Source organism: Tauraco erythrolophus, chromosome 2, assembly GCF_009769465.1.
Source record: "Tauraco erythrolophus isolate bTauEry1 chromosome 2, bTauEry1.pri, whole genome shotgun sequence".
In the NCBI taxonomy this organism is placed as follows: Eukaryota; Metazoa; Chordata; class Aves; order Musophagiformes; family Musophagidae; genus Tauraco; species Tauraco erythrolophus.
In genome coordinates, this window is record NC_141466.1 from 73,620,718 (window position 1) to 73,692,656 (window position 71,939).

The 71,939-nt window shown below is 42.3% G+C and overlaps 1 protein-coding gene across 2 annotated transcripts; it reads left to right on the plus strand.

The window, feature by feature from the left end:
- Positions 1-545: 545 nt before the first annotated feature.
- Positions 546-47,182, plus strand: IPCEF1 (interaction protein for cytohesin exchange factors 1). 2 transcript variants are annotated; one of them, XM_086625093.1, is made up of 10 exons: positions 546-575; positions 6,461-6,497; positions 7,174-7,343; positions 16,536-16,609; positions 18,136-18,207; positions 21,157-21,218; positions 27,400-27,488; positions 32,926-33,292; positions 43,136-43,326; positions 46,766-47,182. In XM_086625093.1, the coding sequence occupies exons 1-10, from the start codon at positions 552-554 to the stop codon at positions 46,964-46,966; spliced, it is 1,287 nt and encodes a 428-aa protein (XP_086481219.1). In that variant the 5' UTR covers positions 546-551; the 3' UTR covers positions 46,967-47,182. The 2 variants fall into 2 exon arrangements, with proteins under 2 accessions (XP_086481219.1, XP_086481210.1); XM_086625084.1 differs by lacking the exons at positions 546-575; positions 6,461-6,497 and adding an exon at positions 27,802-27,804 and having other exon boundaries at positions 7,185-7,343.
- Positions 47,183-71,939: the final 24,757 nt, after the last annotated feature.

The following is a 71,939-nucleotide window of genomic DNA, read 5'->3' on the forward strand; positions in this document are numbered from 1 at the left end:
CCCATTCAGGAGAGTTGGCAGATTACCTAATTAGAATTCCCAGAAAACATTGGGAATTACTCAGCCAAAGCAGAAATACTAATCTGATAGATTTCTTTCAAAGAAAAAACCAAAATGAACAAAAAAAAAAAACCCACCTCAAACTACCCCTAGTTTTACTTACTTATTCTCTATGAATTTCCTAAAAAAACCCCAAACAACCCCAAAACTCAATCCAACCAAACAAAAAGCAACCCCTCAACCATATCCGTGAGATTTTTTCTATTTATTTCATAGAAAAGCTTGGATAGCTTTGAGTTAGTGTTCCTTGTCACCAGTTGACTTCTAAAGTAGTAAAATCAGTTCACATAACATAACATTATCTTTGGAAAAGGTCTTTCTTTTTTGAGCAGGTGGGTGGAATGGGGAAGGTAAAGTTGGCAGGTCAAAGCATATTAACATATTTTTTCACTCTACTGCCAAGACTTATGTTATATGAAAAGATAATACAGAACTTAAGTAAACAAAACTTTCTCTTTTTACAGCTTTCCCACTAAGCTTTGAAATCATTCATGGAAGCTGATGGCAATGCTCTTGTAAGTATAACTGAAGTTATTCCAGCTTTACTGATCAGCTGAACAGGTCGTATGTTCGGGTTGTGTCCTCGTAATCATAGAAGACTGTGGGCAACATCCATATCTAAACGATCTTGCTCATGGGCCATGCCAAGTGGTGAGACTGCCACAGGCTGACCCAGTTCTGCTCTAAGGATGAAATTAAGTCTACTGTATGGGCCTGATGCCAGGGGTGCCCTCACTTCCAAGTCCTACCCCTCAATGGATGGGAAAGCAGTAACTTAGGACACATAAGCTTAGCAAAGGATTTTCTTAGCCACGTGTCTTACCTTTGAGAAGCTTAAGGAAAGCACAGCTCTGTAGAAGAACTGTTGATCATAGCTGCCTTCAGTGCCTTCTCAGACTCATGCGTTGTGAGTCGAACTTCAGGAGACACGAAGCCTGGTCTTCAGTATTAGCTCAACGTGCCAGCTTTTGCTTGTAGAACAAATTTTTCTTTCCCCTGAAACAGCCTTGTACACCTATTTCACCCCATGTTTTTTCTCCTGGGGAGTTTACTGGCTGCAAGCCCCTCAGTCTCTAGGCAGAAGCATCCCCTGGGGTGATCCTCGCCTGCTTCTGGCAGTTCCCCAGGGGAATGCTGCCCACCCAAGTTTGGTTCCCAGTGATGATTGCTTAAGGCCATTCATTTGGAAGGAAGGCTGGAAACATGTAGCTCCATGCTGCATAGCATCAGGGAAGATGGAAAGAAGATAGATAGGGTCTATCACAGTTTGAAGACCCTCAGTGCCCACCTGCATTAGAGAAGCAAGCAGCGTCTACCCTCACTATCTAAGTAAGCAAAACCTCTAGAGAAGGATAAAAGTTGATGACTTCTAGTATTAAGAGAAGGGTCCTGCTCCACTTAAGAATTTGCAGCTGCTAAACAGGTTGTCTGACCTCAAAATTGAAGAGGAGCCAGATGTGCCTACTAGCAAAGGACCTGGTTCACCTAACTGTAAACCACGCAAGGCTACCAGGAAGACATGGTGAGTCATCACAATGGGTGACTCCCTGCTGCAGGGGACAGAGGCACCCATCTGTAGGCCCAATCAACCATCTAGAGAAGTTTGCTGCCTGGCAGGGGCCAGGATCCAGGATGTTGTGGAGGGACTGCCAAAGCTTGTCCAGCCCTCTGACTTCTACTCCTTACTGTTATTCCATGAGAGCACAAATAACACTGCCAGAAGACACCAGTGTATGTTGGGGGCCAGACAGCTGGAAAGTAGCTTTGCAGAAAAGGACCTGGGAGTCTTGGTGGACATCAACTTGAACAGGAGCCAGCAGTGTGCCCTTACTGCAAAGGCGGCAAATGGTATCCTTGGCTGCATTAGATAAAGTATTGCCAGCAGGTCAAAGGAGGTGATCCTTCCCCTTTATTCGGTGCTGATGAGGCTACAACTGGAGCACTGTATCCAGTTCTGGATAAGTTCTCCCCAGTACAAGAGAGACATGGACATACACGAGACAGTCCAATGAATGGTCACAAGGATGGTGAAGGAACTGAAGCATCTAATATATGAGGAAAAGCTGAGTGACCTGGGACTGTTCAGCTTGAACAGACTCAGAGGGATCTTATTAATGCATGTAAATACCAGAAAGGAGGATGCAAAGATGATTGAGCCAGGATCTTTTCAGTGGTGCCCGATGACAGGACCAGAGGCAATGGGCACAAACTGAAACACAGGAGGTTCCCTCTGAACATCGGGAAATACTTTCTTATTGTGAGGGTGACTGGGTAATGGCACAGGTTGCCCAGAGAGGCTGTGGAGTCTCCATCCTTGAAGATATTCAAAAGCTGTCCTGTTGCTCACCAGCCTGGGCTGCGGCACCAAGGATGCAGTTGCATCTTCCGCAGCCAGGAGGAAATGGCCTGCCTCTTGTAGGCAGGATCGGTACCTTGAGTTGATTAGTTAATTAGTTCATTATATTCAACTCAATCCAGCTGGCTAATAATGACTGGATGCCATACTGTCTGGGCATGGTCCAGGACAACTGTCTGTAAGTGTCCTTGCTTGAGTGAGGGGGTGGGACAAGATGACCTCCAGAGATCCCTTCCAAGCTCAATCATACTGAAATTCTGTGGAAAAATAGGATCTCTAAACCGACAGAAGTCTCTCACTGAAGTTGTCACTTCTCTCGTATGTTTTTGCTCATCATTGGAGCTTGCCTGGCACAGAAATGGCTGACAAACGCCCAGTTGTACAGCTCCCTTTGTAACTGGCCTGGGTGTGTTTGCCAAGTGGAGGAGTAATGGATAGCAAGCTTGAAGCCTGTATTGTCCTGCAGGATCACCATCCCATCTTGTTCAGCCTGCAGGTCTCAGTAAACCAATGAGTTAAACCAAAACTTACCAAAAAAGTTTAAAACCTACCCTGTATTGCCAGGTTCGCAGAAAAAATAGTGACCCTCCTAAAGCTGCAAATAAGTGTAATGTTAAGCGTTTATTTCAGAGCTTTCTGAGCATCATTGCTCTCAGATTTTCCCTAGTAACAAGAAAAAGCTAGAAATCTGGGATCTTTTTGTTTGTTTCTCAGTTGAACCTGTGATAATGAAACAAATATTTTGATATTAAGAAATTGAACTTCATATAGAAACATCTACTGTTGTCAGAAGCATAGTAAAATTGTGATATTTCGTTCAGTTTCAGATTGTTCCAGCGACTATGTCTGGTAGTCACAGTACATTCACATCTGAAACTGCTGTGACGCCCCTGGTTTGTACCATTGGTTTTACTGGTAATAACTCTGCCTTCCACAGTTTTCTCTTTGTTCTGTGCTGGTGTTAACATCTCCTGTTAGGAGTGAAACTTAAAAGTATATCTTAATCCATGTTCACCCAGGTTCACTGAAGTCATAGAATCATTAAGGTTGGAAAGGACCTCTAAGATCATCATGTCCAACCATCAACCTAACACCACCATGCCCACTAAATCATGTCCTGAAGTGCTACATCTATATGTTTTTTGAACACTTCCAGGCGTGGTGACTCCACCACTCCCCTGGGCAACCTGTTCCAAAGTTTGACCACTCTTTCAGTACAGAAATTTTTTCAAATATATAATCTAAACCTCCCCTGGTGCAACTTGAGGCCATTTCCTCTCGTCCTGAAAAATGAAAGATTTCTGACTCTCGTAAGCCAGTTTTCAGAGGGGAAAGTTTAACTTACTCTTTAGGAAAAGTTTTGCCACTGGAGACTTGAAAATGTGTTGTATTCTTGTGGAAAATGGAATCCATGTCTTGCCAGTGAGGCATTTTATTAATTTTGTGGTAGAATTATTTAAATATAGATTTTTCTATTGGTTTAAGATGAAAACAGTTTCACTGAAAACTGTTTGTTTCTTTCAGAAAATATCTCCGTGACTGCAAGCACTTGTGCTTTGGAGAAAAACATTGCTTTTATTTATTCATAAATAAAAAAATTTGGGAAGGCAATCTTGTGAATAGCAGAATTTAATTGCTGCCATCTGGGATTAGAGGCTACTCTTGTGCAGAGCAAAACAGGTATTTTTTCACAAGATGATGCTGGGCTTCTGAACAGCACTAAAACTGCTTAAAAGTTGCTGAATTCTATGTTTAGAATTAATTTGTTGAAAGTTTACTTCAACTATCAGGAATACTGGGAAAGAAAACAAAAAATGTGTCTTAATTCACAAAATCTCACTCAGCAATGATTTTATTACAGATTTTGTCACTGATTTTACTCAGGCAAACTAAACACAGTGCTGCTGGGGAAACCGTCCTTCCTTCCCCCATTAATTTCCCAACTCCTCCCACAAAATATGAAGAGATGAGGATTCATCACCTCTGTCACTTGCAGCAGGATACCATCATTGCTGCTGAATAATAAATGCGCATTAGTAAATCTTTTTGCTACCCGGAGCTTTTACTAGGTAATCAGTTTTTCTCCTCAGTCTGTATATAAAGCAGGCCTTAACAGATGATTTACATAATACGATTATTAACCCTTTCTTAACAGATGAGCTGTAGATAATGTTATTTTGCTTAAGATCATCAATAAGGTTAGTGGAAAGATCTACTTCTTCCTTGGTTGTTTACAGAGAGCCACATCCGGTCCCAGTATTGCTCTTCTTGTACAACTTCATGTTGGCTAAAGGTGAAATGACCCCGTTGTAGTATCATGGCAAAGATGTGATGTTGCCCCAATACATAGTTTTTGCATAAGGAGAGCTGATTCATATTTGTTTTTCTTAATAGCACTTCGAGTAGCTCTAAAGGAAAGTAATTAGTGTGACTGTGTGACTCATTGATTCACTGAGGCTATAAGCTATTTCCAAGTGTCCTAAATAGGGCACTACTTTCTTCAGAATGAAGACGTGAAGGGCGGCCCATGTAGGATGGGAAAATTGTGGAGCCTCCAATAGAGCTGATGTATTTTCTCATTGCTTTTCTTTGTCTGTTGTCATGGAGAACAGACAGAGAGAGAGAGAGGCAGTGACAGAATTAAAAAATAAAAAGGAAAAAGAAAAAAGGAAAAAAGAATGTGATGATTAAGCACAGGAGTCTGACATTATTAATTCCTGGTAAAGCGCCCCCACATGAGGTCATCTCAAATAGGCACCAGATAAGCAGACAACTGTGACAGGCGGTTCTGCCCTCTGATACGCGCTACAAAGATCACTGGTTAGAGAAAGTTCTAGCTCTTGTAAATACTGGTGGCAGTGGTCTCTTCTATTGCTGTTTCTCAATGGTGTTGCTTTATTCACCTTTAATTCACCTGTGAGAAGAGCCACCAAATTTTTCAAGAATAATATAAAATGGGGTTTTGTTTTCCTGGAAAGCTGGCTGGCTAGGCAGAGGGGCTGCATTAGGGATGTTCATAGAGTAGCTCTGCAGCGGATCAGGTAGCTATCGGCTTTGCATAGCAACGTTGTGACCAAGCATATTAAATCATATGTCACCTTATTCAGCATTTGTCATCTGGAGGCTTCAAAACCTTCCTAAAAGTAGAAAAAGGTGAATGCTTTTATTCCCATGCTAGAGATGGAAAGGTTGAGGCAAAGAGAAGTCAAGTGCACGAACGACTAGCCTGTCTGGGGAGAATTTACTCCCAAAGTCAGACCTTACATTTCTCACACCCTCTTTCTCAATCTGCAGTCTTCTGTTTTAGTTTTGTTTTCAATGTGTTTATGTGGGATGAAATATATAGATTGCAAAGGAGTAAAAATAATTCAATTGTGTTATCTCCACCGTGACTAAAACTCTCATATATGGCATGGTTAAAAACTTCTGACAAACTTAGGTTTTATGGTTTGGATAATCTGCTACATTTGTGTGATGATCTATTTTTTTTTTAAGAAGTATTATGAAACTCTTACATAGGGGGAGATACATTCTCTGCTCTAAATAAAAAAAGAGGAGTGGAAAATTCAATTGTTTTCTTTTTCAGGTTTTCTTAGAATGAACTAAAGGACAATCAGACACCTGGCATGTATTTTTAATCTCCTCATGTTTGTAAATCCCCCTCGTGAGACGTAGTGAAGCATTAAAATGTTGGGAGTTCTGACTTCTGTTTTTTAACTTCTGAACAGAGAATACAATTCAGGCAAACATGTAGCAAAGTGGAAGCTGCCTGTGGGTGTGAAACAGGAAGCGCTAGTAGATAGACACATGCATAATAGTTACGTTTGCTCTTGCTCAACTAGATATACATCAATTTTAATTAACGCATTTTATGCTTCAGCTACTAACGTCCCTTCAGCAGCGAGTGGGTTATGTGTTTCCATCCTGCATATACCACCAGCATCACCACCACGTCCTTCTCTAGCTTCCCCCTCCCCTTTCTACACAAATGTTGCAACACAATCTGAAATTTCCTCTTTTCTTTCCTTCCTGCATTTCTTACAGGTTCCCTTGCGTCAGAAGACAAAAAAGAAAAGTCAAGGTAACGAGAGATTGATTGTTTTTTCTCTTCTTTTCTGGGTTCCTCTTTTGTTATTTTCTTAGTATGTCTTATCCTTGGGAGGGTGAGGATTTTATACTGCTACTCAGCTAGTGGAAGGCTGCTTTTTAACTCCACTGATTCTTGCACCGATTCTGAGAAAAATGACAATGGGCTGTTCCTTTGGATTAAATCTTTGTGGTACGTTAATTGAATCAAAGCTGGAATTGAATCAGTGAGGTAGTATCAGCTGGCTGCACATACACACACACTAGCGGTTTTCATGTACTTGGCATAATAGTTTTCTCTAGCTGACTTAAATAGATGTATTCTTTTCAGTGCAGCTGTGTGAAAGGAAATATATGCATGTTTCTCTTAAAAGGATCAAAGGATGTATTTTTAATTTACAAAAACTTGTGTACGGTTATCTTAGCATTAATTAGTGTCTGCATTATCTATAGCTTACTATTTTGTTTTTGCATATCAGAATGCCTTTCAAATGAACGTGTGTTTCTGTCACAACCATTATAAAACTGAACGACTTCTAAGTATATTTTAAGATATGCTTGGATGACTTGCTGAGATTGCTAAATAAGGTTGATATCTTTAATTGGCAGCAACATCTTTCCTGGTAATGCCCTTCTAAACAAGCAACAACACTGTATTTTTAATGGCACAGGGTTCTTTATAATGAGCCGACGGCGGATATCGTGTAAAGAGCTGGGGCAAGCCGACTGCCAAGGATGGCTCTACAAAAAGAAAGAAAAAGGAGCTTTCATTGGCAACAAATGGAAAAAGTTCTGGTGTGTGCTGAAGGAGTCATCACTGTATTGGTACAGCAGTCAGCTGGTGAGTACAACGTCCATCCAGCTCTGGCTGCCGGACAAACAGCATCTGCTGGGGTGGTGAGCTGGGGTCACAATTTAGATGCACCCTGGAAATGTACGAATTACTGCGTTTATTTCTCAGCCCTGACGTTTCTTGTAATCTGGGAAGTGTTTATGTGAACATGAAATATGCAGAAAACTATACGTTTTCTAGTTCAGCAAGTGCTTGTGAAATGTTAACTTGCTGTCTGTCCTGCACTTTAAAGAGCTGGTCTTTGCAGGCTCTGGTGGCATTTGAATTTATGAAAGATTTTCCTGGCTTGAGCAGTTTGCAGAAATTTGCTATCGAGACTCAAAACAAGAACTCTTCTTCAGTTCTAATTCATTTAATTTTCAGAAGTCTCTTTCCTGCTTCTCTCTTCGTCCCTTTTCACAAAGAGATCTGTTTATTTGTTTGCTTGTTTCTTTGTTTGGTTTTGTTTTTTTTTTTTTTTTTAATTTCTTCTCCTTTTTCTTTTTTTTTTCCCCCCCAGTTTACACTGGTAGGGTTGCAGATATGAACACTGTCAGTCGTTGATGTTTTTACTGCTGATCTTGCTGAGCATTGTAATTAGAGATTCTCAGGTTTTCCTGATTTTTAACTTCCTGCTCTGAGTTGATGCTAACAGTCAAATCTGCAGGAGGACATAGTGTTTTGAATTTAAGGTCCAGCTTTCTGTTCAAAGGATGAGCTTTCCTCAGGACAGCTGATATAGATAGCATTTGTCTTCCTGCTGATCCAGCCCAAGAAGCCTACTGCACTTACAGAGTGAGTGGGAAATAGTCTGAGATAAAGAGCAGCAGGCCCTAAATTCCTGTAATCCATTGAAGAAATAGGAATTCCAGGCTAAAAAGGGGTGGAGGGGGAAAGACATAATGAGAAATCCCGAGTAACCCTTTTAATGAAAGGTTAAGGCTGAGTGCAAAGAAGCAGGGAGTCCTGGGGAATAGCTGGTTTTATTCTTGACTGTTTGCTACAGCTTGGCTTGATTGGGCAGAGAGGGTGTCTTGCCTGTCCTAGGAAGATTCAAATGTAATTATTCTTTTCAGCTTGTTCTCTTGCACTGGTATCTTTGAAAAAGCTCCTATCACATTCAAAAGATGGGCTGTCAGAGCCCAGAATTGAGATGTGCAGAGGATTAGGGGATGCCAGCAACAACATAGGTTGAAACTCAACAGCTTCAGTGTGGAATTGGATGGGCATCACGTTTCCTAAATGCAAATGGACTCTGGAAATCAGCATGTCCCAGGCCTAGCAAAGGATGAAAAATTAAAGAAGCCCTTTTCAATTCTTAAAGCATTTTAAGAGATTAAATGCAATCTGGATTGTTTCTACTTGTTTACTTTTATTACAGTAATCCCCATTAAAAATCTTGCTAACTGTTTCAGGGAACAAATAAAATAGTTCAAACTATAAAAAAAGAATCCCAGACCCCTAAACAAAATCTTACTTATGTAAAGAGTATTTCACATTGTCCCTTCAGTTGTGGGTACAGTGTTGAGGATTTTTAACAGAATAAAAACTTTGACTGATGTTTAAAGGTGTTATTAGGTATTCCTTTTTGCGGGTGGGGCGGGGGGGGGTGTAAGTGAAAACAGCTCTACTGGTGCTGTTGTTTTTTGTGGTGTTTTGGTAGTCTGATTTAGTTTCCTTTCAAGACCAAGTCAAATACATGCATGAGAGAAAGAGAAAAGCTAAAGAAAAGAAATAAGAAGAGTAGAAAAAAAAAAAAAGGTAAATAAAAGGCTTTGTTTTCCCAATGCTTACAATATCTCTGCTTGAAAGACATGGCCTGGCACATATACTCCTCAATGGCATTAGTACCCTGCAAACCTATATTAACATTGGCTGTTCTAAATTGTTGCTCGCAGTTATATTTCTGGCCAAGCAGTGTTAAGAAAGGTGAGCTGGCTGGCCAATGTGCCTTTTAGACAAGCAAAGTGTCAGAAGGGAATTATTCTGAGGAGTGATCAAGCTGGAAGGAAATAAAATGAGGAAAGACTAGGCAAAAGTTGCCGTCTAGGAAGAGATGAGTGGTGGCGGAACGGTGCAAAGTCCTCCACTTCCTCTAGTTGTTGTGATCTGGCTAAATTCCACTCTCAGGATCCAGAGAAGCCATGGTCATACTGATTCCAGTGCTCCTGGACATCAGTCATTATTTGGATGAACTCATCCTTTTAGTCCATGCCCACTCTCCGGCTCTCACTGACTGCCTCAAAATGAACAAGGCTGAAGAGCAGGTGGCATCCTCATTCCAATTTATTTCATATGCTCTGAAGAGCTCATACGGTTTCAAAATACTGTTGGCTTATGTCAGTCATGGCTTCTCACCCATCACAGTTGTGCTTGTAAACATGCTAGCTGGTATCACCTCCTGCTTGCAACTTCTGCTGACTCTTGCACACTACTTTATGTTAAAAACCCGAGGTTTCTTTGGACAACTGAAAGTGCAGTCTCTGCATAACTGTAGATTCAGGCAACTTTTGCAGAACAGCGGTAACTATGGGGTGTGGGAAGGAGAGGAGGTTTCCTTTGCTAAGATCTGCTTACTTAAATCGATGAGACCAGAGCCATATCTGAGATCAATTAGATTCCTGTTTTCACAGTATTTTCACCCGTAGATTTCTGAAGCAGAAATAGCAGTGACATATATTCAGTGGCTTGCTTAATATTTCTTTGTACTTCTGTACCTGGCCTGGCTTTAATACTTCCTACACTTCCACTGCCCTCAGTGAAGTTAATCCTCGATCCCAACGGGCCGTCCAAGATGACAATCTGAAGTTCATAGTTATCATAGAATCATAGAATGGTTAGGGTTGGAAGGGACCTCAAAGATCATCCAGTTCCAACCCCCCTGCCATGGGCAGAGAAATCCTCCACTACACCAGGTTGCCCAAAGCCTCATCTAACCGGGCCTTGAACACCTCCAGGGATGGGGCAGTCACAACTTCTCTGGGCAACCTGTTCCAGTGCCTCACCACCCTCAATGTAAAAAATTTCTTCCTTATATCTAATCGAAATCTGCCCTCTTTCAGTTTGAATCCATTGCCCCTTGTCCTATCACTACATGCCCTTGTAAAAAGTCCCTCTCCAGCTTTCCTGTAGGCCCCCTTTAGGTACTGGAAAGCTGCTACAAGATCAGCCCGGAGCCTTCTCTTCTCCAGGCTGAACAGCCCCAACTCTCTCAGCCTGTCTTCATAGCAGAGGTGCTCCAGCGCTCGGATCATCAGTTGTGTTGAAAGAGAAGGACTCCTGCTCTTCAGATGCCCAAGGCTTCCCGCAACAGGTCCTCTTTGACCCTGAAGCGAAAGGTGGTGGCTGAGGAGCAGGGCTGAGGTGAAGGGAACAGGGGCATGCTGGCTGCCTGTAGCTCTGCCTGACCCGTTCTGTTCCGGTGAGAAATGAGCGTGTTCTGTATGCGGCTGTGTGGAAAACGCAGTCAACCAGACACTGGCAACTGTAGCATAGCAACAGGGTGCTGGACCTAACCTTTTTTCCTAATTGAGATGGAGAAAATAGGGAGTGGGTGGAATCTGTACGAAAATGTGCGTTGTCCTGGATTTGGGTAGGTAACCTCAGCTGACATCGTGTTCTCGGTGAAGTCTGTCTTCAGGCACCTCAGAGGCTCTGGATGTTTCTGTCGCTCTGATTTAATTTGCCTTCAAGCCACTCTGGTTCTGGGTCTTGCACATTAGGCAGTTTGCGGAAGGAGATATAGGACACTTGTGGTAACGTTTGCAGACAGCAGCTCTCTCAATTTAACATAAAACATGTTGTAAAAGCCACAGCTCAAAAGTGAAGAAAAAAAACCAAATAACGTCGAGAAGGGTCAGTAACAGCAGATCAGACACCCTGAGAATCGAGCTTCTCCTTCACTGAATGCAAACCAGAGCACACAGGCAAATCCAAAGTAACTTTCGACCAGCTAGCTGCGATACTGGGAGTGGTGAAGTTAGGGCCTTGGTGGTCTCAGCAGGCTTGGGTAGGCTGCCCTGAAACCTCTTCCTATGTATGCTTGCTCTTTCTGTAAAACATGGGTACCACATGAGGCAGGTAAACGGTTGTTTGCCACCTGGTTGCACCTCTGTCATGGAGAGGGGAAGCTGTTTGCACTAGCAAGAAACACAGAAGGGATGGTTTTGCAATGGAAACACAGAGAATATCAGAAAATAGATGTGAGCAGTCAGACTTTCTGAGTGTGTTCAGGAACACCAGACTCCTTGGACAACCCCTCTTCGTTAGCGCTTGGTTCCCTCTATCGTGTACTGCTCTCTGTAGACGGCTGCCTGGAAGACAAGTGTTTAAAGAGGACAGCGTGTGATCCTGCCTGCCTCTTCAGCAGTTTTAGTTACCACACTGAAGCTCCGGAGGGAATCAGTACTCCTGCATTTGCATGGGGCAGAGAGGTAAGATGGTCACATACAATTCCAGGCTCCTGGCTCCTTGTGCTTGCTGAGACTATGTTGGACAGTGGTGGCTGGGAAGGGACAGAGGACTAAACACCTCTGTCTTGTGGGCCTTTCAGATAGCTCGGCTGGTGTTTCAAGCAGAGTTGAAGTACAGTTTTGCAGGATCTGTTAATGATGGTTGTCATGGGGATTCAGCTGAAAAGAAATATGAATATATAATCAAAGGGTTGCAGGCTGTGATCTACTGTCACTATTTATCTTTGGGTTTTTTTTCCCCCATTCACTGCATTTAAATTGGTACTCACTCCAACAGCTTTGCCAGGAGCTGTATAACTGCAGACCTCTAAACCAGAAACCTTTGAGTTATAGTTGCTCCTTAAGTGAATGATAAAAAGTCATTGATGTCTGTTGATTGTGCCAAGGGCTTTGGGGATCTCTGGTCCAATGTGTTACAGAAATTGTTCACAGTTCTATAGGTTGCCTCACTGGTGTACTTGGCAGAGAGAAAAAAGACTAAAAAGGCTTGAGTACTGAACTGCTCCTGGGTCTTCTGGGGGCAGTGCTGAAACACTGATGAGGCCATCAGGAGTACCATAAATTGCAGATTGGAACTATTCCACAATAACTAGATATTTTCACTTTACAGTACTATTTTTCAAAATCTTTCTGCATCATTCTATTCACTTTAAATATTGAAAACAGTCTATTAAATGATTTACTAAATCTCCTAAAACCACAAAATTTTGATGATGTATCGAGGCAAGATAAAAATGACATTAGCCTCTTCCTTTGGATTCATGCATTATGTTTCACAAACGTTTGAATTTTTTTAAGTGAATAGCTTTTTCTGTGAAAAAGTGGCTATTTTCTTTTTTGCTTCAAGCATTTACAGAGACTGTTATTATTGAAATGATTTTCCTATAATTGGGCATAGCAAAAGTGCAGGTCTGTATGTTAGGCTAACCTGCATAAAACCCACAAGAGATACAGCTTATTCTTTTAAACATCTTGATTAAATAGGAAACAGGTCAAGGTTCTTTTAATTTGAGTTTTTTAGGGCTATTTTACAGCATTGCAATAAAATCTGAAGGAAATTTGAGCAAAATGTGTGAGTTAAGTAATAACATGCTTAAAGTCATATTAAAGATAACATTTCAGAGGAAATAAAACATGTAGGACTTATATACACTTTTAATGTTTTAAAATGTCATTTTTATCCCAAGAATGACTGAAAAGATGACTTCCACATGTTCTGTTCCTAGTGTTTATTTGGAATTGTGTTTGTTGACCGTAATAATGTGCATAAGGTTTTACTGTTATGTGTTTTCCTTTTTTCCTTCCTTTTTTTCTGAAAATTATGGAACTACATGCCCGTCAAACCCCTGTTTTCTGTTACATAGGTAGAACATCTGAGATGTGTACCAATAGTGGCTTTAAAAAAAAAAAAAAAAAGAGATGTGGTTCCTAAAATTCACACCATTATCCTCCTTCCTTTCACACATAGATACAATTAAACATTAATCTTTTCTTATAAATGAACAAATGTGAAATCACTGACAAAATTAATATAAAACTTGATGACATTGAACGTAATCTTCTACCAACTGGAATGTACAAGTAATGCATAAGAAGTCCATAAGATTTCTCTGTTGTAAAACTAGTAAATGTAAAAACCGAAATCAAAGCCTACAAACCTATTTCCATTATCAATTTAGAGAGTATTCCTCTAATTTAGATACTCACTGGATATGTCAGTGGTTCAAGTCCAAGTTTCATCTCCACATAGGTGGAAGCACCCCAGGTGGATGTCCTCACACTGACTTACAGGATCCTGATAATTCAGTAGCCCAACACAAAATCTAAATGATCAAATATTTATCTAAAGTAAGACTGAACTGGCAGCAGAGACAGTAACTCATTTAATGGTGCTGCATAGACTTTAACTCCTTGCGAGTGTGCATCACCCTAAGCAATTTACAGGATAAGGTCTAGACCAATGGCTACTGCACCTATAGATGAAACTGGCTCATCTGTGATTGCAGTGATAATACGTCAAGGCCAAACTGCTCCCCCAGACCCTAGTCACCCACTCACACACCTGATGGTTTACCTAACTCAGGCCATGGATTTATTGGTGAGTGGGTAAGAAGGTATTTGGGTAGATTCCTTTTTACAGGGTTTTTTTTTTTCTTCTTCTTTTTTTTTTTTTTTTTTTAATTGGGCTTATTGATTGATGCTGCGGAGAAATAACTGACATTGTATACATTTGTCATGCAACAATGTGCGTAATAATGGCTTTGATAAACCATGAACTGCTTTTTTGAGGTTGATCTCTGTTGTTAGACTGGTCTTGGGAGCCAAACAGGAATTTCAGTGTTTTTGCTGCACCTGTTCTAGTAAGTGACCACTCTTTTCCATACAGGAACGCAAGATAGTACATCCTCTCTCTTTAGCGCAATGCAGCTCATGAATAGAGCTCCTCCATTAACTCACCCCTGCTCATTTGCTCATTCCTATATACTTAGTGCACTATGGATCTGGGATGGAAACACCAGCCCAAGGTCTAATTGATTGAAATATACATTAAGAAAAACACCTCAACACCTTTTTAAAAATCTTGTTACTTTTTTCATTAGTTGTTATTTTGTCTCAATGACTTTAGTCTCACTGAATTCCAGCCTGTGGAATGAAAACAAAAGCTCTTCAAGCAAGGCTGTAAATAAGTTTGACAGGTACAAGTATAATCAGAGAAAGTTAAAACCCCACAACTGTAAATAAGCACATTTCTGTATGAATGAAGCCATGTTGCAAAAATCAAGATCTTTCTCAGCCCAGATGCTAATAAACATCATTGTTTCTTCTGTACTGAAATGAAACAACAAACCCCACCCACTGCTTCTACCTTCTTTTTTTTTTCCCCCTTTTTTTTTTTTATCCTGGAGCAGGATACAAAATATAAACCTCTCATATGAATGTTTAATACATGTAAACTGCAGGAATGATGGTTATGCCATGATTTATTGCATACAAAAGAACAGATATGCAGAGGTGCAGGGAAGCCACCCACTGAAAAATCCATTCTGTATCCATATTTAATTTCTCAGAGATTCATACTTCCAAGCATTAAAGCTCAAAGACTTGTCTTGATGAACATCTTTTTATATTCTCTTCATGCATAATGTGACTCGAGATGCTGTCAGTCATCTTCATTTATCCTCTCTTTGTAATTGTTGAGTATATTTTACCTGCTTTAACTCAGCGTACGTTTTCAGAATTTAAATGTGCTCAGGGATACGGGCTGGAAGCAGCAAGAAAGTGATTCAGGAATGAACACTTTCTGTATTTTTCGAAAGTACAGTTTTTCCTGACATTATGCGCTACAGACTTTTGCCTACGTTATTGCTCCTCTCCGGAGGAGTCCTAGTCTTATTGCGGGGGAATGTGGATAGATGTAAGGAAGGAAGATATTTCAGCCACAGGCAGCAAGAACAGGGATTTGAGGCTAACTGGCAACTTCAGTTTTACTGGAGCCACTCTCTGACACAGAGTCCAGGTGACCTGAAACAGAGATGCCAATGCTCAGTAAACACTCTCCCTCCTAGAAAAGGATGACTGCATATAAGCAAGGTGCTGTAAATGTCTGCCTGGCTTTTGCTACTTCCTGTACCATGCCTGCAAATTTCTGGGGGGAGTGATAGCTGGGTGGCCAAAGGCACTCGAGGCAGTTTACAGTGCTTAACAACAGAGCTCAGCTGTGTGGGACCGTCCCCTTGCCCTGTTTCACCTCCTGTCATGGGAGCAGCCTGTATTGCCTCTGCCTTGCTGACGTACAGGCGCATATAGGTGACCCTGCGAAGCAGTCCATGTTACAGTTATCCAGGGAAGACTCTTCTCCATCTCTACCTAGGATCATTTTGGGTCACTTTTGAATTCCCATCCCTATGGACATGTATTTTTCAAATATACATAGATCATTATATGTAGTGCTGTTACGCATCTCTGTAACGTGCACACATGCTGTAAAATGGAATAAACACGCCTTTAAGATTGTACGTAATGCCCAGACCTGAATGGACGATATAACTCTTATTCATTCTCTCTCTGTCATCTGTCTCTTTTGAGAGGCTTCTCTTTTTAAAGCGGAGGTCCAGTAGTTTCATTTTCTGTGGTCAATGCACAAAGTGTGGCTGGCTTCTTTGTTGAAACAAGTTGTGTGATCACTGATGGCTGCAAAGGAATTGAGTTCCTCCAACATCCTGCTGGTTTTAGTCCTACTTTGATCCAAACCTAAAGTTTGTCCTTGACAATTTCAAAACTCTGGACTAGACTTATGAGTTACTCGTGAATCTTAGATAAGGGTGCTCTGATACAAATGCTTTGAGGTGAGGAGGAGCTGGAGTCTACCTCAGCACTATTGTAGGAGTTAAGGATCCTTCCTCTTTCAGGTGCTTTGATGTTTGGAAGCATACAACAAATCCTGTGCTCATACTCTGCCACTTCTGCAGACAGAAGCCGTGACTTTCTAGCATCCAAAATTTGCACAAAGAGTAGCTGGTATAGGAATATTTCTTCTTCCCAAATAACAGCCAAAACATTGGGTGTTAATCTGTCCCCATGGTGATGAACATATATTTTCACACTATAAAAAGCTGTCACAAACCAGCACTTGCATGTTAAATATCATTGAGCCTTGGAGTCTGGTAGTTTACCAGTTAGTTGATGCGGTGATTTTTAATTGTTTTTTTGTTTGTTTGTTTTATTGCAGGCTGAAAAAGCAGAAGGATTCATCAGACTTCCAGACTTCAGTGTGGATCGAGCAACAGAATGCAAAAAAAAGCAGTAAGTTTATCTCTTGCCCTCAGTTTTGCATGATTTTTACAACATTGCAAGGAACTGATTCTCAGTAGTGTCTGACAATGAAGCTGTGGGAAGCTCTGCTGTGTTGTATAAATAATGAGATATTAATTGAGCTACTGAAAGAAAACCATATTGCAAAAATATTTTTTTAAAATTCTCTGCCAGATGTGCTCTGCTAAAGCTACAAATAAAAAAGTAGATCAGTATGCCAAATGTTTCTTTTTTTTCTTCTCTTTGTTCACTGATTCTGAGTAAGTTGTATTTTATCTTAGATATGTTCTCTTAAGTGGGGTCAACAGTGGTGTAAGTAATGCTGCTTCCCTCTGAGTTGGGACTACTTAGGCTGCTGTCGGCAACTTTGTTCAGCAGGGTACAAATTTCAAAATATTCTCTCCAAACTCCATATGCAGCACTGACTTCCAGCCACTTCTGAGTACACCTCAAAGGTTTGGAGAGGTGTTGCTGCTGTTTAAAGTTATAAAGCTCAGCATGGTTTTTATTCTGTCCATCAAGACAAAGCCTTCGTTCTTTTGTTTAGGTCTCACGTTGACGTTAGTCGTAGGTGGTTTTGAGACTGACTGTGGGCTTGACTATTCCAAAGAAAGGGGACAGCTATTTTGAATATGAGGATCTCCATTTTGTTTTCTCAGAGGAAAGATTAAATCACATAGTACAGGACCACAAGAAAATGTTCCCCTTCACTTCTGCAGCTGTTGGCTGTCAGTGTCTGGGAGGAAAACATGTGCTCATCACTTATTTGGAATGGGGTGAGTTAGGAGAAAAGTGAGGAGTGACTGAGCTGCTGGGGTCCAGTCAAATAGTGTGTGTTTCTGTGGCACAGAGTTGGCTGCCTAATAAGAAACAAGAGGGAAGCCACACAGTCTCAGGATTGGAGACTATGTTTTAGGGGGAAAAAACCCCTCTGAAAATTCTTACTGATGGCTGTTTAACTAAAGCATAGCCTGGGGCTGAGACCAACAGGTTAACTATTGGTGTGTCAAGGGACTACCTCCATTTCGTTTGTTTTAAAGCTGCTGTCTAGTTGCCTCTTTGATGCCTCCTAAAACTTGTCTTGGAAAAGACAGCGAAGAGTCAGTCCCTATTCACCTGCTGTGTGACAATTGTGATTTTTCTGTGTTAAATCTCCCTTCTCTCAACCATCAGCTTTCCAAGCTGTGTGGTCTTAGCCTGATTAATCACTCGTGAAAGCTGTTCCATACCTTTGGAATGGGCACAGATGAATTATGTAATGGCATAATGAAGGTCTTTGTTTTATTCTTCATTTGTTCCTTTTTAGTTCCTGTAGTTTATATCCTCTGAATAATATGTGGCCTAGGAAATGAGCTAAAAATAGACTGGAGTTTTAAGGGAAGAGCTATATGGATGGATAAGCTGATCTGGATTAACATGGTGGACTGAATAAATATTTTAAATAATTCATTCAGCTATTTTTTTTTCTTATGTAAACTAGTTTTCTTCATATCTCTTGTATTTTTCTTTTCTTAAAGTGCTATTAAGATCAGCCACCCACAGATCAAGACATTTTATTTTGCGGCAGAAAATGTTCTGGAAATGAACATGTAAGTAGGAGCGACTGGCCGTGTTTCATCCTGTCTCTCAGAACAGCCTTTGAAAGCTCATTCTCTCACTGTCAAACAGTTTTTGACGAAGTTATTCGGGCAATTACTGAGCCTGTTTTGTTTTTTGATCATTGTATAGATGGAAAATACTGCTATTTGTTCACTAATGACAGTTGAAATCAGAATCAAATTATTAGCCTGATTCTGACACTAATCTTCCTGACATTTGCTGGTATAAATCCCTTTCTGTTAGAAAGGCACAAAGATTTGATAGCAAGTTCGTGACCCTGGGAGAAGTGAGGGAATAAAGGAAAGAGAGGGAAAAGCTTAATATAGTATTGTCCCAGAAGTGATCTAGGACTCGAATATAATATTGCTTTGGGAGTAGCATGTCAGTTAACAAGGAGGGTTGAAGGGATAGAAAGGGCTGTTTCTCTAATGTAAGTAAGCATTTACTTCACTGCCAAACTATGTTGCAGTTAAATGATCTTCATGACAGATCTGAAATTTTCTTTCTGCAAATGTCTGTAAGAACAACGGTTCATTCATGCGGTTTTTAATGCAAGAAGTAGAAATGGAGATGAAACTGCTGTTTTAGAAACCACTGAGGTATCAGAAATAGATATTACTTGCTCTTGATCCAGTTTTGGCTGATTTAGATATATCTCATGCCTTGTTTCTTTTACTTCAGATTGCAGTCTGTTCAAAATGCTATTGCATTAAATGGCCAAATACTGGATACAAAGTCGTACAATTTAAATGGGAAGAGAGCTCCTACAATAGTCAGGTCAGGATTTTAATCATGGTTCTGCTGGTGACCTTTGTGAGATTCTTCATAAGGCATTGGCTGTTCTTCCCCTCTATAAACAGGAAACCTCATACATATTTAACACAACAGAAAAGGATAGAGGGTGAGACAACATGTGAGACCTTATGAAAGAGCTATAGATAGAGAAATGTATGGTACTACAGTAGTGTATATACATACATATTCATAAATCTGTACTCTATAGATACATACAGGTAAATATAGATGGAAAGAACACATTGCCCTTTGCAACTTGGAGCAGCACAGAGCATACTGGTGGGGAGATAACTATCCGTTTCTGTATCACTCCATTTCCTACCAGAGCTCCCGAATAGAGGCAGATGGGCTGAGGATGACTGAGAATAAGAGACTGCTGGACAGGAATATTTCTGTAGAGAGAGTAATCCTGGATGAGAGAGAAGAGAGGGAACGATGTGGGGAGAAGGAAAATGAAAATTTGAGCTAATGGAGAACATGAGTGAGTGCTAGCAGCCAGTTTGGAGCCCAGCTGGAAATTCTGTCTCTTAATAACACTTTTGAAATGTTTAGTCTTATGTGAGTGAGTGATTGAAATCTATGCAGGTGTCCCAGCTCTTATGCACCCATAATGATTTTCTTCAAACTCCAGTTCTCAAGTAAATTTCAATTTGGCTTAAATCTAGGTAGCCTAGTGTTAGAGCAGCTTGCACTGTACTGCACCAATATTAATTCCTCGCTGTTGTAACTGGTGATGTTTTCCTTGGCAAAGTATAAAATACATGTATTTAATACATAAAGTACACGCATACTCACGCATGTGTCAAAACAGACTAAAAGACATCTGTTCTTTTGGCTGCAGTCCCACAAATACATATGCAAGTTGAGTGATTCCACTGAACTCACTGGAGCATTTGTGTGTGTCGAGCTACTGGTGTGCATAAATGCTCGATGGATGATGACCTTTAGTAACTCTCCATGCATATATATCTATTAAATCAACAGTGGATTTATTAATACACTCGTTTGCTTCATTAATTTAGCATGTATATGCCATTGTCATGCACACAAGAAAAGTAAACACAGGCTGGCTAGCTGCGTGCATTTATCTGGCCTGTTGCACATGGTTACTAGTGATCCATCTGACTTTGTGGTTAATGAAGTCCTGTATTCTTAGCAAACCTCTTTTTTGTTTAGATTTTTTTATTTAAAAAATCATTCTATTATGATTAGCTGTTAGAAGAAAGTCAATAATCCACTCTTAGAGAAATGACACTTTGTTTTCTCAAGTTGTTATGTGGCTCTATTGTTCATACTGCAGTCTAAAAACCCAGATACTTTGACACTGATCTAACTAGCAAATTTCCCATTGCACCAGTAGAATCAAGATCAGACACAATGTTTTCTCAGAGTTATGAATCTTAATTCCTGCCCTTCATACATTCCATATTTAGACCTTGAGTTTTAATCTGAAAGGCCTGAGCTTTCTTAGTTGTTAGTTTCTTAAAACCTGGGTAGATCTGAATGACCTACAGGCAAACACAATATAGAAAAAGTATACCCAGGGATTGCTTCTAGCACTAGAAAAATGCAGCCACCTAGGAAGAGAAGTGAAAATACCCTGTTAATAGCTTAAAGCCACACAGAAAGTGAGACTTACTAAAACCAAAAGTACATAGGGAGTTAAAGAAAGCAGTATATAATGGTCAGGAAGTCTAGTTTTAAATGGCTTCGATCCTTAGACTGTGATACAACAGTGTCGACCAGGGCAGCTGGAATCTTCTATGGTTCCTGTACCTTTTGCTTTATCTCAGGTGAAAGATGACACCTCGACACCAAGACTAAGTCACTGACATTGTGTTATAGCACACATACTTTTCCTTTAGCTTCCACAAATGCAACTCCTTGGTCATCAGTAGTGCTTTTTTCAGAATGAGTGAAAGACGTCCCAGGCAACAAGTCCTGCTCGCCACAGGGAATATTAGTATTCAGTAACTGGTGCCCTTCTAGAGGATGGTCTAAGAAATAGAAGGAAATTTTGACATTTAGTCTTCAGGTTGATGAAAATAGGTGTAGTAGCATAGGACACGTCTGAAAGGGGCAAAAGTCTGTCCAAACAGTGTATAAGTATCCATAACTCTATATTGCTTCTGTTTCAAACACAGGTGGCTAAGTAAGCTGGGGATGGCTGTAGACCCTCAGGCACCCAACGGGAAGAATGAGGAAGGTATGCTCCTAACAAGGGTTCCAGTGTGTAATTACACCATGCTCCTCACAGTTTTTGCTTGGCCCAATTTTTGTCAGTTCTTTTCTTTCTTTTTAATTGTTGACTCGGGTCCGCCTGCTGACTGAGCTCAGATGAAACACACTGAGTAATCACAGAAAAAGAAACAGTGGTGAGAAACAGTGCTACTGAGAGACACTCAGTAATCTTGCAAGAGGTAACTACTTTCTGGCAGTTTGCTGGCTGGCTAAGCCTACCAAGTGCGAAGAGAAGCAGCTGTGCTACACTGGGTTTTGAGTTGGTAAGGTATATCACAGGAGTTGTGCTTCAGCCCAGGAGCTCGCTAGGTTGGGAACATGTTGTGCAATGTCGACCTGTCCCTACTGTCTCCTCCATTTCTAGGGGTTTCAGCAACAGCAATATCAGGGTGGTGGGGGTGGTAGTGGTGTGCTGAAGCCTATGATTTCCTTTAGAGCCAAGCCCAAGAGTTCACTGAGGAATGAGTAATTTTAAAAGTTCCTTAGCAATTTATTTCTTGTTTTAATTTGCATGCTGACCTAACACAACATTTTGGTGGGAGGATACCTGCACTCGAACGACAAAGCAGGTCACCTGTCAGAGCGCTTGGAAAAGCTGCTGGTGAGAACACATGTGATAGGAGCTGGTTTAGAATGAGAAGCGCTGTGGATAGTATTATCTTAGCAAACCAGGGATGGACTCTGGCCTGAGGAATATGTATTATCTTCCGGGCTTTTGACACTCCGTTTTTAGAGTATTGGTACCCAGTGCCTTTTTTTTGGAACTGCTCAGGTTGTGAAGGATCTGGAGTTATGAAGAATAAACTGGTATTTGTGGTAGTGTGAACACTTACGTGATGCAGCCTGTTATGTCTAAGCACTGAAATGTTTTTCTCTGCATCCCTTCTACTGTTTTCCAGAATAAAGATTTGTGGTTTATGTCCAGACTTTGGACATGTAATGCCATTATTGATTAGTCTCATTGGGCTCTGTTTATGCTCTGGCTCCATTTATAGCCTGCCATTAAAAGCTGTTTTGGGGTAGATGATAGATACTACTGAATTCTGGAGGTCTCATCAATTTCTTTGTTACCGGTTCACGGTTCCTCTTTATTTCTTGTCAGGAAACTTGTTAATTTCCATATCCCCAAATTCCTCCAAATGTCTGTGTCATTTTTGAACCCAATTTTATATCAAAATGGTCTGAGATAATTAGGATGAAGAGTTATATGGAGTGTTAGGCTGTGTAGCAAGAACTGCATGGTAATTGTACTTAGGAAGAAAGTGTCCAAATATGTTGTCCATGTTTTCACAAAGGAGGAGTTTGATGGAGGATTAAAATGGTCAAAATTCCATACATGAAAACAAATTAATTCTTTTAAAAGCCTCAAAATATGTAGTATTTGTTGTGTTGACTCAGTCGAGAATTATAAAACAGTCCAGAACAAGGCAATCCACTAATCTTAATCAAAAAAAAAAGGATGGAAATCTACAAAATAATCCACTTAACTTCTGTAGCAGGTTATCTAATTGCCCTGCAACAAACTTAACATAGCCAAGATTCTTTCAGCTTTTGAAGCTTGTGGCCCATTTACCCGTCAGAGAAGGCACTCTGATTCTGGTGCCAAACACCTCCTCACTTTTCCACGCGTGTTTTGTCACAGGTGCCCCAGCTGCTGCCTTCAGTGTGGGTTCTGCACCCCACTGATGCGACTGGGTGGACGTGCCCTTGTAGAGGCATTGCTATGCTTCAGAAAAATGCTGTCATTACCCACAGCCACTTCTGTTCCTGCTGACCTGGTTCTTCCCTCTGTATCACACACCATAACTCTTCAGGAGGGTCTTGGCTCCTGTAATGGCAGTTCTTGTGTATTCATGTACTATGCATTTTAACACCTCCCCCAACGCTGTTTGCCTATTTAGAGTATCAGAAACAGCTGTTGATTCTTTTTTTGGTTCTTCTGGGTGCCTGAAAGGGGAGCTGTAGAAACAATAAGCTCTTTACTAAGAGTTATTCGAGAAGGCATTAATAAAGCCTTAGAAATTGATGTAGGTCTTATTGCAGCCACGCTCGGTCCTTTATGCTAAGACGTGCCAGCACACGTTTCCAGTAAACAGAATAGCAGCTTCAGTTCTACAAACAGTACGGGGAGAAAAAGTTATGAATCTCTTGAAGCACCACTTTTTAACATCTTAGAAACTTCTCTCTCATGTATAAAATTCTCCTCTCTCAAAACTTTGTTCCCCTCGTACAGTGTTTATTAAAACCCCAAAATGACATGCACAAAAAGAAAGTGTACAAGTATTAATTTAGTTAAAAGATGAGATAATCGGAGGTGATTTCCCAGAGACTGTGCTAACACAATGCTTTTTGGTGGTGTCAGCCCATGGAGTCCAGCTCTTACAAAGTATTACCAGAACACAAACAACTCTCACCCACCTGGGGAGAGAGCCGGAGGGTCTCTTCCACCAGAGAGACCCAGCTGCTCTTGGAAAGCACAAGCTGCTGTCGGCAGCTGGTGGAGGGAGAGGCAGTGCTGAGTGCTGGCTCCTGTGGAGACCACGGGGCAGCCTCAGCTCTTGTGACGCTCAGCACTCACTTGTGTTGTCCTCATTAAGCTCTGACTGTGTCTTTGCAACCTGTTGTGTCCCCAGCTCAGTTGGACGGGGGTGAGCGCTGTCACCCTTCACACGTGGTGTGGGGCAGGATGCAAGTGCTTGCTCCTGCAAAGGTTGTTGGATGTGAAAGGCTGATGTGTGCTGGGAGATTAAGCAGAGGGAAGTGATCTTGCCCAGTGGTTACAGCCAGGCCCTGGGAATAGGAACCAGCAACTTACTGCCTCCTCTTTTCTGTGTGTCATTTTAATAATGCTTATCGCTTCATTTAATCCACTTTTTATTAAAAAGCGTCTGAGAAAATGCTTTCGCCTGCTACACAGGTAGTTGAAAGAAATAACAACATGACTGTCTCTCTGCCACACGTCAAGAGATACTGAGGCTTTATCAACTTGCTTCTTATTAAAAAAAAAACCACAACCAAAAAAAGAAAGATAAGTGAGGAGTGGGGTGTATAGTCCTAGAGCACTAAGTTTACTTTTAGTACTAGCCCTGCACATGTACTGCCACGCTGCATGGCGTGTCTAGGGGAGTTACCATGTGGTGACAGAAGACTCTCGTGAGGCTGCTCTGGTTTCCAAAGTACCATGCGAACAATCTGTTTTCTCCAAAAATTGCTGCCAAAGCACCAATGCCTGTTGCCAGCTCCAGGAAAATGTACTGGTTACAGAGATCAAGGGACAGTATCTGCTACTTGCAACAGGTCTCCCTAACTTATACTACAAATATGCAGCCTTTCTTTTAAAGGCTGCAAAGGGAGGGGAAAAAAACCCACCCAAACCTGTTTGTGAAGCTATCTAGAGCAGTACCAATTAGTGTTTCCTGCCACAGCAAATCAGCAAAACTTTTTACTTAAAGAAAAGACTGTTGCCATGAAGTATTCTTGATGAGCTATTCTTTAAACAACTGGGGGAAGTCTCGCGCTCACTAGCCCTTGTCCTTATGGGTGACTTTAACCTGCCTGATGTCTGTTGGAAGTATAACATGGCAGTCAGGAAACAGTCTAGGCGGTTCCTGCAGAGTGTGGAGGACAACTTCCTCTCACAACTGGTTAGTGAACCGACTAGAGAAGGAGCTCCCCTAGACCTGCTGTTTGTGAACAGAGAAGGTCTTGTGGGAGATGTGAAGGTTGGAGGACGCCTGGGGCTTAGTGACCACGAGATAATAGAATTCTCAATTCTAGGGGAAGTTAGGAGGGGGAACACTAAAACGGCCAAGCTGGACTTTGGGAGAGCTGACTTTGGGCTGTTTAGAAGTCTGGTTAACAAAGTCCAATGGGAGACAGCTCTCAAGGGTAAGGGGGCGCAGGAGGGATGGTTACTATTCAAAAAGGAAATTCTGGAGGCACAGGAGCGAGCTGTCCCTGTGTGCCGGAAGTCGAGCCGCCGGGGTAGAAAACCAGCTTGGATAACAAAGGAGATTTGGGAACATCTCAAAAGAAAAAGGGATGTCTACAAGTCTTGGAAGAATGGGCAGGCATCCAGGAATCAATACAGGGAGGAAGTTAGGGCATGTAGGGAGATAATCAGGGAGGCAAAAGCCCAATTGGAACTTAGACTAGCCAGCTCCGTAAGGGACAACAAAAAGTCTTTCTATAAATATATTAATAACAAAAGGAGGGCTAAAGATCACCTCCAGCCCCTACTGGACTCAGGGGGTACGTTAGTCACTAGGGATGAAGACAAGGCTGAGGTCCTTAATGCCTTCTTTGCCTCAGTCTTTAATAATAAGGTCAGCAGTTCCCAGGTGAGCTGGCCTTCGGTGTCTGAGTGCGGGGAGGGAGAGCAGATCGAAGCTCCTGTGATCCAAGAGGAACGGGTCAAGGATCTGCTCCTTCGGCTGGATGCCCACAAGTCTATGGGGCCTGATGGTATCCACCCGAGAGTCCTGAGAGAGCTGGCGGATGTCATTGCCAAACCCCTGTCTGTTATCTTTGGGCAGTCTTGGCTCACTGGGGAAGTTCCGCTGGACTGGAGGCTGGCGGATGTTACCCCCATTTACAAAAAAGGGCGGAAGGAGGATCCGGGGAACTACAGGCCTGTCAGTCTGACCTCGGTGACGGGCAAAGTCATGGAACAGGTTATCTTGAGTGCTATTAATGAGCACATACAGGTTAACCGGGTGATCAGGCCCAGTCAACATGGGTTTATGAAAGGCAGGTCTTGCCAATCAAACCTGATCACCTTCTATGACAGGGTGACCCGCCTGGTTGACGAGGGAAGGGCTGTGGATGTAGTTTTCCTGGACCTCAGTAAAGCCTTTGATACAGTTTCTCATAGTGTTCTGGTGGAGAAACTGGTAACTGCTGGCCTGGATAGGTACACCCTCCTTTGGGTTAAAAACTGGATGGCCGGGCCCAAAGAGTGGTGGTAAATGGGACTAAATCCGGCTGGAGGCCGGTCACCAGTGGGGTTCCCCAGGGCTCAGTGCTGGGTCCAGTTCTGTTTAACATCTTTATCAATGACCTGGATGAGGGGATTGAATGTACCCTCAGTAAATTTGCGGACGACACCAAGCTGGGAGGCTGTGTCGATCTGCTCGAGGGTAGGGAGGCTCTTCAGAGGGATTTGAACAGACTGGATCGTTGGGCTGAGGCCAATGGCATGAGCTTTAATAAGGCCAAGTGCAGAGTCCTTCACTTGGGGTATAAAAACCCCAAGCATCGCTATAGGCTCGGGGAGGAGTGGCTGGAGAGCTGCCTGGCGGAGAAGGACCTGGGGGTGTTGGTTGACTACCGGCTTGATATGAGCCAGCAGTGTGCCCAGGTGGCCAAAAAGGCCAATGGGATACTGGCGTGTATCAAGAATAGTGTGACCAGCAGGAGCAGGGAAGTGATCCTGCCCCTGTACTCGGCACTGGTGAGGCCGCACCTGGAATATTGTGTCCAGTTTTGGGCCCCTCGCTTTAAGAGAGATATTGAGCTCCTGGAGCGAGTCCAAAGAAGGGCAACTAAACTGGTCAAGGGGCTGGAAAATAAAACTTATGAGGAGCGGCTGAGGGAGTTGGGGCTGTTTAGCCTGGAGAAGAGGAGGCTGAGGGGAGACCTGATTACGGCCTATAAATACTTGAGAAAAGATGGTGGGGAGTTAGGGGAAGGGCTCTTTACATTAGTGATGGGTGATAGAACAAGAGGAAATGGGCATAAGCTTAGTCAGGGGAGATTCAGGTTGGATGTTAGGAAGTATTTCTTCTCTGAAAGGGTTGTCAGCCACTGGAATAAGCTGCCCAGGGGGGTGGTTGAGTCCCCATCCCTGGATGTGTTTAAGAATAGGGTGGATGAGCTACTTGAGGATATGGTTTAATGGGGATTAGGGATGGTTGGACTCGATGATCTCTAAGGTCTTTTCCAACCTAGAAATCTATGAATCTATGAAGTAGTGTAGCATTACCATAAGCGGGTTAATTTTCACTGTTGAAGACACTGACTTGTTACAGTGTGGTTGTCAGTCCAGAACATCCTACTTGGTCATCTTTGGTTAGCACAGCACTACGAGGAATAAATGAGTGTTGGTCTAACACTGTGTTTTTGCTAATTTTCCCTGTCTACCTCAGAATGCTACAGTGAAAGTGAACACGATGATCCAGAAATAACAGACACACCACCTCCCCCCTACACAGCTCAGCCACCACCTCCTCCTTTGGTAAGTATTACAGTAATTAGCTTGTTTCTTGTTGCTGGTTAGTTGGAACAAAACCTTTTTGAGGTGGTGGACTTTTGAGGAGTAACCTAAAACAGTGGCTGGAAGTGTTTACCCTGTGTGTGCGTGAAAGGAGGATGCTCTCGCTGGCTGCCCCTATAGCCTGTGCAATAGCCTGCACAGCTATTGCAGTCTGTGCTGCCCAGAGCCTCATGCTGTAAAAGAACAGCTCCTTCACATGGAGGTATATTTATCCTGCTGGAGAAAGGAAAGTGTCACTCTACCTCATACACATGCGGTGTCTTTTCTTTACAAGCAAGTTTCTTTTTAACACACTGCAGTAACCTAGTTTTTCATACTACTCTTTTTTTTAATCAGTCCCAAATCTTCTTTCTTTTTGTGACCCTGGTAGCATCATCCAACAGATTTGTATTTATTTATTTGAGTGAGCTGTTCTTAAGATTGCTGAATTTGAAGCTTCTTTTGTGGCAGTGAAGAGAAGGGAAGGGAAAGAGGCCTTTCCTTACAGTGATAAAATTGGTTCTTTTCTTCTACCTCTGAGAAATATACTATAAAAAAAGAAAATAGGCATCCTCCCAAAAGCTATCCTATTTTTCTCTCTTGCTGTAGCGTATTTGCGCAGAACATTCTTTCCTGCCTCGCTTCATTTCATAAATTAGAATAACCACTATGCACCCTCATGTGTCTCATCAAATTGACTTGCCTAATTATTAGCCACTTGTTGCCCCATTAATCTTGTTGCTATACTGTTGCTTTTCCCAGTGATCTCATCTCTACTTACGTGTGCTTTAAGATGCAAGGCTTACGTAATTCTGTGCTTAGAAGTGAGTAATCTATTTTGGGATGGTAATGCATCTGAAATAAGGAATCCTGAGTTCAAGCTTTTCCCTTCCACAGCTGAAAAATAACATCGAGGGATGTGCAAGTAATGTACTTAGTACTAAATCATCTTGTTGCATCTCACAGAAGGGAAGTGTCCGCTGCCTCATTGGTGTGGTACAGGTTCCTGTATGACATCCAGTAGTTGGGATGGGCACAGAGGCAGCGAAACAGGAACAAATTTGAAATATACAGATGAGCTGGAGAAGCTTGGGCAGTCACAGGCAATAATAAAAGGAGATGTCGTGCGCAGGGTTGCCTGTCTGGCCGTCTTCAGTTGGCTGGCGTAAAGCTGGGAGTGTATGTCACACTGTCACCCACTTGCCCCCTTCTGCTTCAGTCAGACAAGTCAGTCTTCACATCCTCTCCTGAAACAGTTGTGTAACATTAATTGCTGTAAAACAATCCACCTGGCACTTGGGGCGTGCAGGGTGTTCACTGCTGTGTGAAACGTGATTCTTTATTGCCTGTTGTAACTGGAAGTTAAACGTGGCTGAGTGGCTATAAATATCAGAGGAAATAAGAACCTCGGCAACATGTCTCCAAGAGTTACTCTGGGCCAAGGGCTGATGATGAAGCATCTTGAATGTTATACCTCAGTGGCTTGCCTTCAAGAGGCTGCAGATGCCTTTTCCGTCTGCTCACCTCTGAGTGAATGCCTGCATTTTTCCAGATGATGAGCTTTAAACAGGTGTTGTTTTTTAGTTTTCTGTTTTTCTGGCTTCCTGCTGCTTCTCAGTCTGTTGCAGCAGAGGCGATCTCCGGTTGTCTCCTTCCCATATGCTCTTCTTGAGTTCTGGCCTCCGCCTTTTAGCAGGGGATGCGTGGGAGGCAGGCAATGGTGCAGGTGCCGAGGAGTCCTGCTTCCTCAGCCTTTCCCTTATAGATTATCTTCCCTCCAGACTTTACCTCTCTCAGCTGATTTCCCTTCTCCTCATCCTCAGCTTAAAATCTCAAGGTTAGTCTCTCCCGAGCAAAACTGTCATCTTTTCACCCCTGGTGAAAGTGGCCACTGGAATAAGCTCCAGCTGCCATGGGTCTGCCCTATACTCAGCTTGCTTACATGGTAGGTAGGAGGAGTTAGGTACCAAAGCAGCTGTGTTTGACTGCAAGTCAGAGTCTTCTTTTAAATATCTGATTTAATGCCCCTTTCCCTTCTATACAAGTACTGGAGCAAGAAAGCCACTGGAAGGATTGGGAAAGCACAGCTTCTACTGGAAAGTCAGTTCTAGCAGTGGAACTGTTGGTTGTCTCAGGGAAGGCTGGTTAAACATTGTGTGCTGCCTGTTTACTTGTTGTGGAGTTTTTGAATCAAGCTGTGAGGTCCCAGACATGATGGATTTGGGTTGATGCTCTATGGGTACACCACTTTTGAAAGGTGGGCTTGAATCTTTTCAGATTGCTAGTGGAAGAGACATCCTAGAAACCAGCCCAACATCCAGAATGCCACAGGCATTGACTGGTGCTCATTTCTTTTTATTATTTTAATCTTTTTTTTTTAAAGTTCTTCCTCCCGAGTGCCAAAGAGATTTTGCAAAATAGGAATTAGGTGCTATGAACATTTTGGAAAATCAAAACAATGCTGTCTTAAGCAGAAAGGCTTCCAAACTTCTGGAGATCAACTCCAGACTGAAAATTATTAGTCTGGAAACTAATAGCCACCCAGGTGCAGGCTCTGTTACGTGTTAGAGCATCAAACATTTTGCTGTACTTCTAGCACAAAGTTTTCTCTCAGTGTTCTGTTCTCTGTTGACCCAAACCATTTTGAAACTTGAAAAACAAAAAAAGTAGTGATCATGAGATTTCTACGTTTATGCATGCTGTGGAGGAAAAAAGCAAGTGAGGAACAAGTAAATCTTAACATCTGTAGGACAAAAGTTAAACTGACCATCTGCATTAATTTCTCCGCATGTGAATAGATTTGCTATTTGGTTTTAAAAACCAGCAGCTATGTTGAGACAGTAGAGTGTAGGAGTCCCAAAAGAGCAGTTGAGGTGTTTCATGGTGATAATTTTTCTCTAAAAAATGCCTAGAAGACTCACTGATCTCCAGTGGAATCCTTATGATCTGCTGGCTCAAGCATCTGCTTTTTAAAATGTCTCCAAATGGATATTTATTATTATATGGATGATTGTAAATCTTCCAAAGGAACCACTTGAGTAAGTTGAGTAAACTTTTATCATGCCAAAGAAAAAAGACACAACACATATGTAGAGAAAAAGCAACACATTCTGGCAGTCATCTTTACTCTCACCCACATTTTTTTATTTAACACACAATGAAAATGAAAACAAAAATATATTCCACTCAATGAGGCACAGTTTTCATTTAAATGGCACTTTTGCATAGACAAACTCCAGAAAAATAGAGATGACATCTAACATCTTCCTTTCCTGTCTTTGAACAATTCAAATTAGACCATCCACACCATGTGAGAAAGAGCTTTTACAGTTTGATTGTTCTGCTTGGCTCTACTAATGCTTCAACAACTTCTCTTTACAATAGGAGCTCTTAGATGAAACGCTTCAGCTCACTTGTGTTCCCAAGGACATTTTTATCACTCATACATGTGTTTTATGACAGCATCTCCTTGTACTTTGCTTTAGACTGCATTTGTGACGGTTTCCCTTTTAAAAAACAAAAATGCACCTGAAACGCAATGTTGTACTTCTCATAACAGGAATGTAAATTAAGTCTGGTCCTGCAGTGTTTGAGACAGTCTTGGAGGAATGGCTTTGAAAATTTACAAAAGTGAAGAAAGTGCTACAAATAAATGGTGACCCACAATCTGATATTGGTCCTCTTCATCTTCTGCATTGATTAGTAGCTATACGATACAGCTAGTTTAGAAGCACAGTAAGGCAAATCCACTTTGCTTTTTTTTTTTTTTAATGTAAAAAAGAAGTAGTATACATTACAGCAATACTGAATTGCAGAAGTTTATATATCATAATAAAAAAAATTGTCTCTCTTGGTTAGGTTTATATGAATACATCTTATTTCTAATTTAACAGGTTATAAATAAGTGTTCCAGGCTAGTCCCTTTATTGTGTTTGCAGCTTGTGCGGGTTTCCGTAGCAACACCTTCTCAGTAATTTTCAATACTTCCAGTCTAGCTATCATCTGTTTTAATCCTTACACGGATCTATTCTACATATGTCTTGAGAACATAACTTGCCAGAATTGTGGTCCATCAAGTCTGCTATTCTGATTCTGGCATTGGCCAGGAGCAGAAGATTTGCAGAAGTAGTTTTCTGCAGGAGCAGATACGAGAAATCTGTCTTTCGTATGCTGATGATCTCATCACGATTTCTCATAGTTTCTGCCAGAAGCTTCACTATAAGGCTTTGTTTCCCTTTGTCTTTCGTTACTTTATTTATTTACTGTCAATTAATCCCCTTCTGGATATTTGTATTGTATGTATATTTGTATTTGTGTATGTATTACTTGTGTGTTTGACTCTCTTGGCTCATCTTTTCAGCAGTGTTTGGCGGCTAAGAAGCAGACTAGTGCTAGTTCTTCTTGTGTGAGTTGCTTTTGGTGACCAGATAATAGTACAAGTCAATCAATGTATATGCCTACTGTAGACAAAGACCTGGGCATCTATTTGCTTTTCTGGGAAGCTAAGTATTATACTAATATTCTGTTTTTTCTTTCAACCTTTTTTTACATGGAATTGTGCATCTATCATATCCTCTTTCATTCAACTCCTGGCTGCTAATGGTGACTGTTAGATGTCTCTGAGATCTCTCTGGTTGTATGTGCTCCTGTTGAGGCAGAGTGACAAGTACAGTATGAAGGATCTTAGGATATCTTAATGATTTCTGAAATGTTTCTAGTGAAGTTTGGGTCCTTTCCCAGATTCATGTGCTGAAGGATGAATCTTAGCAGGTGAACGAGCAGCACAAAACTTGTACCATTCCTCTTTTCTTGCCCTCTTCCCCATGACTGTTTGTTTTTAATTTTCCCCGTTAACTTGCTGTCATATTACCTGACAGAATTCTTGTCTTGGTGAACGGCAAGTTCCTTGAATGGATCAGGTAAAATGGCTTTGTGTGCTGAGAAGGCCAAGGTACTTCAGTGCTTGGGCTTGTTTCTGTCTATCCATGGTTATGGCACTGGTGGGTTTATTGAATGTTTCAAGACAACTTCTTGTTCAATGGCTAATTCAAGATTTTTCTTCTGAAATCTTGATTAGACCGGTAAAGTGAAGACAAAGTGAAGAGTAAACATAAGCGTGAAACCTAGCATGGAAGGCTACATTCAACACAATGTTTTTTCTTGGTCTTTTGTTTTTAGGCACTGTCAGGTTTTTATCCTTTTTACCTCTGGCTTCCTTATGGCTTAGTCTCTGAAGTTACTGCTCTATAGGAGATTGGCTGCCATACCTCAGACTTGTTTGGATGGATACTTAGTCAGATTACATCATTTTTTGGTTAGTTAACATTTCAGTTGCATATCTATAACATATAAAACCTAGAAACAAGAATAACTTGGAAATAATTTTTCTTTCTCCCCTCCTCGTGTTTCCGGAAATCAGGATCAACAGAAGTCTTCTTTCACCTCGACTCTGTCAAGTGAAGCATCTTGTTCTCTCTCCTCTCCTGAAAGCACTTTCAACTCCCAAGAGTCATCTTCTTCCCTGGCTTCCAAAGTGGTTTATTCCGAGAGGCAGTCTTGGCTTGACCTAGTTAACAGCTCTGCCACAGAAGAGGGTGATCAACCTGTAACCTTCTGCGTACAGATTCACTCTGATGAGCTGCCAGAAGTAGACTGTGGAGAAGCAGCAGAAATCCAGGAGGTCCGGCTTTCCAAACCCAGTGGTGGATCCCAAAACTCTTTTTCAGGTCTGGATACACATTGTCTAGCTGTGCCAGATGCAACAGGACAGAGATCACTAGCCAAAGGTGAGCTAATGAGAGAGGAGAGTTTTGTCTGCAGAGCCACACAATGTGGGAGTTCAGAGGTTTTCCTCAACTTCCTTTCCCCTTCCTGCCTTTATGTTCTTCACTGAAGAGTTTTCCAGTGGCACATCATTTATAACATTTATAACAAACGTTTGGTTTATTGCACATTAGATATATAACCTAGTATCTAACTGCTAAGTACCTTTACAGTTTTTCTCAAATGTTAAGATCATAGCCTCTGTATAAAATCCTAACATAGATGTATTTTTATTAGCTTTCTTTATTTCAATATAGCTGTCTTTTATTAGTTAGGATTGAATTAAAATTTTAAGAAAGCGTGTCACCGAACTGACAAAATGGCATATGTAGGAAGTGGTGAACCTGGGTATAGGTCAATTCAATTAAAAAAATTGAAAAGCAGTTGCGTTTACTTCCAGTACGTGTTCCCTATTTGTTTCATTGAGCTTCACTGTAATCAAGGGGAAACAGCTGCAGTCCTGAATGAGAATGTTCAGTAAGACTGGATTTTATGTAAGCAAATGAGTCTCTGCGTAGGTATCCTCCTAGTGAAATGTATTGCTAAATTAAAAAGGTGGCATAGTTCTAGAATTTGGTACTTGTTACTGTTAATAACTCTATTGCCATAGCAAGGCAATGTGTCTTGCCTTTTGAGCAAAGTGGCTTCTTCCTGCATTAAGAGCAGCTGAAGTATGAGAGGCATTTATGGCATACAATATGCTGAAATGGGAAGATACTCAGCACGATGCCTAGAGAGGTAATACATAAGGAAGCAATGATGTTCGTGCATCAGCTGTACCCATGATTCCAAATCCTTGTAAAAGTTTGAAGTGAGTACTCTGTTGCTGAAAGAGCAGTGTTGTCTCAGTACAGTGCAAACAAAGGTGCATCCAAAAGCTCAGGCTGAAGGTAAAACAAAGGTGGAAAGAAACAACACTAGACTCATTGGGAACTTAGGGTCTTTTTCTGTAGGTGAACTTGGCACTGATTGAAAAATAGTGCCAAGTCCAATTGTTTTGCAAATATCAACAGTTATTACCCTTTTAGTTTGTTGTTTAGTTTCTCTTTTTTAGGAAAAAAAAAAGGAAATGGAGCAAAGTACAGATTTTAGCAGAAGTGAAAATTAATTGAGAGTGTTTTGTGCTCAGCTTCATTATCCATCTTCTAGGCTGCTCTACTAGAGACTTCTGTAGCAATGAAGATCAGAAATAATTAAAATGGAGAATGAGCATATGTACTATTTCTATGTGGCGGATAAGAGAGTTACTGTGGAATCTAATTCCCACAAGCTCTGGCTTTGCAAGTAGTGAAAAGGCTAGGGCTGGCAGAAACGTGGTCCCTAATGAAAATGTCACAAAGACATAGTAAATACATTGGCCTCTGTAATTTCACATTCTGGGTTAAATTTGAATGCCTTTAGGAAGCATTATTAGGTACATTCAGGTGTGTTGTTGTAGTGTAGGTCATGTATGACATGGTGGCTTACAGATCCTGTTGAGCAAGACTCAGCAGTTGCTCTTCAGAAATCTAAACTTTTGCTTAAAATGTGTTACTCTGGTACTGCCAGCAATCCTGCAATAACGCACAGGTTAATGTTTTCCATAAGTGTAAGGGTGACAAGTACTTGTATGGATGGTCATAGAATTAGCATGACACATCCGTAATCATTTAAAGCATCGTTTGATAGGCTCAATAATACTAAGCAATAAAAATAAGATTAAAATGTAAATCAAAGCACATTTTGAGATATTCCTGCCATTTGCAGGGTGGTTTTATTTTCCAAAAAATATTTCCGGGGAAATGAATCCATCTGTTGCTCTCTACTTAGTTGATGGTCAACTCTGATCGCAGAACACTTCCATCCTAACCACACTGGTGATCTCTGATGGAACTCCAGAAATAGATCATTTCAATGAGACCGTCACTATGGAAACTGTATAACCTCACTAGTTACTGTCTGCATCATAACCCATTGTTGAGCAAGTACGACGTACACCATACATACATTTTTCTTTCCTTTATCAGTCTTCACAGTATGAGAGGGAATAGTGAGTGTTGGCATGTGGGGCCCTCCCTTGCAATGAGCATTGAAAAAATAAATGAAATAATTTGCAAGAAGATTAGTTAAGCTACTTCAATTTGAGAATGAGGTAGAAAAAAAGGATTAACGTGAAATAGCAGTTCAATTCCAAATAAAAGTTAGCAAAAAGTATGCAATTCTGGTTCTGTGGCTTATCTCCCAAGAACTTCCCTCTCCATCTAGTTGGTAAGGATGTGCACAAATACTGCGAGATGAATTCAGATTGTGGGGTAAAAGCTAGCTAGCTCCAAGACCTCATGATTTACAATAACCAGTAAGAGCACCCTTGTTATCTGATGTGAAACAAGAATCCATACCTCAGTGCAGTCCGTATTATTTGCTTTACAATGTTTCTGAGTAGTGCATTTCTGATGACTTGTCATATTTCAGAGTTATGATACTACTTCCAGGAGGAGATAGGTCCATCTTGCATCAACATCTGTCCTGAAAGCTCATGTCCTGTCTGCATAAAGCTGGCCCTGCTGTTATCAGAACAGCTCTGTAGCCTTTGAACCCCCTCCCCATAGAACCTTCATGTGTATTCACTCTCTTTCCTTCTCATAAGGATAAAAAAAACACCCTATCACACACTCTGTTTTGTGGCCACATTCTGCTTAGTGAAACCCTGTCATGGTTCAGGCCACTCTGGCAACTAAACTCCATGCAGCCGCCCACTCAACCTCCCCCACCCCCCGGGGATGGGAAAGAGAATTAAAGTAGAAAAGGGAAAGAGACCTGTGAGTCGAGATAAGAACAATTTAATACTACTACTACTAATATCTGAATGTATATATAAATATGTATGTACAATGATAATAATATATACAAACAAGTGATGCACAATGTAATTGCTCACCACTCCTTGGCCAAGGCCCGTCTCATCCTGAAGTAATGATCCAGAAAACGGATAAGTCCTGACACTGCAATCCCAGATGAGTGAGAGGACTGAAAATAGAGAGCGAGACAGAGATAGCACTCCGAGAATCTGAGAGCGAGAGCCTTGGAAGAGGAAAGGCCCTTCTTTCTGGCTGTCCCTCACTTTCATACTGGGCATGACACTGCATGATATGGAATACTAATTGGCCAGTTTGGCCCTCAATCCTAAGTCTAAGTACAAACCATAAGGATAGTCGTGGACCCCCTGTCCCAGCTATGCTCCCCCCTATCCTGTTGTGCTCCTGAACACTGGCAAGAACATGGCAAGCTGAAAAGTCCTTGAGACCTCAGTGCCAACTACAAACATCAGTGCACTATCAGCATTCTTCTCAGAGCAAGTCTCAGACTAAACCCAAAACACAGAGCTCTTCTGGCTGCTAAAAGAAGAGCTAACTCTGTCCCAGCTGAAATGCGGACAAACCCCATGACAAATTTTTGGTTGCAGCTGATAGCAGGCTAGAGATGAGGTGAAAGTTTTCGAGAACTGAAGAGCACTTTTGGTGGCAAAAGTCAGAACATGAGGCCAATGTGAGAAAAGTTGGTACCTAGAAGGAAGAAACGGTAGCTGTGGCTTTGCGGGAAGAGCTGATAATGAAAATATAAAAATAGTGAAGAAACCTCAGTGAAGAGTTAAACAACGAGAAAAAGATTTCTCAGACATAAATGGATGAATCTCTGAAAGAGGAACTGCAGATTCAACTAAATGATCATGGATTATTTTTTCAATGACGAATTATTTAATGAAGCAACTGTAAGTGTCTGGTGCAAGAAGCTGTACCATATGATATTATAAGGACCCTTCCATCCATTCTTAGTGTTGTTATGACCATTCTCAGCCTCAGATTACTGGGGACAGGTTACGTACCAGAGGGTAATACAAAGGTACAAAAAAGGAGAGTTTAACACTTCCCTTTTGAAAGGAGATCACCATTAGGTTTTCATTTTGTTTGTGGGAATATTTAATACTTCCATGTTGCAGCTTGCTACACACACAATGACAATGGATTCAAAGCCCCCTGTGACACAAAGAAACTGAAAGGTAAACAAGAAACAGTTGAGAATACAAACAACTATCTGACTACGTGCTCTATATCCAGAAGTTGGCCTTGCCCTGTCTGGGATGGCTAGATACACTCTGCAGCCAAACTCCATCCTTTATGTTTCTTCTGGCAACCTCTGGAACAAAAAGCATCTGACTATGACCCACCCCCACCACCATCAAAAACTGATAACAGAAGGAAGCTGCAGAAATTGAAAGGTTGCATACACATAGGAATGTGTATGTGTACTTTAGAGATCTTCTACTATAGTAATAACATCCTTCTTCCTTGCATTTTCTGAGGATTTTATGATCATGTGAAGCTAATGCATCTTGGCAAGGAATTCTTATGGTACCGCTTCTGATTTATTTATTTTGCCTTGGCTCACAGTAGCTGGTAGAAGACTTGATGTGTGCAGATATACTGAAAAACCTGGAAAGCTTTTCACACACCACTTGAACTGTATCAAAGTCAGTTTTGTGGGAAGGAGTTGGTTAAATAGGAGCTGGATGCAGTCAATTCCTCCTTCTCTCAGAACTGACATCCTCTTCCCCTCTGGAGTCTGCCTGTGCCAGTAATAGCCAGAACAGATCCTCTGGGGTGCTCTGGCCCCTTTGTTCCTACTGCAAAATTCACAGAAAATGGCTAGATTGTTGCTAAGACCAGACAAGAAGTACGCCTAGGGTGAGAGCAACTGTGTAGAGAAACAACTGTGCCTGATTATTTTGCTACTCATCAAAAACGCTTTAGAAAACACTGTGAAAGCTATGGTGTTACGGTTCTCTGAACTCTCTGAAAATGAGGTACTCATTTGCGTTGTTTCCAGTTCAGACACAGTTTGTTAAAACGGCATCCCTCGCTGCTGAGTCCGCTACGCTCTTATAGTCAAGAGCATCTAGCTGTTGGTGGTAATATACTTTTCCTGTCACTTTTTCCCACTGTCTCCCACCTTTAGTCACACATTTGCCAGTGAGGAGTTTGCCTAAGCTATGCCCTCCTAGTTCAGATATTTCCTGTCTTTTCTGTACTGTAGTTCTGTGGAAAATGTGCTTTCCTCGAGGTGTCATCATATTCCCATTGAAAAGTCTACCACTGCTATGGAGAACGGATGGGTGTGGGACAATATGTGTAGGTAGGTAAGGGCAAAAGCAGTTTATTATTTTTTTTCTCTCCTCTCTCCGGCCTGGGGCCTATATGTTGTCCCATTGACATCAAAGGTTTTGGCAGAATCAGAAGTGGGGATGTTGGCGCAGCCACAAGAAGATCGTAAGAGTAGCAAAGACAGGAGGAAGAAACATTTTTTTTCCTGGTATTAATACATAGTTGGAGACTGTGAGATCTCAGTTAGAGAATGGGAGAACAAGTATTTACATTTCGGCTTAGAGTTAGTAAGATATGTTCTGTTGGAGGTGGTTTTTCAGTGCAAAATGCTCTTTCTGCCAAACACTGCCAATTTCTATATCTTTACCACTGGGAAACAATCAGTTTTATTTTTCACAGCTGCTTTTTGAAAAGTTCTGGATAATTTCACTTTGGTAGGCTTAAAGAACATTAAAGTTGAGATTTCAGGCAGGCTTTTATATTGCTGCTGCAAGGTGAGAAGTCTCAATACCTTAATGTCTCCCACCTGTGGCAAGTTGGCCGACAGGACAGTGGAAGCTGAAAATTGAGGAGGTGAAGAGCTGGCGTACTGAACCTCTGGCAGCTTGCTGTTGTCTATGATATCTCCTGTTAGAGGGAAATTCCAGATAAGTGGCGGCAAGCCACAAAATTGTGTTTTACATCTCCTGAAACAATTTGTCAGAAGTTCTGACTTGCCTGAAATATTACTTGATTTTCCTCACCCCAGCCCAGAATGTCTCTTTCTCTTGAATGTTAAAATATCTCAGGGCAGGACTTCCCTTTTCCTCAGGCCAGCACTGGTTCCTTTCCACCTCCCCCACCGTGGAGTCTGACAAGGTTAAACGAGCTATACAATACTGCAGAATTTTTCCAGAAGCGCTGTGAAGCTTTAGCAGGCTGCGAGGCTTGTGGGCAAAGGGCATGGTGCAGGAGCCCAGGAAGACTGATCCTTCCAGCAGCATCGCTCAACAGGATTGCTTACAGTTAATGCTGCCAGGGGAAGGGAGAAGTGCACAATGCATATGCTCCCCTGTGTGTATGTACGTGCTCGTAAAGGCACACAATATGTAATATCCTTCCACCGTTGCCGTTTGTTCCTTACCATTAATCCCTCAGTAGGTCCTGAGAGAAAAATGAATGCATTTTATCTTTAAAATAGGATGAGATAAAGAAGTGCTGTAGTAGCATTTCAGTTTCCTAACTTGCATGCCTGAGACAGAAAGTGCTTAGCTTGAAGAGCTCTGGTGGAAGAGATAACTTGCAATATTATATTTTGAAGTAATTTTGAATGTGCCTTATGTCAGCTGCGTGACCCGGCTGGAAAGACTCACTCCAGAGCAGAGCAGTGCTAGCGGGGCCAGACCTGTCCATGTTATTAAGAATTTTTTCCAGTGGAATATATCCATTGTTATAAACTTTCAGAGGTTAACAAAGCTCAGAGTAGGGGTGGTACATTTATCTTCGGGAGGCTAACACAGACAATCTGTTCATTTTTACACCAGAGCCTGAGCTTGTGTGCTACGGGCTACATTCTTACTTCGTGATGGAAAGCAAATATTTTGTAACAATTTGGTAGTAAGGTGTAGACAACCGAGGTCTCACAGAAGGAATCTGAATCACTGAAGCCTAAAAATACAGAACTGGTGGATGTCTGTGCTTCTGTCAGACTTGCTCATTTGCAGATCAGTGCTCTGACTCCAGGTGCAACGAATCGAAGCACCATCAAGTCCTGGGAAAATGTGCTGTGAACATTTGGATCTGGAGAAAAAGTCCAGTCTGTGCTTAAGCCTTGAGTCACATTGCTATATCTCTATTATCCAACCTTAATTTTCTCTCAGGTGTTTTGTGGGGAAAACAAGCAAGTAAACTACAGGTAGCACTTTCTTTGTATATTTTTGTGGCTTTAAGAGGCTTGTGAAATACCGTAATGCACCATTGCGTGATTGAGGAGAAAAATATTTTCTTATTACAAATAATTTTATTTGGTTTATTGATCACTAGACATAGTGCCTCTCCCCTTCCTCCCTTACCTCACCCCCTTTCAGATTTACTATGTCAATCTAGTGTGTTCAGAGGGAACTTCAAGCCCTCAAAACATGGCCTTTTCCTTTCTGAGCTTGGTTCGGGGGAACTCAGGACATTGAAGGTAAAAGTCCAGATAGATATTGGACAGTCTGGCTTTAATTTGTAGAGGTTTATTGGTAGACATACTCTTTGTGAACAGCAACAGTACCTGCTTCTATACAAAAGCACAATATTAAGATACTCTTGTTATTTTTTTAACTCTTGTGGGAGAAGTTCACTGCTCATCAGTGTAAACAAAGATGGAGACAAAAGTACTGTATAACTCGCACCTAGCTCTACACAGCCTGTGGGTTTCACTCACCCTGGTTTTCCAACTATTTCCTGAAGTCCCGTTTATCTGCTTCACTGTCACTCTCTTTATCCACTCAATCTGAAGTACCTGGCACTTTCTTTTCCCTCTGGAATTACCTGACCCTGATCAATCCTTTGAGGGTGGGAGTGGTGAATATGAAGAATATGAAACGGGAGAGGAGTTTAAGGTTGCAATCTTGAAAGAATACAGGAGCTGAGTGCACGCTGCTTGTCAAGTGCATCATCTGGGAGCCTTTTGCTGGGCTTTTCTGACTTTGGCTTTATCTTTTTCTGTGATGAGTGTTACTCTCCTCCTTACCTTCACCCACAAGTGCACAGAAGATATCAGAGTACTTAGCATGGAAGAAAAGTGTTCAGTGAGGGTGTTTTCTAATGCTTGCTGCTTTGTAATCCTTTTAGGACACTGAGGAGCATCATGAGTTAGCCTCAAAAAATATCTGGAGCAGGGACATTATGTTCCCCATGGCTTGACTATTTATTAAAGTTGCTGGACAGGATCAATGCAAATTTTTTTTTTCTTCCTATATACTCTTTCTTGAATATCTGATAAAGGGCAATTTATCTCTCAAAGTGATACTGCATATAGTCCTGATGGATGATGTCTACAGTAGAGCTGAGCCAGTCCTGTGCAGGAGCTGGCTAATGAAACAAACAGCTGCTTCATCCCAAGAAAGTAGGCAGGAAGCTAGTTATAATTACGAGCCTCATGGCATGAGCTGACAGTTTTCAGGAAATACTACTGCCGTGTATTATGCCTTACACTTGCATTTTTTTTCTATTTCCTGCAGCTTGTTAAATATACAACAGTTCTCCTTTTCCTCCCCCAGCACAGTACCAATGTTGGGAACTATATTTAGTTCTTGTCAAGTTATAGCAGGCTTTTTATAATCACAAAGTAGTGAAAAAAAAGGCCAGCAACACAGTGAAGGCAAATATTTGTAGTATACCACAAACCTTTCGTGTAACCTAAATATTTAGAAAGAACAGGGGTGTAGGAGGATGCTGTACTTTTTAAAACATGGAAAAGATAAGGAGCAGCCTCCTAAGTATGCTGACATGTTGGAGAATTCTTTTTCTGCAGCATGAGTGAGCAAAAGGACTTCTTCCTTTTGTTCAGAAAATGTTTGCTGATTGAAGATGATTTAGAAAAGCCAACAGTTAACTTTTAAATAAAAGAAAACACACCCAGGCAGTTCAGCTGGCACATGTAGGACTGCAGTTGAGAACCACAACCACCATCTTCAGTGAAATAGAAGTGAATGTTATTCCAGTGGGTCTTGAGGGACTCATTAGCACTCTGAAAACACCGATAACTTTAAAATTTTCCTTTAACAAACACTGAAGTAGAAAAGCTTGCAGTGCGGTCTGAAGGACAAGAAGTGAGTTGCGCAGTCTGTGGCTGAGAACGGCTTTCTGCCCAAATGGCCTTATATATGCATGGTACATTTTTAGTTTCGGACTGTTCATTTTTAAGTTGGTTTATTCTGAAAAAAAAGTCTTTCCTTCAATTTTTATCTCATTTTCTGTTATTTCATTCCCAGCTTTTCCTTTCATGTCCTCTTTGTCATGGAAAATGGTGCTGCAACTTGGGATCCATCAGAATAATTGAGGTGGAGATAATCAAGGCTTTGTTGTGAGGCATCACGAGCAAATTCTATGCTGCAATCTGTGAATAGCAGGAGTTAAATATAGGTGCATCGAGGGTTTCTACTTTAATCTGTTTTCTAGAGACCTTGTTTTGGAGCTTTTGAAACATTCCTTTGTTTCATTTCATTGCTCAATTTTTTAGACTTTGTTTTCAATAATTTTCAAAACCTGGCAATGAATTGGTGCACCAAATAGAATTTGACCTGTTAGTCATGAGGTAGAAATGTAATTGTGTGCAGCATGTACAGACAAGGTCAATGGGTGTTGATGCTATCAAAGTTGTTTTCATTTAAATGTAGCATTACAGACCTGTTGTTCAAAGTCTGTGATATATTTGGAGCATTAAAGCAGCACTCCATCAGTGGAAACACATGCTCGTATCTGTTTAGATGACAACCTGATTCTTAAAAATGTTTGAGTTTGATAGTATGCCTTTCTCATGTGCATTATTACCCTATAAATTACCCTAAAAATTATCTTTTGTAGATCTAAAACTGTTGCTTTTTGATTTGGCAAAGTGCCCTTCTGATAGCTGAACTCAATATTTCTGCTATCTGTTGCTGTGTTCACATTCTCATACCCAATTTATTCTTTTCTTTGCAGATCAGGAAAAATGTGATGATGATGAGATGGAGCGACTTTACAAGTCATTAGAACAAGCAAGCCTGTCTCCCATTGGTGATCGCCGGCTGTCAACGAAGAAGGAGCTTAGAAAGTCATTTATCAAACGCAGCAAAAACCCCTCCATTAATGAGAAACTCCACAAAATTCGAATGCTGAACAGTACATTGAAGGTGAGGTCGCAGAACTAACCAAGGGAAAGCCTGAGAGAAAGGAACTGTTTGACTGAAAAAAGAAGGAAGCCTAGACCTCAGCCAAACTCTAATTACATATTTACTTAAAGTCCCAGAGAATTTAGTTGAGTTTTTGAAATTTCCTACTTCATTCTGAATACTGAGTGGTGATTTGTTGTTCAATTTGAACTGGAAGCAGAGGCAATAGTTCAGAAGGGACTCTTGGTGCAGAAGTTCCAGTCCATTTTGAAAATTTAATAAAGAAAGCTTCTCTTAGCTGGAAAACTTGCAAGCTCAGCTGAATGCATTAAACAGGGGAGCCTTAGAAAAGGAAGAGCAGAAAAAGTATGTTGATGATAAAGGAGATGAAAATGACCCTGAGCCAAAAAAAGTTTTCCTTATGTGATTATTGGAGAATGTACAGGACGTGCCAAAGCTATTGTAAAGACCTCCTGTAACTAAAATATTTTTAATAACAAAAGCATCCTGCTTTTATGTTGGAAATGTATCGTGAACCGGAGGGGTTCAGGGGACGTTTCATGAAAGGGCCAGTAAATCTGCCTGGAATATGGGGATTTATGAGGCTGTTTACTCACCAGCGTCAAGTGTCATGGGATTTCAAAGCCTGCTTCTGAATGGTACTGAGGGAAACAGAAAGCTTAACTATAGCATTTAAATTGTAAGGAGAAGAAAGAATAAATGTAAACCTGGGACTTGTTTCTTTTTTTATGCATTAGAAGCACAAATCGAGTATCTTTCTTCAAGTGCGTGTATTTGGCTGCAGGCATTGTAAGCTGGAGAAATGCATGTAAAAACTTCTCCTATCAGCACAATCACAGATTTGATTATTAGTTGCAATGGGAGGCTTGGCTTTGGCACTCTGGCCTGTGTTAAAATTCTTGAGCACACAAGTTGAGAAGACAAGTGGGAATATAGGCATTCTCCCTGGCTCCAATTGAGACCTGGTGGAGTCTTTCCTCAGTATCAAAGAGTCTTCAGTGATATGATACTGACTACAGCAGTATTCATCTGCATCAGCAATCAAGTGAGCCCATTATATAATAGAAAGTTAGCTTGAAAAGTATGCCTATTTTATGGGACAGGAAACTAAGCATAGAAACATACTGCAAAGTTTTCCCTGATAGGAGCCTCTCTAATAAATCTAAGACCCAGTTAGTACAAAATGGAGTTGTATCTTGTGAGACAGTCAACTTCATTAGGATGGAGATGCATGGAAGCCTTACTGCCAGACATGAGCAAGGAGGATATCTTTGCATTGATTTAGCATGGGATTATTGTATAAGTTGTGCTTAGCAGTTTTTATAACCTTAGGCTTGTCTAACACTTGTGTTTAATATGGAAAAATAATTTTTAGAGTGTTCATAATGTATGAAATGTGTTGATCTTTCTTTTTCCGCTTTCTTCAGACTAAGAAATTGGAGTATTGACAAGACAAATATAGCACAGACATTTTCTCACAGACACAGAGTTCTATACACAGCAGTGTTTGAGTTAGCCTGTCTGAGAGGCAAATGCCTGCAGTGTGAAAGTGCCATATTCTTTGCATCAGTGGGATTATGTACTTTTAAAGTCAATTTTCTGAACTTATAAGATGAGACATGACATAATTGGAAATGATCTATTGGAAATTGAAAAATCAGGAAAGTTTTGCATCTGGTCCAATTTACTTTGTTTTAATTAAAACTCTATTAGTTAGAGAAGTGATTTACGCAAGATTCAGTGCAATTTTGATTTTGGACTTTTGACTCCACATCTTTAACAACAGATTAGTGTTATTGCCACAACATATCATTAAAAAAACATGCTTTGGATAGTTTGGAAGAGAGAGAAGCTGTGTGCAAATGCATCACAGGCTTAATGAATGTGAGAAATAGATTCAGTGGTACAGGCTTTTCACCAACAGGTTTGCCAACTGGAAATACTCTTTACTCCCTTCTACCTCCCTATCTCCTCTTCTTTTTGGCTAACTGCACATACCTCTGCATCAATGTCAGAAGCCTTCTTACAAGGGCTGACACTAGATCTTGAGGGTAGGACTTGTGTAAATCAACAGTTGAACAAGCTTTTCTGTCTGAAAGCACCTCAGGTGTCACAGGGATTAGAATAGCTGATAGCTCATTAGAGTAGTAGTGGGATATGGATGCGTAAGTGTCGTGAATGTGTGAGAGTATTTTCAAAGTGTTTTCAAGGCAGCCACTAGCACAGAGCGTCCTCAGGCATGATGAAACTGGTGGCTGCAGGAGAAGATGGTTAGAACTATTTTATTGCTTTCACACACAGACTGGGAGGGATGGAGCCATGCAAAAGCAGTAAAGGTTTGTTAGCGCAGCATGGTGCCTCCAGTAAGAAATTTAATCTGCTAACGAAGGCTTCTCTATCCTGTGGTCCACTGCATGGATAGGCAATAAGGGCTGGAAAAGCAGACTGGTTCGTTGTGTCAGAAAATGTGAGGACATCTATGAATATAAATGTCCGAAAGGGGGTTTTGAAGAAGAAAGAGCCAAGCTCTTTTCAACAGTGTCTAGTGACAGGACCAGAGACAATGGCCACAAACTGAAATGCAGGATGTTCCCTCTGAACATCAAGGAGCACTTTTTTACTGTGAGAGTGACTGAGGACTGGCACAGGTTGCCCAGAGAAGCTGTGGAGTCTCCATCCTTGGAGATCTTCAAAAGCTATCTCGACAAGGTCCTAGGCAGCCTGCTCTAGGTTGCTCTACTTGAGGAAGAGGATGGGAGTAGATGACCTCCAGAGCTCTCTTCCAACCTCAACAATTCTGTGATTCTGTGACATAACAAGTCTCAATGTCCCTGCATCAGCGACTGTTCATGTCTTACAATTGAACTAAGGTGCCTGCAATATATGGTCTGAGCTGCTCTTGGCGAAAGTAGAGACCAGATTTAGTAGTAGTAGCTGGCAGTAATGTATTGGCAGCTACATGTGCTCTAGCTGCTCTACTGCCATTGCACAGATTATATCGAAAATTATTTTCTGTCTAGCTCTCAGAGAAGAGATATTTATAATGTGGCTAGGGAATAAGTATTTTTTGAGAAAGTTGGAACTGGTGTGAATTACAGAAATAAATGCTGTTTTGTCTAGTTTCATGCAAGTACTGACTTGTTGTGAGACAGCATAACAACGTCCAATTTTCACATGAATCCTGTCTCTGAAGTTTTACTAAGAATCCTATAAAATAGAAAATCTACATGAAATCGTAATGTTGTCTTCAACTGGGATAAATTTCTGCTGTGAACTTAACTTTGACGATCTATATTCTAAAATTGGGAACAAGTTGCCAGGAGGATGGATAATTGGCCATCTCCTTGTGACTTGGTTCTCTAATGTTCCCAGAGTATTTTTGTTATGGACAATGAGCTTGACGATTTCTGTGGGAAATAACCACTTCTTCTCTTCCTAGTGTAAGGAACATGACCTGGCCACAATTAACCAGTTGCTAGAGGACCCGAAGTTGACAGCAATGAAGTACAGAGAGTGGAGGAACACAAACATCATGCTGGTCCAAGATATTTATCAGCAGCAGGAGGTCCAGGACATGTCCACAGAGAATAGCGAGGAGCAAGAGATGACTCCACAGCCTATTGCTGAAAGTGCTGTCTGAGGCCATGGTTTAATGGTTCATGGCAAGATTTTTCTCCACGGGTCTTCGTGTACAGGCACTTTAAACTGCTGCATTTTGAGGTTTGTTTTTTCCAAGTCTTCTTTGAAAGGAAAACAACCCCTTCTCCATAGCTTTAATTCCTCTTGCAAAACTTACTTCATGTCAAAAGGGCGAATCCCCCAAATTAAAAAAGCATGCCTGAACCTGAACTGCATACCTAAGAAGACTATTTTATGAAGCAGTGAAGAAATGTTTTTCCATCTTTGGAGAAGTAAATTAAGTATGTCCAACTCCTGGAAGTCACAGAACTGTACAATATGTACTGTATAAATGTGAGATCTTTGAGGTTGTTTTAACCAGGTAAACTTACCATTAGAGGAAACTAAACCAGTACCAACAGGACGTAGTCTAATTTCTACCTTTTTACCCTGTAAGATAACCCGATGTATGCATTTTCATCTCTGCATTCATTCACTTTCACCACTCTACCAGTTTAAACTGAGACAAGTAGAATAGTAAGTATGCATGAGTTTATACTACAGACAGCCGTCAGGCACACAGTTTGTGCTCTGCCTGATGTTTTATGAGTTTCAAATTTATTTATGGACCAAACCAAGGTACTGTCTTTCTACATGAAGAAGAGGAGGTCTCTCAATGTTTGCTAACATGTAATTTACTCTTCCATGAGGCAGCTAATGCTTCAACAAGTTTCAACTTTTCTTATGGACTTGGCAGAATTCCTTGCAAAATTGTTTTCTTCTTTCTTATTTTTGACAATATATAAGGTACAAGTTCATCCCAGATTTCTACTGAGAAAGGTGACCAAGTTCACAAGGCAGAAGCTAAAACATTCCTGATGTGCACCTGGAAGTGTAAAACACAGCTGCAAATATTTTTGTAAATATATGTCATTTTATGGCTTCTATGAATGTGACTGTACTGTATATATGTTTTATTTATATATTTATATGTGCTGAATCTTGTAATGTAGATAGGCATACATGGACCAGACCTACCCAGATGAGAATGCTTATGGGTAGACTTGAAATGCCTCTTTGTGTTTTGTTCCATTATGAATCACAGTAATAGCGCTACAACTGAGACTATCCTGGGACATCTGCTATAACTTTTTCTTCTGTCTTTCTAGCTTTGAGTTTTAGATGAAGAAAATCTGTACAACTTAGGGCAGGAAAATAAGTTTTCTAGAAAGTTTTATGATTTCCCTTTGGGCAAACCAAAATAGCATTAAGAGGTTTTGCTGCAGGAGGATCGTAACTTTTTGCCTTTGTCATCATCAGTACAAGGTTTGAGTTTTTTGCCTTCCCATCTTCTGTGTGTGTACAAGTATGAGGAACTTTGCAGAGTGCTGAATTTTGAAAAGTAAGAATTAGCCCAGAATTCTCAAATAAATGCCTCTACAGGAACAGTGGCAATCTGCATTTCTGTTGACTATTTCATAAAGATATTCTTTGTCATTAGTTTTCGATACAGTTTGTCTTTTCAAGCAAAATACACTATACAGATGCAGCCATATTAACTTATCTTTATACATTTTATGTTTTATCGTAGCTTGATTGAGAAAGCAAAAGTTAATAGTGTTAGTGGAAATATGTGAAATCTTTTCCACCTGTGTAGTGATAAGTCTGACTCTTGATACTGCATTTTTAATATTCAGCAGCTTTCCTTTTAAAATAGAGATATGGAATTATGTCCCAATGCATCTGAAAATGGCAGTTAGGGCTATCTTGAGTGTGAGAACTGAGGAGCAGATAGTAAGCTATAAGAAAGGGGAAACAGAAGGAAGAATGTAGGCTTCTTTGATACAGGATTTAATGGGAGAGGCTCAGGGAAAATGAGAGCTGGTTGAATGCAGAAGCAGGGCTGTGCTTGAAATAGCATCACTGCCTCAGGTATAAAAGAGTTTAGGAGTGTATGGGTAAGAACTGTGGGTCAGGACTTAATAATATGGCTAGTCTGCTGGTGGTGAACAAGCATTAGGTGAGACCTGGAAGTGGGTGACAATGACTAAATGGGGGAGCTGACATAAAAGCCAAGTTGGTTAAAAAGCTATTGTTTTCAAGAAATTGTCACGAGTGGTGATTTCATCACTTCACTAATTCTAAATAGAAGTTGATAGGAATTAAGCAAGCTCAATAGCTGGTGCAACTTGGTTTAGAGTAACCGTGTCTCAAAAATTGACCCCGTTTTAAGTTTAGTGTTTTGTTTTGTTTTTTAATTTTTCATCATTCACAGAAGTCCCTCTGAATGGCAGACATCTGTGAATGTCCTGCTCCCAACTGAAATTCTTCAAAGCAGATGCATAGGTGGTAGAGGGATAGCCCCTAAATTTGACATCGTGTCAATTAACTACTGAGAGCACACTGAAAATTAGAAGTATAGGGATTAATCTGCTTGGTCCATCTGAATTTTAACTATCTGGTGCTAAATAATTGATAAGTAGCCGAGGTCAAATTGCATGTACTTTTTCATTCGCAAATGCGAGTTTCTCATGAAGCGAAGTGTGTAAACATTTTTCATCAAAAGCATCTTCACTTAGATCTTAAAAACAAGCACATGCTTAAGTGGCCTGTCCAACTGGGCCAGACGAGTCAGTGCCTTGCAGTTCCAAGAAGGTTGAGCTTTTAAATTACTCTCTTTCAGATGATCAGTAGGTACTTATTTTGAACTATTGAGTTTTTGAAAACCTATTGACGATGGGCTCTATCACCCTTTTCGAAAAGAAGAGAAAACTCTTTATTAGGGTTACTTTAATGCAGTTGTTATGTTAAGAAATTTCTGTGTGTTCAAGAAAATGAATGTATGAGTTTTATGCAAGTGCAGTGCTGAGATTCTATCTCCATTCTTTTGAGCTACTATTTAGACCCAGAACACATGGAAAGTGTGGGAAATGTGAAGTGAAAATTGTAGTGAAACAGGATTCATTTTCCACCATTGCTAACTAACGTGATGGTTTTGACCTGGTGCTGGATTCATCACTAGGGACTGCACAGCAACGTGAAAGCCACAGTTGAAGAAACAAGCGTGCACAAACCGACAGCTACAATCAGCGGGTGCAGCTGGGAGCCACCTTGGCAGGAGAAACTTCAACAGCTCTGTCATCTGCTCAGTGATACCTGGGACAAAGGGTGTCTGTTGGTCTGAATTTGAAAGGCCTGCACTATTGACTCACAATGTAGGGAAACTGTGCATCCCTAGTGAATGTCCAAAAGCCTTTTAACCATCTGCCTCATGGGACTTGTTTTATGTACTTTTTCAGGAGAAAGTGTGTATGTGTGGACGTGTGCACATGCACACTTATTCTTTTGTCGAAGCCTTTTGGTATTGGTGCAGTAAGTCCAGCTATGCAGATTTTGGTGTAACTAATGACAACATCTAATTTCAGTTGTTTCTGCAGCCTGTCTTTGGTGACTTTTCTGGAAATTCAGTCTCTGTTTTGGTGATGTAAATCTCATGAACTACCAGATTGAGGTGCGATCACATTTCCTTTCCTAAGATGAGAGAAGTTTCATGTGGGAACCATGAACCGTTTCTGCACCTAGTTCTCACAATTTACTCAATACTGGGTTTCACCTAAAACAGGAATAAACATAAATAAAAAATGTGCTACAACCTTTTCTTTTTGCAAATATTTTCTTTTAGAGGAAACCTTCATATTGAAAGAAAAGGCTATTTTGGGACAATCAAAGAGGGAGAGGAAGAAAAGAGGTGGTATTTGATTTAAAACTATGTAGAATTTCAGAATTTAAAATTATTTCTAGATAGGAAAAATTATGGGCATGTTGCGTCTACTGTGTGAGCCAGTAAGTTTACATGTATAACACAGATTTAATATAAAAACTTGTATTTCTTAACTCTTAAAGTAGCACAGGGGTCCATGTAAGCATACTTCTCTGTAAGGAGAACCATGTACTGTGGTTGAAATTTGGGCTTTGGGCCTTTTTTGTTCTTTAGCTTGTTTGGTGGTACAAAAGTGACCAGTTGCAATGAGGGCCTGGGCTTACCGCATTTATACGAGACATGTCTTTCTGTTAACAGGAAGCCAAAGTGGCTTTCTTGTAGTGGTAGAGCCAAAGTGGTATTTCCTGTTTTGTGTCGAGCATTTTGAAGCAGCAGACATTTTAAGATGTCAGTCAGCATTTCCTTGATGCCTTGAAGATTTATCCCATTTTGGTCTGCCTCAAGCTGCCACTTTCTTTCATTTTTAAGAACTGGCTGCATTATCAACTAAAACAAAAATTGAGATGAAAAAAGGAAAAGGAAAAACAGAACAGAAAAGCTCTGAGCTAAGATCAGGCTGAAATTTTTGCCTCTGCACAAGGGTAATGGGAGCTAAGCTTGCCAAAAGCTAGGCATTTCAACACCGCAAAAAAGATTGTCAGTTGTTGAGGAGAGCACTACGTTCCTTGAAATTTACCGTGAGAGAAGTTCCAAGACCTGTCTGCTCTGGAAAAATAAATATTTTTCTGATTTATTTCCTCCTGGTAAAAATCCAAAGGGCTCAGTTTTGGGGCCTGTTCTCTTTAACATCTTTATCAATGATCTGGATGAGGGGATCTAGTGCACCCTCAGCAAGTTTGCAGATGACACTAAATTGGGAGGTAGTGTTGGTCTGCCTGAGGATCGGAAGGCTCTACAGAGGGACCTGGACAGACTGGATCGATGGGCTGAGACTAACTGTATGAAACTCAACAAGACCAAGTGCCAGGTCCTGCACTTGGGCCACAACAACCCCCTGCAGCGTTACAGGCTTGGGGAAGTGTGGCTGGAAAGCTGCACAGCAGAGAAGGACCTGGGGGTGCTGGTCAACAGCCGATTGAACAAGAGCCAGAAGTGTGCCTAAGCAGCCAAGAAAGCCAATGGAATCCTGGCATGTATCAGAAACAGTGTGGCCAGCAGGAGCAGGGAAGTGATTGTACCCCTATACTCAGCACTGGTGAGGCCACACCGTGAGTACTGTGTCCAGTTTTGGGCCCCTCAGTTCAAGAAGGACACTGAGGTGCTGAATGGGTTCAGAGAAGAGCAACGAAACTAGTGAAGGGTTTAGAGAACTTGTCCTATGAGGAGCGGCTGAGGGAGCTGGGACTGTTTAGTCTGGAGAAGAGGAGGCTCAGGGGGACCTTATCGCTCTCTACAATTACCTGAAAGGAAGTTGTAGGGAGATGGGGGTCAGTCTCTTCTCCCACATTATGAATGACAGGACGAGAGGGAATGGCCTCAAGTTGCGCCAGGGGAAATTTAGGTTAGATATCAGGAAAAATTTCTTTACAGAGAGGGTTGTGAAGTATTGGAACAGGCTGCCCAGGGAGGTGGTGGAGTTCCTATCCCTGGAGGTGTTTAAAAACCGTGTGGATTTGGTGTTGAGGAACATGGTTTAGGGACCCTGACAATGCAGGGTGAATGGTTGGACTCGATGATTTTGAGGGTCTCTTCCAACCAGATGATTCTGATTCTATGATTCAAAGGGAGTGGTTTATAAGCTGACAGAAATTTAATATATGCATGTAATTCTTTGATAGTTCATCAGTCTTGATGTATTACCTTGAAATGATTGACTTTGGAAGACAGCTTTTAATGCAGAAAATCCATTTCTTTGGGAAACCCTTGTAGCTACCACACCGCTTGAGGCTTATGTACCTTAGGTGTATGGCATTTCTATCGGTGAAATAGCTTACGTCATCATACCACAGCTTAGGAACCCTGTGAACTCTTATACTCCCAGTGTCCTAGATGTCTTAGGACCTACCCAAGTTATTCTGAACCTTGAAGTTGCTTACGGCAGTTTTACCTTCTCCCACCAAAAAATAAAGAAAAGAGGATATGATAACATGTCTCCTGCTCTCATGTGAAGAGAAACTAGCACTAGTCTAGCAAAGATTCAGGTAAGTCACTTTATTTATGAACCTTTAGTAAAATAACTCACCTGGTGAAACGCTGTATGTGGACACTAATAGCAGCGCTCTTGTGTAGCTTTCAGTGCGGAGGACTGGCCAAAAAGAGGAATAGGGATGTCTGTTCCATTACCCTCTGTGCAGACAGGGAAAGCCATGCATAGAGAGTATTTGTAAAGGTATCTGTTAGCCAGGGGCAGGGCCTGCAGCACCATGAAGATATATGGAATCCCAATTTGGTATTTTATCTGCTAAGTCTATTTTTTTTCCCCACTGGTTTCAAACTCAGAGCACAATATTTGCACTCAGCGCTGTCTTTTTACTGCTTGTTGCCCACACATGTGACTTGATTTTAATGGAATGATACACACATCTTGCAGAATGAGAGCCTTATGTTTGCACTTGTCAATTAAACACTGAAATGAGAGAACATTTTGCTCAGCCTTTTTTTTTACTTTTCACTGTGGATTTTTCAGTTTATTGCTATAGAATAAAATAAGGATTCTCTGGTTCTTTAAATGAGCAATTTTCCCTTTGGACTAATATCAATATTAATTTAAATAATCTGGGACCAGGAAGAGTCAATGAATGGTTTGACTGAGGAATGTCTTCCACTAGTTGGCAATGTAATTTTTGAAACTACTGTTAAGTTAGTTAATTCTCTTAAATTGATTGCTGTAGCCACTCTGAAGGAATGTCTCATCTGACAGGTGTGGAATGTTGTTGGATTTTTTTCTTTTTTAGCTCACGAAGGAGCTTGTTTCAATTATAAGAGATTTGGGATCTTTGTCAAAAGACTTTGAGTTTAGCTAGTCAGGATAGCCAGATAGCAGCACCGTGAAGTTGCGTTTCCTGAGAAATGTGCTTGTCTAAGGGCTCAGCTGCCCTGAAGGAAGAATGTCCCTCTACCGCTCTATTCCCTCAATCTCCTACATGCTTCCACTTTTTGCCTCGGGCTAATCTGCTCATCATTTGGTACCTCTGTCAGCTCAACCGAGTCAGGCAACAAGGAGCAGATCCAGCAAGCTGGATAGTCGTGTACTGCAATGGTGAATAAAATTGACTTATGGAGGCACTCAGTGCCTGCCAGAACCCTCACAAGGGAGGCAGCTGAATTGTGTAGGCAGAAGTAGAAGGAAGAAGAGCTGTGCAAGCAGGAGGGGAGAGGGAGATGGAGACCTCTTCCTTTTAGGAGCAGAGCATTAGCTTGACTCAGCTTCCTGCAAAGCTATAGCTTCACTTTCACTAAGTGATGATTTTCCTTGTTTTTCCCTGCAACACCTGGTTATGAAGATAATCTGAGGGAACAGTTTTCATGTGGAGTTTACCATGGTCTCAGCCTGTGCTCTTGCTTTCCATGCCTCACGCGTGGTCAAATGCTTTGTTTCTGGGCCTGAAAGCCAAACCTTATAAAAAACAATGCTATGTTTCCTTAGGATCCTTCCTGGTATGCTTGCTGCAGGGACACTGGTGCAAGCATGAGAGAGGCAGTGGTCGGAGCTGGAGCACTGTACGTGCACCCACTTATGCTAGCTATGAAACCACACCTTGCTGGCTTGGACCACCTTTTGTTTTCCTCTGGCTTTTGATTTACACCCTTCTGTGGTAATACAAAATATAACTGGTTCTAAAGTTTTATAAGAATAGAAACGAGTGGCTTATCATGATTTAGACTTTTGTCTTTTGTCTGTGTAAAAAACCCACTGAGCTTCACTGGACTTTCAGACATTCCCCCTGAGCCTGCCCCTCTACTCAGCTCTCGTGAGACCCCACCTGCAATACTGTGTTCAGCTCTGGAGTCCCCAACAAAAGAAGGACATGGAGCTACAGGAGCGGGTCCAGAGGAGGGCCACGAAGATGATCCGAGGGCTGGAGCACCTCTGCTATGAAGACAGGCTGAGAGAGTTGGGGCTGTTCAGCCTGGAGAAGAGAAGGCTCCGGGCTGATCTTATTGCAGCTATCCAGTACTTAAAGGGGGCCTACAGGAAAGCTGGAGAGGGACTTTTTACAAGGGTGTGTAGTGATAGGGCAAGGGGCAATGGATTCAAACTGAAAGAGGGCAGATTTTGATCAGATATAAGGAAGAAATTTTTTACATTGAGGGTGGTGAGGCAGTGGAACAGGTTGCCCAGAGAAGTTGTGGCTGCCCCATCCCTGGAAGTGTTCAAGGCCAGGTTGGATGAGGCTTTGGGCAACCTGGTGTAGTGGAGGGTTTCCCTGCCCATGGCAGGGGGCTTGGAACTAGATGATCTTTAAGGTCCCTTCCAACCCTAACCATTCTATGATTCTATGAGCTTGAGGCCAGAACATTCACTGGCAACACAGAGGGCAAAGGAGCAAATTCCTGGCATCCGACTCTATTTTATCACTTCACATTTTTGAAAGCCTCAACTGTCATTCTTCTGACATTATCATGGGCTGTTTCTTATTGCTGGAAGAAAGTACTTACGGTCAGGGGGAAAGTTCCTGTATTATCTTCCTGTGCTCAAGAAATGACCTGTTGTCACTAAGAGATGTTTAAAATTGTGTGATAGAAGCTGTGGCAGTACATGGGATACTGCTCATGGTGACAAACTGCTCTGTTATTTTGACAAGGAAATGTGTATCTTTCCTCTTTCCACTTCTGGGCAGAACAGTGTCAGTCTCGGGCAGACACACACGTTCTCCTTGTATTGTTGGTGCGAAAACACAGCTTCTTGCAAACGGGTGTCAGCAAGGTTTGCTGATGGAGAAAAGTGATCTCTTAGCACAGCCTCCTGGCTGTTAGTGAGACAGCAAGCAAGGGAGAAAACCACTGGTTTATACGTAAGAGAGGAAGTAATAGTGTTACCGCTGTAGGTGAGATGTTCTCAGTCTACATCTGAGCAAGTTTTACAGTGAAGTGACGGCGTTTGCTGCAGGTGGGAAAATGGAGATGCTGTCCAGCACACCGGCCCTCTCCGGACCTGAAACAGAAGCAGTAAACTGAAACCAGGTACAGTCTGAGGATAAAGATGCTTTGTGAGGAAAAGCAAGTTAGCGCGTGAGGGGCCAAGGCAGGTGCTAGGAAAGGAGAGGTGGTAAATCTAGTGGGGGGTTAAAGGGGTAATTATTGCCTTTGGGAAAAGGAGGGGCATGAGATCAGTGGAAACCCACAACCTGCCATAAAACTGATGCCTCAGAGGGGATGATTTTTAGTATCTGGTTGTTTAACATCCATGAATCTCAGTTAGTAACTCGTTAAAGCTGTTTTGCAGACCACCCTAGAAGACGAGGGTTGAGAGGTCAGAACTTGTTTTTTGGAAAATACTCTCATGCTGGCGCTAAGGACCATGGCATGTTTCTGTCCTTCATGAAACATCTACACAAGTCTGGTGAAACCCAAAAGCCACTGTCACAGTGTGGCTCAGAAAGACAGCTGAAAATTCAGAGACATCTCCAATGTCCTCAACCCTTGCAACGGCAGCTACGTCCTGGTAATCTATGGGTTTACCTGTGCTCTTGCAGTCCTGTTGCTGAAGTAGAAGGTGTGTTTCTAAGGTGCATTTTCTTAAATCTTATTTTTATTGTAGACTGTAAATTCAGTTCACCTTGACTAGTACTGAAGTTCATAAATTACAGCAGCAATGAAAATGACCCTGGTGGTAGTGGCCTTTCCTGGGTAATTTGAAAATGTTGCTCTACGAATGCCAGGAGGAACCCGGAATAAGTTTTCATACTGCCGTAAAACACACACATCACCTTTCCAGCTTGATGTGCTATTTCATCAGGAGCATAATTTGTTTTCTGTGAAATAATTTATTCTGCTCTTCTTGCCGATGACAAGTTGAGGCAATTCGGGTGGCTGCATCTTATGTACTGTTTCTGAAATGTGTTTTCTAATGCACAAAATAGGATGAATTATGGTGCTGATGCTGGTTGGATGAAGTAGGTGAGAGACTCAGGGCTGAGGCAGCAAACAAAGCTCAGCACTTGAGAGACAGTGACACAAATGATGTAAAGGAAATGTGGGAACATCACTCATTAAACAAAGGAAGGAAACTCGTCCCATGAGGAATCAGAGGAATGATGAAGACAGAGTTTGTGTGACAGCACTGTTCATGCAAAATCTGAGCGCGAAGTAACCCCCGGGAACAAAGTCCAGATGCAGGGAGGTGTTGGCTGGTTTGGGAGCATGGCTGCTCTGAGCGATCGCAGGGCAACCTGGTCAGGCCATACCCCAGGCACGCTTGGGTGCTGGACCAGAGGAACAAGAGACAACCTGGCCAGACCTTTCCTCTGGATGTTAGCACCTGTGCTAGCTGTTCTTGCCATGATGCTGATTTGTGGATCTGGGCCTGTCCTAGATCAGCTGGGCTAGTTCTGCATTTTTATTTCTTCCTGAGAACATCTGTTGAAGCATCTGATTTGTTGGTGTTGTCCTGTGAAAGCCCTTGTACTGCAGTTGTGTCTAAGGCTGGCCAGGGTTTCTTGTTCAGTGTTGGTCCAATTGCTTTTGCTGATAAAGATTAGTCTAAAGTTAAGATCAGAGAAAGTGTGATGTAATATTGGATGTAGGAGGGGTCACAGAGGTAAGTGAGCACTGCATCATGCACCCATCTTTGCTTTATTTCTAGCTGTGGCCCTGGCGTGTGCCAAGGGGATGCTCATGATTTAATTTAAGCTTAGACTGTGTCAGGGTTCAGGACAGAAATAATTTAGGATCTCTATTACTAGGTCCCTCAGGAACAAATGGGATCGATTTAAGATAGGAGATCCAGGGATAGACAGAAACTTGCCTTTAGGGTTGCATTCAGTTTGGCATAGCGAGAGCTGAAGGTACAAATTATTTTCTAGGTAGCAGAAAAAGCTCAGAGGATATTTTAGGGTTAGAAAAACTATTGCCTTTCTTTTAGTTTTAATTTGGGGTTGAGTGACATTCCCGGATTAGGGTGGCAACTAACACTTGGGCTAGGGTTAGGCCATGTGCTGACATTTGCTTCTTAGCCTCTGTCCACCCTAGACCTGTTCTACTTGTGCCCTAATTGTCACTTTTTTCTGTAATAGCCTTAAATGTAACTTGGTGTCCCTTTCTAGACCCAGCACTACTGCAGGCTCATCAGTCCTTGATTATATGAGTGTTATTCTTAAGCAGACAGAAACTGAATAGTTCTTCAAAGACCATAAATAGTCCCCTAAACTTTTATCTCAGTTTTAGAAGAAAGATTTTTGCCCTGGCAAAGATGGAGGCAGAGGACAAACATCCTGGATCAGCTTTGACAGAGGAAGTTGCAGTTTGACTGTGTAAGAAAAAGGGTTGCATAATTGTTCTTTTTAATATATGTGGGGACTGGCAAAAAGAATTGCAATACTAGTTTAGGTGAAATCAAACTTGCACAGCCTTGGAGAGTGGTGTCTTGCTTGTGCATCTTCAAGTGACCTCGGCTGCTTCCTGCAAAATAAAGGGACCTTGCTTTCTGAGGACAAAGCTTCACTCGTAGATGTGGGTATGCTGAAACTGCTGTATTTGATACATTCACGGTGTCAGAATTAATTTTTGGGTTTCTGCTGGATCTCACTTTAAATGCATTGAGCTAGAAGGTGGGACTAGGTTGGGTTTGATGCAGGCAGAGAGGCAGAGAAACCCAGCAGACGCTTGAGGAGTCTAGAGCACATGGAGCCCCTGGGAGGTAGTTCATAGGTGGAGTCACCATGAAAAGTCTACCCTTGGACTTCTATCTTCCTGTTAGGAACTCTTCTGTAGAAAAATTTGACTGTGGAAAATAAAAAAATAATATATTGGGATATTTTAGAACCACTAAAGGAGACAGCAGTGCAGCCCTTTGCTGTTTATGTTCCACAGCCATTCCATGCTCTGAGTTAGGCCATCCTGTCCTGCACGCTAAGTGATGTTAGGTCTTTCTTCGGGCAGTAAAGGTAACACCACATGAAAAGACATGGTGTATGGGATGACACTGGCTGTTCAGGCAAGTTAGAAGTAGCAGTGTAACATAACGTGTTGATTTCACTCTGGAAGAATGCATCTGGTATACTCTGAATAATAAATTTTCTGTCTGTAATTTTGTTGTACAGAGGAAAAGATAGTTTAGGGTATACAATGCTGGATGTAGATTTGACAGACCAAAGTTCAATTTCCATTCACAGATAATACGTGTGATTTTGATTAAATCACTCCTACTCAGTCACTCAGTCCCCTGTTTGTACCTTGGTGATGAGAAGTGTCTACTGCAGAGGGCTGTAAATCCAGCAGTGCTACTCCATTGGTTGAAGATGACATAGAGTGAACAATTCAGGCTGTGACAATCAAAGCTAGCAGTGAATCTTTCAGATTCTGAGGACTAACGATTCATATGTGGGTTGCTGCTGGCAATATAGAATCAGAATCATAGAACAGTTTGAGTTGGAAGGGACTTTTAAAGGTCATCTAGTCAAAACCCTTGCAATAAACGGGGACATCTTCAACTAGATCAGGTTGCTCAGAGCCCCATCCAGCCTGACCTTGAATGTATCCAGGAGTGGCGCATCTACCACCTCTTTGGGCAATCTATTTCAGTGTTTCACCACCATCGTTGTAAAAAATTTCTTCCTTATAGCTAGTCTAAATCTACCCTCTTTTAGTTTAAAACCATTATCCCTTGTCTTATTGCAACAGGCCCTGCTAGAAAGTTTGAACCCATCTTTCTTGTAGGCCCCCTTTAAGTACTGAAAGACTGCAATAAGGTATCTCCTGAGCCTTCTCTTCTCCAGGCTGGACAATCCCAACTCTCTCAGCCTTTCTTCATAAGAGACGTGCTCCAGCCCTCAGATCATCTTCGTGGCCCTCCTGTGGACTGGCTCCAACAGGTCAGTGTCCTTCCCATGTTGGGATCGCTAGAGCTGAACGCAATACTCCAGGTGGGGTCTCACAAGAGCAAAGTAGAGGGACAGAATCACCTCCCTCGACCTGCTGGCCGTGCTTCTTTTGATGCAGCACAGGATAAGATTGGCTTTCTGGGCTGCAAGCACACACTGCTGGCTCATGCCCAGCTTTTCATCCATCAGTACCTCCAAGTCTTTCTTCTAAGAGCTGTTCTAAATCCCTTCATCCCTCAGCCTGTATTGATATTGGGGTTTGTCCCAACCTAAGTGCAGAACATTGAACTTGGCCTTGTTCAACCTCAGGTGGCTCACATGGGTCCACTTCTCAAACTTGTTCAGGTCCCTATGGATGGCATCCTGTCCCTCAGGCATGTCAACTGCACCACTCAAGTTGGTGTCGTCTGCAAACTTGCTGAGGATGCACTTAATCTCACTGTCTATGTCATTGATGAAGATATTGAACAATACTGATCCCAATACACCAAAATCCCTGAGAGGTACCACTTGTCACCAGCCTCCATATGGACATCGAGCCATTGACCACTACGCTCTGGATAAGATCATCCAACCAATTCCTCATCCATTGAACAGTCCATCCATTAAATCCACATCTCTTCAATTTAGAGAGAAGGATGTTGGGGGGAACTGTGTCAAAGGCCTTACAGAATTCCAGATAGATGACACCTGTACTTCTTCCCTTGTCCACTGATGTAGTCACTCCATCATAGAAGGCCACTAGCTTGGTCAGGCAAGACTTGCCCTTGGTCAAGCCATGCTGGCTGTCTTGAATCACCTCTCTGTCCTCCATGTGCATTAGCATAGCTTCTAGGAGGACCTGTCCCATGGTTTTCGCAGGCACAGTGGTGAGGCTGACAGGTCGGTAGCTCCCAGGGTCCTCCTTTCTACCCTCTTTAAAAATGAGTGCAATGATTCCCTTTTTTCATTCACCAGGGACTTCACCTGACTGCCATGACTTTTCAAATATCATGGTGAGTGGCTTGGCAACTACATCAGCCAAATCCCTATATACTTTCGGGAGGCTCTGTGTAAGGGAAGTGGAAAGTTGAAGAGATTTCCTGCCGAAGCGTCCCCTCTGAGAAGAGGTGCTGCATCCTGGATTTGATGTTGTCCACTTCAGAGTTAGACTTCATGACCCCAGCTCTCCTCATGTGACACTGTCTCTCCCGAAGCCAGAACAGGGTTGTGTGCAATTACAGATTCCTTTGCAGAAGAAATACACAGCTGAGCTGGCTTTGAGCTGGCTTGTGCCAGTTCATTCAGCTAACGCAAGGAGGGGTGGGCTCAGCTGGCACCCTGCCCAGTGGCGTTCAACAGCTGAACTCCTCGTCTTTTTGACACTACCATTCATTCAAGGCAAAGCAGGATGAGGAAGCTCACCTGTGCTATGGGCATCCGACTCTCATTTTGAATAATGAGAGGTTACTTTAGAAATCCACATCAGGCCCTTCCACATCTCCAAATTGATGGAAAAAAATAGGGTGCTGATGGCCAACTATGTCACCAGCTTGACTAATTCTTGCCAGTTAACACAAACTTTTCATCAGGATTCAGGTACTGAGGAAAAACTCTGTAAATCAACTAAAATGTGCCAGTTGCAGTGATCAAAACACTACCTTGGTGGCCTCAGTTGGATCCTTGCCACAGCGTGGATTGCCTGCAGCCACGATCCCTTCGGGGTGTCTTTGTCCTTCTTGCTACTCATTGTGTTTTTTGACCAAAAAAGGTTTCAATATAGGGTCAGGGTTTTGGTAAATTAACGTGAAAAAACATTAGCTATGATTTTCCAAAGATCATTCAATAATTGGGCCTGTGAGAACCTCATGAAGTTCAAACAAGGCCAAGTGCAAGGTCCTGCATGTGGGTCAGGGCAATCCCAAGCACAAGTACAGGCTGGGTGCAGAATGGATTGAGAGCAGCCCTGAGGAAAAGGACTTGGGAGCGCTGGTGGATGAGATGCTCAACATGAGCCGGCAATGCGCACTGGCAGCCCAGAAAGCCAACCGTATTCTGGGCTGCATCAAAAGAAGCGTGGCCAGCAGGTCAAGGGAGGTGATTCAACCCCTCTACTCTGCTCTCGTGAGACCCCACCTGCAATACCGTGTGCAGCTCTGGAGTCCCCCACACAAGCAGGACATGGAGCTGCTGGAGCGGGTCCAGAGGAGGGCCACGAAGATGATCCAAGGGCTGGAACACCTCTGCTATGAAGACAGGCTGAAAGAGTTGGGGCTGAGAGCCTGGAGAAGAGAAGGCTCCAGGGTGATCTTATTGCAGATCTTATTCCAGTACTTAAAGGGGGCCTACAGGAAAGCTGGAGAGGGACTTTTTACAAGGGCATGCAGTGATAGGGCAAGGGGCAGTGGCTTTAAATTGAAAGAGGGCAGATTTAAATTAGATATAAGGAAGAAATTTTTCACTCTGAGGGTGGTGAGGTACTGGAACAGGTTGCCCAGAGAAGTTGTGGCTGCCCCATTCCTGGAAGTGTTCAAGGCCAGGTTGGATGAGGCTTTGGGCAACCTGGTGTAGTGGAGGGTTTCCCTGCCCCTGGCAGGGGGCTTGGAACTAGATGATCTTTGAGGTCCCTTCCAACCCTAATCATTCTATGATTCTATGATTCTATAATTTTTGCAATGATTTACTTCTGAGTTATTTGATTTTCTCAGAACTATATTTTTTTAACATTATGCTGAATTCTCTTAAAAACCTTTTCCTACAAACAAACTGAAAGGCCTCCTTTCAATTTTTGTTTTGTATCAAACTTTTATCTGCATCATACAGGATCACATCGGTTACCCTTGTGACAGGTCTGATAACTGATTGGAAATACATGATTTCTGCGGAGATCCACTTCAGAGCAGGTAAGACTGCGACTGGGGAGAGCTACTGCAGGAAAAAGCCGAAGAAAAGCTCTTTTCTAGTGCTTTTCTGGAAGCATTTTCTAGCCGGGACCAGATCTGCCGCTGTTGGGGGCGGTGCCGGCGTAGGCGGGCTGCTGCGAGAGCCGGGCGGAGCCAGCACAGCTGTGAGTCACTGGGCTATAAATAGCCTCAGGGAGGGCAGCGGCTACCCGCTGCCCACCGAGAAGGAGCTAAGGTAGGCTATTGTTCCCGCCTAACGAGGGGACAACTGCTGCAGTTTACAGCTCCTTGGACGGGATTTGGAGTACTTCATCTTATCAGGGAGTCATGGTGGCCACTCGGAGGAGGAAAAATGTGCTTTCAGCACCCACTCGAAGGGATGTGGGTGTTCAGGTCACAGGCTGTGAGGAATGTCACAGCTTATCCTTGGTAGCTGGGAGCAACCCTGAGGATGGCTGCGTGAGGTGCGAGCAGGTTGATGACCTGCTAAGCCGGGTGGCACAGCTCCAGGATGAAGTGCTGGAGCTCAGGGAGGAGGTGAGCAGGTCAAGAATAATTAGGGAAAGCGAGAGGGAAATTGACAGCTTCCATAATCTGGTTGTGGCAGAGCAGAAAGAAGTGGAGAGGGTAAAGGAGATCAGGGAATGCGAGGAATTAGGGGACAAGGAGCAATGGCACAAGGTCCCTGCTCGGCGTGGAAAGTGCAATGGAATAGCAATTCCCTTGCCCCCCCAGGTGTCCTTATGCAACAGGTACAGTGCTCTGCGAGGGGAACTAGATGACAGGGAGGGTGATGGCTGTCCCTGCTTGGAGGTGTCTCCAAAGCCGGATCAGATTGCCATCGGTATTAAAACCTCATCAAAAGAAGAAAACATAGACGAGGGCCCACGCAGAGGGTTGCCTAAGGGGAGTCAGTCTGCTCCACGACTTCTGACTGCCCCTGTTAAAAGAAAAAGGAGGGTAATTGTCATAGGTGATTCCCTTCTGAAGGGAACAGAGGGGCCAATATGTCGACCAGACCCAACCCACAGGGAAGTCTGCTGCCTCCCTGGGGCCCGCGTCAGGGACGTCACTAGGAAACTCCCTGCTCTGGTACGGCCCTCTGATTATTATCCATTACTGGTAATGCAAGTTGGTAGTGATGAGCTAACAGAGAGAAGTCCAAAGGCCATCAAAAGGGACTTTAGGGCATTGGGGCGATTGGTCGAAGGGTCAGGAGCCCAGGTAGTGTTTTCTTCAATCCCTTTAGTGGCAGGAAAGAACATAGAGAGGAACAGAAAATCAGATTTGATTAACAGATGGCTCAGAGGCTGGTGCCACTGACGGAAATTTGGTTTCTTTGATCATGGGGAGGCTTTCCCTGAACCAGATCTGATGGTACCGGATGGAACATGCCTTTCTCAGAGGGGAACCAGGGTCTTAGCTCAAAAGCTAGCAGGGCTTATTGGCAGGGCTTTAAACTAGATTTGAAGGGGGAGGGGGGGAATATCAAGAATGATAAAGATATGCTGGAAGTACCTGTAGAACAGAAGAAGGGAATTCCAGCCACTCCAGCCAAGAAGTCAGATTCATACCGCTGTCAGCATGGCACCAGTGCCAGCACCGAGGGTCCAGAGGCTGAGGAAGGATCGCAGGTATGTTCAAACGAACTTACACTGCCGTCCAAGAGAACACCTGTCGCTCCAGCCAGCGAGTTGGCTTTGTCGGAGGCCCAGCTGAAGTGTATGTACACCAACGCATGCAGCATGGGAAATAAACAGGATGAGCTGGAGATGCGTGCACATGAGCAGGGCTACGACCTTATTGGCATCACGGAGACGTGGTGGGACGACTCCTATGACTGGAGTGTCAACATGGAGGGGTATAAGCTTTTTAGAAAGGACAGGAAGGGGAGACGAGGAGGGGGTGTCGCTCTCTATGTCAGCAACCGGCTGGAGTGCGTGGAGCTTCGCCTGGGGTCGGAGGAGGAGCTGACAGAGAGCTTATGGGTCAAGATTAGAGGACGGGGAAGGATAGGCGATGTTACGGTAGGGGTCTGTTACAGGCCACCTGGCCAGGAGGACAGAGCAGATAAGGCGCTTTATAGCCAGATAGGAGCAGCCTCGCGGTCACAAGCCCTGGTCCTCATGGGGGACTTCAACCACCCTGACATCTGTTGGAGAGACAATATGGCAGGGCACAGGCAGTCCAGGAGGTTCCTGGAATGCGTGGATGACAACTTCCTCCTGCAGGTGATAGAGGAGCCGACAAGGAGGGGTGCCATGCTTGACCTTGTGCTCACCAACAGGGAGGGACTGGTGGGCGATGTGAAACTTAAGGACAGCCTTGGCTGCAGTGACCACGACATGGTGGAGTTCAAGATCCATGGGGCAGCAAGGAAACCATTCAGCAAACTCTGTACCCTAGACTTCAAGAAGGCGGACTTCGGCCTCTTCAAGGACTTGATGGGCAAAGTGCCGTGGGAGGCGGCCCTGGAGGGACGAGGGGCCCAGGAAAGTTGGTCCACATTCAAGGAGCACCTCCTCCAAGCTCAGCAGAGGTGCATCCCAATGAAGAACAAGTCGGGCAAAAAGACCAGGAGGCCTGCGTGGATGAGCAAGGAGCTCCTGGACCAACTGAAAATGAAGAGATTAGCCTACAGAGGGTGGAAGCGGAGACAGATAGCCTGGGAGGAATACAGAGAAGCTGTACGAGTGACCAGGGATCAAGTGAGGAAGGCTAAAGCCCTGAAGGAATTGAATTTGGCAAGGGATATAAAAAGCAATAAGAAATGCTTCTATAGGTATGTAGGGGACAAAAGGAAGTCCAAGGAGAATGTAGGCCCCCTCCGGAAGGATACTGGTGCTCTGGTCACCCGGGACATAGAGAAGGCTGAGGTACTCAATGAATTTTTTGCCTCAGTCTTCACTGATAAAGCCTCTTGTCTTACCACCCAAGCTGTGGAAAGAACTAGCAGGGACTGTGAGGATGAACCACCGCCCACTGTACTTGAAGAGCAGGTTCGGGAACATCTGAGGAACTTGAAGGCACACAAGTCCATGGGACCTGATGAGATCCATCCGCGGGTCCTGAAGGAACTGGCGGATGAAGTTGCCAAGCCACTGGCCATTGTATTTGAGAAGTCATGGCGGTCTGGCGAGGTCCCCAATGACTGGAAGAGAGGGAACATAACCCCCATTTTTAAAAAGGGGAACAAGGAGGACCCGGGCAACTACAGGCCAGTCAGCCTCACCTCTGTGCCTGGCAAGGTCATGGAGCAGATTCTCCTGGGAACCATGCTAAGGCACATGGAGAGCAAGGAGGTGGTGGGTGACAGCCAACATGGCTTCACCAAAGGCAGATCGTGCCTGACCAACTTGGTGGCCTTTTACGATGGGGTGACAACATCGGTGGACAAGGGTCGACCAACGGATGTCATCTACCTGGACTTGTGCAAAGCTTTTGACACTGTCCCGCACGACATTCTTCTCTCTAAACTAGAGAGGCATGGGTTTGATGGATGGACCACTCAGTGGATAAGGAATTGGCTCAATGGCCGCACTCAGAGAGTAGTGGTCAACGGCTCGATGTCCATGTGGAGACCGGTCACGAGTGGCGTCCCTCAGGGGTCCGTGTTGGGCCCGGCCCTCTTCAACATCTTTGTCGGTGACATGGACAGTGGCATGGAGTGCACCCTCAGCAAGTTCGCCGATGACACCAAGCTGTGTGGTGCCGTCGACACGCTGGAAGGGAGGGATGCCATCCAGAGGGACCTCGACAGGCTGGAGAGGTGGGCCCGTACCAACCTCATGAAGTTTAACCAGGCCAAGTGCAAGGTCCTACATCTGGGTCGTGGCAATCCCAGGCACAAATACAGACTGGGCGGAGAATGGATCGTGAGCAGCCCTGAGGAGAAGGACTTGGGAGTACTGGTGGACGAGAAGCTCAATATGAGCCGGCAATGTGCTCTTGCGGCCCAGAAGGCCAACCGCGTCCTGGGCTGCATCAAGAGGAGCGTGGCCAGCAGGTCAAGGGAGGTGATTCTCCCCCTCTACTCTGCCCTCGTGAGACCTCACTTGGAGTATTGCGTCCAGTTCTGGAGCCCTCAACATAAGAAGGACATGGACCAGTTGGAGAGGGTCCAGAGGAGGGCCACGAAGATGATAAGAGGGCTGGAGCACCTTTCCTATGAGGACAGGCTGAAAGAGTTGGGGCTGTTCAGCCTGGAGAAGAGGAGGCTCCGGGGTGACCTTATAGCGGTCTTCCAGTACCTCAAGGGGGCCTACAAGAAAGATGGGGAGAGGCTGTTCAGGAGGGCCAGTTGTGATAGGACAAGGGGTAATGGTTTTAAAATAGAGGGAGGTAGATTCAGGTTGGATATTAGGAAAAAATTTTTTACCATGAGAGTTGTAGAACACTGGAACAGGTTGCCCAGAGAGGTGGTGGATGCTCCATCCCTGGAGATGTTCAGGGCCCGGTTGGATGAGGCCCTGAGCAACCTGATCTAGTTGGAGATATCCCTGTTCCTTGCAGGGGGTTTGGACTAGATGACCTTTGAAGGTCCCTTCCAGCCCTAACGATTCTATGATTCTATGATTCTATATAGGGATTGTCAATACTGAAATCTTCAAACCAGGCAATAAGATCAAAACTTTACCTTCTACTGGTATTCTGGTTTCTAATCTGACCATCTGCTGTTTCTTTTGAACTTCTTAAAATTTTCTCCTGATTCATGCTTCCGTGTATTACATTTTAGGAAATAGAACAAAGGCAAAACTTCTTATACTTTCACAAATTTAGGCTGATTTTTTACCAGGCACAGGATTATATTCTTCTCCTTTTTACCTCCTGAGACTTTTAACATCTAGTGTTTTCTTTTGAAATTTTGGAAGAAGTATGTTTGTGAGTAAGGTGCAATTTAGTTCAGGATAATCCAAATTCTCATTGCTTAACCCGTCTGTGAATCTATGTGTTCTACCTCTTCTATTGAATGTTTGCTTAGTTTAGTCAATAGTGCAGAGATGATACAAGCTATTCAAATTTAATTACTTTTATGTATTCCTTCATTGGAATATATGATTGTATCTGATGTTCTGATGTTCCAGAGAATCAGAAGACAAAAGAACAGGGAAAGGGAGAGCTCAAGGCACACTCTGTTCACATATGAATGATGTATTACTTGGGTGTTTCTTCACATCGGATTGCTGTCACAGCCTCTTTCAGTAAACGTCTATTCTATTTTTCTCTTTTAATGCTGTATGTATCCTGCATCAGAAGAAAACGTTCTTCCCAGTTGCCTGCATGTTGAGTCAGAAGAATAAATGCAACCTGGTGGATAGTAATGTTAGGGGTCTGATGATGAGGGCAGTCAAACCCTCTTGCTCTGAAAGATTTACAAACCAAGATTGCTTTCGTGTTTTATAATGCCATTAAAGAAAAGTAGAGAATGGTGGCATCATAACACTGACTGTCGTGGTTTAGCCTGGCCAGCAGCCAAACTCCACACAGCCGCTCACTCACCCTCCCTCACCCCCAGGGGATGGGGAAGAGAATTAAAAGGGAAAAGGGAAGGAGACTTGTGGGTTGAGATAAGAACAATTTAATATTAATATTAATAATAATAATAGAATATACATAAGTATAATTATAATAATATATGCTTGGAAGTGATGCACAGTGTCACCACGCAGTGACCAATACCTGTCCCATCCTGGTAAATGATTCTGAAACAGATAAGTCCTGAGACCGCAACCTCAGACAAGTGAGAGGCCCAAAAAAGAGAATGAGAGAGAGAAGATTCCCAGAAGAGCAAAGGCCCTTCTTTCCAGTCAACCCTCATTTATATACTGGGCATGATGTTGCATGATATGGAATACTTCATTGGCCAATTTAGCCCTCAATCCGAAGCCTAAATTCAAATCATAAGGGGAGTTGTGGACCCTCTGTTCCGGCCATGCTCCCCCTCAGCCTGTTTTGCTCCTGCACACTGGCAGAAACACAGTGAGCTGAAAAGTCCTTGAGGTCTCAGTGCCAACTACAAACATCACTGTGCTATCAACATTCTTCTCATAATGAAACTCAAACTAAAACCAAAACGCAGAGCTCTTCTAGCTGCTAAAAAGAACTAACTCTGTCCCAGCCGAGACCGGGACACTAACACAGAAGTTATTATAAGATATTTAAGAGATTGTTTTGTTTTGTTTTTTTCCAAGAGAGAATCAGACCAAATCTAAGCATTAGCTTATGATGGATTATAATTTCGTGTGTTAATATTAGTTCTTGGTAATGGAGAAGATGAGTATCATTACTAGATGAACTCTGAACAGGAGGCCTCCCACGGGTGTTGCTAACAACTATAACCTCTTTGTGGGCTGATGGTCTCTGGCTTAATGCAGTTTATTACAGAGCAACACAAGACTAATTTTTTTAATGTATTCGATAGAGCATTTATGTTGCCTATTTATATTTGTCATCATTATCTCTGCCATTTGAAATTTGAATATGAGATAATTGTAAGAAAGCTTTTGTTCTCTCCTATGAAAGCCATGCATTAGAGGTGGCAGAGAAACTCCATGTTAATTGCATAAAAATAGAAGAAGTAGCAGCAGAATTACACATTCACAGTCACACCACCTGTGTTTCTGTCTATTGGTTGTGCTGAAGCAGAATCATAGAATCATTTCAGTTGGAAAAGACCTTTAAGATCATGGAGTCCAACTGTTAACCTAACACTGCCAAGTCCACCACTAAACCATGTCCCTAAGCACTACATCTACAAGTCTTTTAAATACTTCCAGAAATGGAGTATTACATCCACCGCTGCCCTGGGCAGCCTTTTCCAATGCTTGACAACCCTTTTGGTGAAGAATTTTTTCCTAATATCCAATTTAAACCTCACTTGGCACAACTTGAGGCTGTTTCCTCTTGTTCTATTGCTTATTACTTGGGAAAAGAGACTGACACCCACCTGGCTACAACCTCCTTGCAGGTAGTTGTAGAGAGTGATAAAGTTTCCCCTCAGCCTCCTTTTCTCCAGGCTAAACAATTCCAATTCCCTCAGCTGCTCCTCATAAGATTTTTTTCTCTAGAACCTTCACCAGCTAGAAGTTTTAAATTTGAATGTGGACAGCTAATAGAGTTTTTAAAAAGCCCATTTATTTTATCACTGTTTAATTTTCTCAAGTTAGGTTTTAGGAGATAGAAAAGTTTGTCTCAGTTTAGTGTTCAAAGTTATGTTTGCTCATTATTGTTTTGGCTTTTGATGACTGAGCCTGGTAAGGGAGACTCATTTGAACCTTGTATGCCTTAGTACAGGCAGATACAAAATCATGGATATGGGAACAAAAAAAATTGCTGAGACAAAGTAACTATGACACATTTGTAGATAAAAGCAAACTAAATGAGTAGCAGCTCCTGGTATGATGCTGATAAATTAAATAAAGCTCTTGGAAAATAGAGCCCCTGGATGTACATGCCCCCTTAAATATGTATTTTTCAGGAAGGACAGTGGCTAGTATATGAATGCATTTCTGAAATGTCATGCGTGTGTCTGAAACTTTGGATACTGTTCCAATTTTCACGCCAACAGAGACACTGGTATTAGCAGGATAGTTGGCAGTAGAGTGATACACAATGACTGGAATTTTGGAAACCATGCCTTATAGGAAGAAAATTGAGAAGTATAAAGTGTTTCATTTAATGTATTCGGAGAATTAAAAAGATTTTGCAATGGTCTGTTTTTCCCACATGAGGCTGAGCCTCATCCCAGATCAGAGGAGGCTCCCAGTGATAAATGCTTTGAACTACCTTGGAGAAGCCTTTCTCTCTGCCTTGAAGTTACTCAAGGGAAAGTTGGAAGAATAAATTCACTAGATCAAAGTTATCCCTCTAAGAAGCATCTCATACAAACCCAATATCCAAGGAAGTGACTTCTAATAGCAGGGAGTCCTTAAACTCTCAGAAAAGGTACTGCAATATGTAGGAAGTGAAGCAATGGCCAATTCAGGCAGCTGCCCTGTGTAAAATATATGTAGCAGATACATGTTTTAGACAGAATTATCATGAGGATAGAATGGGATTTCTGTCCTTTGAACTCATTGAATCAAGAATACATTTCCTTCCCGCTTTTCTTCAAAAAAAAACCCCCTTCACACCGTGCTGCAGGATCATTTGAATCTGGTAAAAGACCAGCAGAATGGTTTTGTAGAAAGCCTAAACAAAAGCTTATGGCGTTTGGTTTTGGCCTTCAAATCTCTGGATTGGTGAGTTTGCCTGTAAGGGATGAGCAAAAGACCTTCTGAAGAAATTCTCAGTGTTTTGGTTTAAAAGTAGTAATACAGGTCACTAGCAGCAGTAGATTTTAGGAGCCTGCAGCAAAACTTCAGCAAATCTCTTACAGGCAAATGAATAAACACACATCAACAATAAAACACAATTTAGAAGTGAGTGGGAAAAAGAAAACAAACAAACCAGTATAAATAAATTTACCATGCAGGAAAACTCAGTGAAATCAGGATTACCTATACTGTAGTAAAACCCATGTAGGCAGTTATCTCCACAGGCTGTTTTACTAAGGTTTTCCCTTCCCACTCTCTCACTCCTTTCCCTTTAACATACTGCTTCTGCTCTAAGTTGCTGTATTACCTCCTGTCTGGTGTAAGCTCAGTGGACCTACTGCTGCTTCTTCCCGAACACAGCAGAAACCTGTTTGTTGTGTAATCCTTTTCTTTCTGGCCCTATTCCTTTCTAGAAATCATTGTTCCTTTTAAATGCACAGGTTCTATTCAGATATTTCATGCCTGTTGCTGGGCTTTTTGTAGAGATATCAATGAGAGTCTAAAGAGAAACATCACTTTTTTCCTCTAAGTTTATGACGGAAAGAACAGTGAAATAAAATGTTGTCTAAAAAGTGTTACACAGCAAAAAAATACTGTGAGTGTTCAATAATTTTACAGGATTTAACACACCTTCCTTCAAGCTCAACATGTTTTGTTTTGTTGCAATCAATATCAGCATATTAATCTGTGAATCTGTTGAGTATGTGCAAATTCATGTGCACTCCAGAAAAGGCTGTTGGATTAGGATTGATTAACTGGAGTAATACACAATAAATGTCTCCCTGTCATCTTTAGATAAACTACTTTTATATTCCTATCAATGTAGAGCTTAGGAATTTAGCCTGATATTACAAATCACTCCAAAACTTTCACTGAATTGTCCAACAAAGAAAAAATATCTTCTGTTTCTTCAGCTAATGCCAAAGGTGAATTCGATGGAGTGGAATTAACTTGATGCTACGTTAAAAACTGAATACAGGTTTGTGTGTGGTTATTGTGCTGATCCTTACTGTAAGTTTTAACAGAGAGAGCAGTA

Excerpts from the sequence above, each read along its gene's own strand:
- IPCEF1 (XM_086625093.1), top strand. The coding sequence starts at position 552 with ATGGAAGCTGATGGCAATGCTCTT. Across the intron at positions 7,344-16,535 it reads ATTGGTACAGCAGTCAGCTG|GCTGAAAAAGCAGAAGGATT; the intron begins GTGAGTACAACG and ends GTTTTATTGCAG. Across the intron at positions 43,327-46,765 it reads TGCTGAACAGTACATTGAAG|TGTAAGGAACATGACCTGGC; the intron begins GTGAGGTCGCAG and ends TTCTCTTCCTAG.